The sequence below is a fragment of the Enhydra lutris genome, unplaced genomic scaffold (genome assembly GCF_002288905.1).
Source record: "Enhydra lutris kenyoni isolate GAN:26980312 unplaced genomic scaffold, ASM228890v2 scaffoldscaffold50, whole genome shotgun sequence".
Taxonomy (NCBI): Eukaryota; Metazoa; Chordata; class Mammalia; order Carnivora; family Mustelidae; genus Enhydra; species Enhydra lutris.
In genome coordinates this window covers 15,862,930-15,935,018 of record NW_019154134.1, presented here as the reverse complement: position 1 = coordinate 15,935,018, position 72,089 = coordinate 15,862,930, and the positions used below count along the sequence as shown (strand labels likewise).

The following is a 72,089-nucleotide window of genomic DNA, read 5'->3' as shown; positions in this document are numbered from 1 at the left end:
CTTGCATTGGGTCCCAGATGAAGAAAATGACTTGCATTCAGGAGCTCTCCTAAATGAGAAATAAATATCACTAAAGAGAATCCCAGCAAGCGTGCACCACAGGGAGAATGAGACTCACCCAGGAGGCAACAGATCAGGGTCTCCCAATTTACACCATCAGAGGAGTAAGGAGCCCATGATTCTATGACAGAAGAGGAAGCCCTCATGCTATTAAATACTTGCATAAAGTGATACTTGTTGGCTTGGTGTTAAACAAAGTACTAAGTACATTCAAGTTGCTCTAAAGCGTCTTTCTTCTTTTGCCCTTTCTCCTCCCCACCACCTCGGCCCTGAATGCCCACGAGGAAAGGGACAGGAAATCAACATGTATGGACGGAAGAGTACCTACCTACCCTGTGAAATAGGTAGTCCTGTTACCACTCTGCAAATATGGGAACAGAGCACAGAGATTAAACGCCTTGCTGCAGTCACACAGGGGGACAAATCAGGGCTAGGACTCAAGGCTGCTCTGGCTGGCATTCCAAGCCTTGGCTCGCAATGCCCTGGAGCATTTGTGCTGTGCACTCTGCCAGGCACAAAATAATGGTAACTAACACACAGGGTGATAGCGCGGTTTGTTCTCAGTTTCTTTTTTTTTTTTTTTTTTTTTTTTTATTAAAGATTTTTTTTTTTATTTATTTGACAGACAGATCACGAGTAGGCAGAGAGGCAGGCAGAGAGAGAGGAGGAGGCAGGCTCCCTGCTGAGCAGAGAGCCCGATGCGGGACTCGATCCCAGGACCCTGAGATCATGACCTGAGCTGAAGGCAGAGGCTTTAACCACTGAGCCACCCAGGCGCCCCTGTTCTCAGTTTCTTAAGGCTTGTGCCCAAACACTCTCCTTCTCTACTCTCTTTCCTCAAATCTCATCTATTTCTCATGGCTTTAAATTCTTTCTATATATATTTTATCAACTTTCAAATTTATATTGTCAGCCCAGATCTCATCCCTGAACTTCGGAGACGTATCCACTAGGCAACACATCTATGACTTCTTGGGGTCTGAAATGGAATATGTCAAACACTGAACTGTTTATTTACAGTCCTTCCCTCTCCAGCAAAATCCTTTTCCTTCCTCGTTCTTCACCATTTCACTTACTGGTACTGCCTTCGAGGGGACTCCTCTCAACAACGAGCATTGCCCTGAATTCTTTCACCCTCCCACACAAGGTACATTAACATCCTGAGACCCACCTCCAAATTGTAACTACAAATCTAACTACTACCTACTCTCCTCTCTTTTACCATCCAGTTATATAGATACGCATCTGTGTATTCTTATTTCTCAGCTGCGGTGTCACGGTCAAAAACTTCATGAACCACTCATTGCCCATCAGGTTAAGGCACCTACCTACATCTTTGATCTCATCCTCCCTCATCTCTCCATCTTGGTTCCTTCCGTACCTGGAGTTCTGAGCTCTTTCCCACCTCGGAGCCGGAGTATTTGCTGTTGCCTCCACCTGGAATGTTTTTCTCCATACCTTTCCCATAGCTGTCTCGGTTTAAATGTAGATCCTCAGAGAGGCCTCCCCTGACCGCACTATGTAAACTGGGTCCCGTACATACTTATTTTTCTCTAATGAATACCTATCCATGACTTATTTATCATCGGTTTTTCCTTTAGACTAAAAGCTTTGCAAGGACAGGAATGATTGACATAAATGATCATTCCCTGCACTCCACTTTCACCTAACTCAAAGAGCTCCACAGGAAAGGAGAGGAATTAAGGACTATCTGTAGTGTTTCTGTATCCATAGAAGTAGTAAGGTTGCATGCTATAATAGGTAGAATTGCGTCCCCCAGAAAGATATGTTCATTTCCTGATCCCTGGAACCTGTGGGCATGACCTTAGTCACAAATAGAGCTGCTGCAGATATAACCAGTTAAGATGAGGTCGTACTGGACCTCATTTTAATCCAATATGACTAGTGTCCTTATAAGAGGAGACTGGGGACACAGAGAGGGAGAATGCCAGGTGACAACACAATAGTGACTGGAGTGGTATATGCATCAGCCAAGGGAGCCAAGGACTGCCAGCAGCTCCAGGAGCTACAAGGCAGGCCTGGGACAGATTATCCCTTGAAGCCTGCAGAGACAGCATGGTGCTGCCAACACCTTGATCTTGGACTTCCAGCCTCAGAACTGGAACTCTGAGAGGCTAAACTTTTGTTGCTTTAAGCCACCTAGGTTTGTGGTGGTTGTCTCTCACTTGAGTCAAGTGAGGAGAGGATAATAATTTCTTTTTTTTTTTTTTTAAAGATTTTATTTATTTGACAGAGAGAAATCACAAGTAAGCAGAGAGGCAGGCAGAGAGAGAGGAGGAAGCAGGCTCCCCGCTGAGCAGAAAGCCCGATGTGGGGCTCGAACCCAGGACCTGGGATCATGACCCGAGCCGAAGGCAGTGGCTTAACCCACTGAGCCACCCAGGCGCCCCCGAGGATAATAATTTCTAAAGTAAAATGTAGCTCTAAGTTTTGTGGATTTTACGAAGAGTAATTAGTCAGAAGTGAAGTTAGGCCCAGTATAGGATTTGGAGAACCTGGAGATGATTTCTAACGTGGGTTTTCTTCCCCAAAGGTAAAAACTCTCACCCAAACTCTAATATCTCATCCAAACCAACGTTACCCCAGCCCCTGAAGCAGAAAATGAGACATATTTAATTCTTCAAGCAATTAAATTGCTCATTAAACTTTTGCCACCTGGCCTGAAAGAACAGAAAATCTTATTTCAGTGAGGTTCGAAGATGTTCTCATTGTTTAATAGCTGTAGTACTTTTAAAAGTCAGGTACTGATAATGAAGTTACATCGGCCTTTTAGGACATCTCTGAACACAAATTGCATTAACTCGGAAGTCTCAGTTGGTTCATCAACAGTAATGGAATTATTACTGCCAGAAGCCATGATTCCATGGAAATGATAATTGTATCTTTCCAAATACTACAAACAGTGATGCTTGGCAGTCCTGTACGCATTGAATCAGAAAACTTACTTTTTGATCTGAATTTTTGAGATGGGTTTTAATGTAAGCAGCATTTTGGAGGGGGAAAAAAACTACTCAAATTTTAATTTAAAATGATCATTAAATATTGGATAGGAAATTACTGATGGTCAAGTATTAGGTCATTCAAGCCCTGTCCAGACTCATTGCTTACCCCTGGTGAACATGGGGCTACTCACATCCTCTGAGTTTTGGGATCATCATCCATTAAAGAGCAAGAAGGGAAGAACTAAATCATTTCCCAAATCTTTTCAAGCTCTAAAATAATGTGTGTGGACATTTCCTTATTCCTCTGCAACGTATTTATACTGGCTCAGGATTTCATAGTTAGGCTTTCATCCTTTTTTGAGCCAATCAAAATCTAACTGATCTCAGTGCCCACACCTGCTGAACAAGCCAGCCAGATGTTGTGGCTGGAGGGAGACTTGTTGAGGCCGCCTCCTGTCACTGGGACCCCACAGACAATTATGCAGTCTGCTTATGGCACAAGAATGCCCAGCCCAGGAGACAAGGAGACTGAAATCGTCCGAGCTCCATTTGCCAAGCCAAGCGCCTGTGAGTTTGCATCAGCCAGGGGCTGCACCTTTTCCTAATCCACACCAAAGGGGCTTAGAGCAGCCCTATATCACCTCCCTGGACTTCATAGTTTCTGTGGAGAAGCTGCCAGATTCCTTTCTTGTTTCAGAGAAAGCAGTATAGAATATAATTATTATTGCTAATAATTTATGACTGGTTATTATCACTTATTCTTATGAACTGATATAGAGCCTACATGCACACGAAACTAGAGAACTCTGAAACCAAACAGACTGGCTATAGAATTTCAAAATTCTAGTCATCCTTTTATCACTGTCCTCTACACATGACAATAATCTAAGTTGCTATTCGCAGCTTAGTCAGTTTCATGATGTTTTATAATCACATGATCCTGACAAGGGTGTATCTCAGTTGAGCCCCTATCCAAGTTTCTGATACTAACTAGCTCTCACACCACGCAGTCAGTAGGAGCTTGAAGTGAGGATAACAAAGATAAAAGCATGCACCTCAGATTCAGTTCATGTGATAATGTGAGAGCTCTCCCATGCCCCCCACCCCACCATGTCTGTTCCTGGGCCACTTGGGACTCAGGCTGCCTCACCCTGGAGGCACAGGAGATCCACTGGGTCCAAGCTCCTGGCTGAGTGGCTTCATGGAATCCTTAAGCAAAGGAGCTTTTATGATCTATCAGGAAATCAGTCTTTGCAAATACTACCTCCTTCATTGGTTGTCACTGGCCACACTGCACTTGGCAACAGTTCAAAGAGCCTGGAATGAAGCCTCCATCCTTCCAGATCTTGTCTTTCTTCTTCTCTTAAAGAGGCCCTAAGATGGATTTATTGTGAAAATAATAAAGTTTAAGCCTCACGATTCCTTGCTTGCATAGATGCTTTCTAAGACTTTTAATCAATTTTTTTGGTAGAGAATACACAGAATCAGCAAAAGGTATGCAACCAAGTAAATAGGTTAAAAAGGCTAACAGCAGACTTCCCACTTTTATGTACTTATATTACCTTTACAATTTAACAGGTAAAACAAACATGAAAGATATAAAAAAATGACTTAAATTGAACTTCTGGAGTGGTAAAATACAGTATCTGAGATTATTGTTTTTATTTTTAAATTTTTAAAAAAAGATTTTGACAGAGAAAAAGAGAGAGCAAGCACACACACAAGCAGGCAGAAGGCAGGCAGAAGGAGAGGGAGAAGCAGGTTCCCTGCTGAGCAAGGACCCTAATCGGGGGCTCAATCCCAGGACTCTGGGATCATGACCTGAGCCGAAGGCAGACGCTTAACCACATGAGCCACCCAGCTGCCCCTGAGATTACTTTTTAAAAGATATACTTAGGGGCGCCTTGGTGGCACAGTTGCTTAAGCATTCAACTCCTGCTTTCGGCTCAGGCCGTGATTTCAGGGTCATGGGATCAAGCCCCATGTTGGGCTCCATGCTGGGGGCAGAGTCTGCTTGAGTTTCTCTCTCCGTCTCCCAGTCCCACCCCCACTCTCTCTCAAATCTTTTTTTAAGAAAGATAGACAAAATGAAATTAGACTCTACAGAAGAAAATATTAATCTCAGAGAGCAAGAGAACTTTCCAAAGTGACACACACATACATACACACAAAACTGAAAAAAAAAAAAAAAAAAAAGAGGTTGAGTAAGCTGTGGGACAACTTCAAGTGACAATATGCATTAATGGGATACTACAAAGTGGGGAGGAGAAAGGAAACGTGAGGAAGTAATAGTTGGAAATTTTCTAAATTTAACAAAAACTCAAAACATACAGACCCAAGAAGCTCAAGGAACGAAAAACACTGAAACAGAAATTAAAAAAAAAAAAAAAAAAAAAACACAAAACCAATAAAATTAAAAAAAACTGATTTAGGGAGTAAATCTTTTTTTTTTTTTTTAAGATATTATTTATTTATTTGACAGAGATCACAAGTCAGCAGAGAGACAGGCAGAGAGAGAGGAGGAAGCAGGCTCCCTGCTGAGCAGAGAGCCCGATGCGGGACTCCATCCCAGGACCCTGGGATCATGACCTGAGCCAAAGGCAGAGGCTTTAACCCACTGAGCCACCCAGGCGCCCCATTAGGGAGTAAATCTTAAAAGTGGTCACAAGAAGGGGTGACTGACTGCCTCAGTCAGAAGAGCATGTGACTCTCTTTTTTCCTTTATTTAGAGAGGTTGTGGGGGTTGGACAGAGGAAGAGGTAGAATCTTAAGCAGGCTCCATACCCAATACAGAGCCTGATGCAGGGCTCAATCTTCATGACACTGAGATCATGACCTGAGCCAGAATCAACAGTCGGACACTTAACTGAGCCACCCAGGGACCCCTAGAACATGTGACTCTTGATCCTGGGGTCATGAGCTCGAGCCCCACATTGGGTGGAGAGATTACTTAAAAATAAATAAACTTATTTACCTGGGTGGCTCGGTCAGTTAAACGTTTGCCTTCAGCTTGGGTCATAATCCCAGAGTACTGGGATGGAGTCCCACATCAGGCTTCCTGCTTGGCAGGGAGTCTCTTTCTCCCTCTCCCTCTGCCACTCCCCCTGCTTGAAAACTCTGTCAAATGAATAAAATCTTGAAAGAATAAACAAACTTAGGGGGAAAAAAGTGGTCACAAGGAAAACAGAATTTCTTAGTAGAGGAAGAGTGGTAAAGAGAGCAGATCCATTTGCAACAACATGGATGGAGTTAGAATACATCATGCTAAGTAAAATAATTCAGTTAAAGACAAATACCGTATGATTCTACTCATATGTGGAATTTAAGAAACAAAACAGATGAACATATGGGTAGGTGGAAATAGAGAAACAAGCCATAAGAGACTCTGAATGGTAGAGAACAAACTGAGTGTTGATGGAGGGAGGTGAATAGGGATGGGCTAGATGGGTGATGGTTATTAAGGAGGGCACTTCGTACAGCGAGCACTGGGTGATACATCCTGAAACCAATATTGGAATGTCAACTAACTAGAATTTAAATAAAAATTTGAGGGGAGAGAAAAAGGGATAGCAGATCTCTTATTGGAAACAAAGTAAACCAGTGGAGCCACACTTTTCAAGTACTGAAAGGAGAGGTCCCTGGGTGGCTCAGTCAGTTAAGCTCTAGCTCTTGGTTTTGGCTCAAGTGATGATCTCATGGGTCAGGCTCCCCATTCAGTGGGGAGTCTGCTTATCTCCCTTGCCCTCTGCCCCTTCCACACTCATGCCCTCTTCTAACAAATCTTAAAAATTAAAAAATTATAGTACCAAAAGGGAAAAAAAAGTCAACGTGGAAGACTATTTGCAGCAAAATATCTTTCAAATATTAAGTTGAAATAAAAACTTCAGCCTGAAGGTGAAAGAATCCATTACCAACAGACCTCAACTATAAGAAAAGTTAAAGAATGTCTTCAGGCAGAATAAAAAAATAATCAAGCAGAAATCTAGATCTACACAAAGAAATGAAGAACTTCTTAAATTGTAAATATATGGATAAACAGACGAGACTTTTTCCTTCATCGAAATGTCTTTAAAACTGTTCAAGCAAAAATAGTTAACACTGTAGTGTGAGGACTTTAACAAATAGAAGTAAAACGTATGACAAAAATAGCAGATGAGGATGCCTGGGTGGCTCAGTCGGTTAGGTGTCTGCCTTTGGCTGAGGTCATGATCCCAGGGTCTTAGGATCAAGTCCTGCTTCGGGCTCCCTGCTCAGCGAGGAGCCTGTGCCTGCTGCTTTCCCTGCTTGTGCTCTGACAATTTTTTTTTAAAACAGCACAAAATGGGAGTAGGAAAAATGTTATTGCTGTAAAGGTCTTATACTACAAATGAAGTAGTATATTACTTAAGACAAGAATGTGATAAATGAAAATTCATACACAACAGGGGTACCTGGGTGGCTTAGTTGGTTAAGCATCTGCCTTTGGCTCAGGTCATGATCTCTAGTCCTGGGATTGAGTCCCATGTTAAGTTTCCCTGTTCAGTGGGGGATCTGCTTCTATGTTTCCTTCTACCACCCCCCACCACCCCCAAAACTCATGCTTGCTCTCGCTTGCTCTCTCCCAAATAAAAAATTTAAAAAATAAAACATAAATTTATACACAATAAACCCTAAAAACACAATTTAAAACAAAGTATTATAGCCAAGAAGCCAACAAAGAGGAGGAAATGGAATAAAAATGAATATTGAAAAAAAGGCAGATAAAGAGAAAAAAGGAGATAAAACTCAAATTTAAATACGATGACATCAATATTCACATTCAATGCAGCTGGTCTTAACACTCCCAACTAAGGCATAGGTTGGCAGACTGGATTTGGGGGAAAAAAAAAAAAAAAAGGCAAAACCGAACTGTATGCTGCCTACAAGATGGACACTTTAAGTATTAATACACCAACAAGTCTCAGGTAAGAGGATAAGAAAAGGTAATACTATGTTAATTTGGGTTGTTGTTGTTTTTTTTTTTAAGTTTTTAACTGGACTGCTAGTATTAACATGTGATTTTTTTTTTTAAGATTTTATTTATTTATTTTACAGAGAGATCACAAGTAGGCAGAGAGGCAGGCAGAGAGAGAAGGGGAAGCAGGCTCCCTGTCGAGCAAAGAGCCCGATGCGGGGCTCGATCCCAGGACCCTGAGATCATGACCCAAGCTGAAGGCAGAGGCTTAACCCACTGAGCCACCCAGGCGCCCCATAACATGTGATTTTAAAGCAAAGAATATTACCAGGAATTAAAGGGTAACTAAAAAATGATATGAATGTCGATTCAACATAAGGACAAAACAATCCTAAACATTTATGAACTATTAACAGAGTTTCAAAATAGGTAAGCAAAACCCATCAGAACTAAAATGAAAAACAGACAAAGTCCACAATCTACCTGGGGATTTCAAGACCCCAACATTAAATGGTAGCAACAATAGACAGAACATCAGTAAGGATATACAAAATTTGAACACCACCATCAGCCAACATGACCTAATTGGCAGTCCAGATTATTTTCAACAGAGCCAGAAGATACATTGTTTTCAGGTGAATATGGAACACTAAGAAGATGTATCTTGCAACATAAAGCAACTCTTGGAAAATTTTTTAAAAGGAATCAAATTATACAAACTTTTTACTAACCAAAATGGAATTGGGTTAGAAGTCAGCAACAAAGGCCTTTGGACACTAAATAACACACACTGAAAGTAACCCATCAAAGACAATGCCAAATGGAGAATTACGAAGTATTTTGAACTGAAGGAAAACAAAGACACAACATTATCAGAATTTGTTAGAGCAGTGCTTAGAAGGAAATGAATAGCATTAAAATAACCAGTATCAGAAAAGAAGGCCTGAAGTCAGTGACTCCAGCTCACACTTTAAACTAGAAAAAGAGCAAACTATATCTGAAATAAGCAGAAGTAAAAAAGAGCAGAAACTGGTGAAATAAAAAGCAGAAAAACAACAGAGGAAAGGAAGATGGAAACAAAATCTGATTTGATTCCTTTTAAATCAATAAAACCGATTTTAAAAAAGATATGTTAACATTAGGACTGAAAGAGAATATCACCATGTAGCCTACTTTATTAAAAGACAAGGGAGGGCGCCTGGGTGGCTCAGTGGGTTAAGCCGCTGCCTTGGACTCAGGTCATGATCTCAGGGTCCTGGGATCGAGTCCCGCATCGGGCTCTCTGCTCAGCAGGGAGCCTGCTTCCCTCTCTCTCTCTGCCCGCCTCTCTGTCCACTTGTGATCTCTGTCAAATAAATAAATAAAATCTTTTAAAAAAAAATTAAAAAAAAAATAAAATACAAGGGAACTTCCAATTTCTGCCAATAGATTTGACAACAAATTCCTTTGAAGATGCACAACACCAAAGCTTACTTGAAAGAGTAAGTAACATGAATAACCCTGAATCTACTTTTAATATTGATTTGTAATTTAAGAAGGAAATTCTAGACTCAGGTTGGCTTTATTAGTAAATTCTACCTAACACTATGGAAGACGTAATGACAATATGATATACCCAGTCCCTTAGAAAACTAAAGAGGAGGTAGCCAACACTTTCCCACTGAACCTATTAGGCCAGCATGACCCTTATAAACCCAAATTTAAAGACATGACAAAACCCTGGAAGAGCTTCCTACCACTTCTAAGTTATTTTTTAAAAAGCCGTAAATATGTAAAATGTCTCAGAAACACATGAAATTACTACTCAACAGTGGCAAGATTTGAAGATTTTCTTTTTATTAAAAATATAGCAACACAATAGCAGCATCATTTGATAAATCTTTACTAGTACCACTTGGAAGTAGTCCTACTCACATAAGTATACACCACCTAATGCAGCATCTTTATGTTTACATTTTAAACTCTTCCCCTAATAATCCATAGCATCATGTAAAGAACACTACTGTTAAGATTCAGGAGAGTAATAGTTAACTATGAAACTGAACTACTTACACAACTACACAATACACCCAAATGTCCTCTTCTGTGGAAATCGGGGAGCTCTGTAGATTTGGCCCAACAGTCTGTTGCCTGCCACGCAACCTCAGATTGGTGGAATTCCATCCCTTCAACTCTAATTCCTTCAGTATGATTTTCATAAATTTGGCTTTCACATATAGTCAATTAATTATCTATCTAGCAAATAAAAGTGAATCAGGAGTGGAGAAAACTGTATTATTCCATTCTAATCCCAGGAAAATAAGTCTTAGCAGTAAAATATCTGAAGTTTCCCAAAGGTTGCTAATTTTCAAAATTAAAATGTTAGCCAGATACAAAGTAAATTTAAAAAAAGTCAATGAACTAAAATACTGCTTTTAAAAACAATATATTAAGAAACATTATATTAAATATAAACTAACAGTTATAATAAGTTAGTTGCTAGGAACTATAAAAATACCTTAAAATAGAATGGAAAGAAATCTAGTTATTACTTACTACCAACCTGAATAGGGACCAAAAGTCATTAATAGCTCCAGCTTTTATTTTTAAAATAATGTTATCAATCTTCAGGCAGAATCACCAATAGAAGATTTAAGAAAAACAAATACATCCACAAACCCAAAAATAAGTAGGGAAGTCAATTTTATTTTAAAAGACTTTATTACATTATACTGGACTACTGCTTCCAGAAATATAATTTAGCCCTTTTAAGAGCACTAACTTTTGAAATCTGAAAATAAACAATTTTAAATGAACATTACACTAAATAAACACTAAATACTAAAGAATACTAAGTATGTAAGTAGTGAAAATTAAAAAAAAAATCTCAACACATAAAGAACATACTTTGTGGAAATGACAACTTCATAACCCACCCAGTTAAAACCAGATAGTATCTTTTAGTGAAAATATAGTGATTCACTGAAATGTTAAGTTACTCAATGCATCCCTCCAAAATGACTCATTTTAATAGTTAATTCAACTACTAAAAAAAAAAAAGATTTAAATCAAATCATATTATTTCTAATAGATTTTTAAATGTTTAAAAGCCTGTTACTACATATTATAATCCTTTAAATTATCAGAGTTGACTTGGATTAAGGGCTTTTTTTTTTAAAGTTTTAAGATAAAGACAGCAACATACATATAGGAATGAATGAGGTCCTAGAAATAACTAATATCACAAATGAAGTTATTTTCTTCACAAAAAAGAAAGGATTCTAAATATGAGTTCTTATTTTTGAGCATTTCAAAATTTAAGCCTCAGACATTTCTGAAGATCAACATAGTATATATAGAACCTCTTGAATATAAGAATTCTGAACAAAATCACAAGCTGATTAGTGTTTGCAATTATAAATTAATTGGATTAGATGGAGAATAAGGAGACAACTGCAGAAGTTGTGGATTTATACTTGTTTTCACGTATGAAAATAGCCAGCTTATTATGAAGGCCCATCTTAATATAAATAATTCATCTCATTGCTGAAAAGAAAGAACAAGAGGATCAATAGACTTTGTCTAAAATGATGAATAGCAACACAATTAAGGAACAGAATCTACTCTGTTTAATCAGGCTAAAAGAGATAATTATAGAATGGATCAAGTATAAAACGCCTGTCTTCTTGGCCTTACCTCAAGTTTTCCTGACAACATCTACCTGGATTAAAAAAAGAATAGCCTTAAAGAAAAAACAAAACGCCTTGCAAGAAAATAACAAATAAATGGAAACCTACCTGGCTCCTATAAGTGAACAACAACAAAAAAGTCTCTCTTTCTCTCTCTCTCTCACACACACACACACACACACACACGCATGCACACTCACACTCACTCCAATACCTCCAGGCCCTAGAAAGCTTTGCTTCCATAAGCCCATTTAAGAATATTTTTTCACTTTCTCTGGATCTCTTGTATTCCTATTCATGTCCAACTTTAACAAATCGGAGTCTTCCAAAAGCATCATCATCGTTTTAAAGCTGAATATCACCAACAGGAAAAATAATTAGCAGCAAGAACCAAATTAAGTTTGTCAACGTCAACACAGGGAACATTAAGAGTCCAGAGTACAAGAAATAGCTCAAACTTTAAATGATGATTTTATAGACACCACACATTCTCCAAGTCGAAATAATCTCTGTGCCAACTAAAACAAGATAAACTAAGATGCTATTTTGAAATGCATAAACAAGTACTTTCCTCTAAAATACTTAGCTTTATTAGAGAAATGGTACTAAAAATAACAAAGATTCAAACATTTGCTCTATTCTACTTACATATTATAAATAAGACAGCTGTTGGTGCAAGACACCCACTCCTTTGCAATCTTTCCATATGCACCCAAGCATTCTTGTATCAGAATAAGCTGTTTACCAGCCAACCGTATGTGGCTGAATGATTAAAATGACCATCTATACTTTACATAGTAAAGCATTTTCAAAAATTTTAATGTACACAGTGACAAAAAGGAAAAAAAAAAACACAGTTATTCTGAACACATGAAGAGTAATTAAGCAGCTTCATAATCAAACCAGGCTTCATTGCAATAAGGGCAATTCTTTCCATTCTCCACCAAATACTTAAGTTTCAATAGTATTAACATTAAAAGAAAACTCAAGTTGAAACCAAGTAACTGATGTGCTACTCAGCTTCTTAAATCTATAAGTAACTCTTCCCATGAGGTAAGGCAACGGAGTAATTTGATTGTATTAGGTTGCATTAAAATAATGATACTTGATTTTTTAAATAACATGCTAATTAAAAGGTATAACTTTTAGGGGAACAAAACAATAATGAAAAGATATCTGAAACTATGAGTTACGGCTTTGGGGGAAAATATTAGCAATGTTGTTTTCCTACTTGCATACTTCCTGCAGAAAGTGAGCCTAAGAGTAACGAATGACCTATATTTTAAACTCAAGTAAACATATCCTTAAAACAAATAACCTCATGTGTTCTCTTTTACATAGAATTTCTGCACATCATTTATGAGAAGATGATTAAGAGGTAATAATTAAGGCCATCCAATGGAGACAACAAAAGTGTTTGCTCTGATTTAAGTAAAGAACGAACGTGCTTCATTTTCAATTATCACAGTATAAAACTGATGGTCCCAAAACTGCATTGTTGTTCTAAAGTCATTCTTGAAAACAGGACTTCCCTCATGTTAGGTGAACTACGTAAGAAGCTCTTCTGACATACCACTTGCACCCTTCTCTATGGGAGTGAGTGGAATATCCATCTATGTTCCATATGAACCGAGAATAACTAGCACATATAAAATTCTAGAAAACAGCATACCACATTGTAGAAGGCACTAAAGCTTCAGCTTGTGCTCTCATAGCCCATTTTGAAAACCCAGTTTTCTTTTTATAATGGTACCTTTGCCACCTACAGCTGACAACACACACTGCAGTATTATTTGTAATAAGCTTGGAAATGTCAAGAAAGTTCAAAAAGAAATGCTTACTCTGTGGGGAGACCCAATGATTCTAAACACTGAATACTAATACACTATTATTAGTATTCAACACGGGTGCTCTTCCTTTTGAGAGAGAACAGGAGCATGCATTGTCAGTTGTTTGTTAATCCACTTATTTAAGCAACTTTAGTCTGTAAAACTATTTTAACAAAAAAAAACCTGTTGTCCTAAACAGTGAGCAAAAGAAAACACAATAGTGAGAATTTAACACAATCACCGTAAATCCTGTGAAGTAAATGTTAAAACTTCTTACATACTCTGCACTTACAAGGATGTATATATATTTCCACCGATTTCAAGCACATCATCAAATCTGTATATATCGAAATAAAAAAAAAAAAGTAAAACAATACAAAATTCAGCAACTACCATTTTTAAAAAGAGCCTCCAATGCTTATCTCCAGTCTTTAAGGATAGTACAAATTTGGATTTTGATGTCCCATTTATTTGTAATGGTTCTTGGCAAACACTAACAAACCACATGACAAGTGTGTCAGCCACCATGGAAATGCACAGATTCTAGAAGATGAGGAGTTTGGGTAACACCTGTCATTTTCACGATGTCTATGCTTTATTTTCTTACTCCGGAACAAGATGGCCACACAGTCACCTAACAACTAGAAAAGCTGTTAGTTTGTATCTTTATGCTCAACTGGATTTCTTCACTGTTTAACATCTTGTTGAGAGATTTAAAAGCTTTGGATTTTATTCCAGCGTGTGTTTAGAGGTGCATTTTTCAGTCCTATACTGCTTCTGTTTTGGTAGAGAGGTTTTCTTCATTTGGCTGACAATTTCCATTTTGCTGTACTTTGTTTTCCTCGGTCCTTGGTGCATCCTTGTCATCTACTTCTTTGCCCACGCTTGATTCTGGTTCCTTATTGTGTTCCTTCTCCTACAATAAATATGAAGCCACACATTTAATATTTTTCTCAAGAATTGCCTGTTACATCTGGTTATGGCTAACATATGTATTTCTGTGAACTTAGTAAAAGTGGGTATTTTCTGTCATTACCTTATCATATAAATAAGATATGCAAACATGTATCAGTGTGTCCTCCATACTTCTCATAAAATATGGAAACTGTAAATTAAATTAGAATAAAATAGTCTAGAAGAAAGTCTAGGAAGTGTTCAGTAAACATTACTAAATTGAAAAAATGGAAGAGATCTGCTGAAAGAGTTAAACAGCTCCCAAAGATGCCAGGATAGATCTGTAATCTGGATACCAAAGAAGCAAAATTTAGAGGATGTAGAAAAAGAAATCACTATTTGTCCTAGCAAAGACTGCTCAAGAACAGTGCAATTCTGCCCTCAGCTTAAAGGAGAATTAAATGAGAACATACGGAACAATGTCTGACATGAGACATACAGAAATGCTCAAGAGACATTATCAATGTTACTGACAATGATGATAAAACCCTACCAATGAGTAAATAAAATTATAAGATGAAAGCTCCAAAACTCATAACTGATTTCCAAATACAAATAAACTTACTGAAATAACAAAGCAATTAATGTAATTCATAAGTAAATATTTATCCCAAAAAATACCCTTACTTGGTGGAATTTGGTTTTCCATTAATTATTCTAATCCAGTAAATCTAATAATTTCAGTGTACATTACAAAACCAATGATGACAGAACTTTTGTCAGATTTGCTGAAACAAATCTATTTCAAGAATATATATAATATTTTGAGGAAAGTGCCCTCAACCAGAAATCTTTGTATAAAATCAAATACCTTATCATATATTGTTCCACATATAATACACATGTTATGTACGAACAGTCTTATTGTATGCCATTCTAGGACTCCCTAAAGTAAGGAAAGCATATGAGTTTCAGTTAGCTCTTACCTCATCCCTTCAAAAATCCAGCTTAAAAAAGTTACCAATTGAATAAATATTAAAAGATACCAAAAACGTACAAGATACCACAGCCCTCAAAAAGGTTTTGGTCTAAATCTAGTCCTATGTTTAAAAAAAAAATCTCAATTATTAATTATTCAAAGCCTAAATAATGAATGCCTTCTACTTACTTTAAGTGAAGTATTGTTCTTCTCCAACTTTTCCTTTCCATCTCGGTCATTAGAGCTCTTTCTTGTAGAGCTTGATCGTTCTCTCTCTCTTCTTTCACTGATATGGTCCCTTTCTTTTTCTCTCTTTTTATCCTTCTTATTTCTGCTATAAGAACAGTGATAATATGCCAATTAACTTCTAAGAGATTAAAGACCTACTATGTCATTGACAAAAACAGTCTTCTCTAACACTAATGCACTATATGTAAGCCCATCAGTAATCTGGTCTGACCAAGTAACATAAACAGTCCTATAGCCCCACCTGCTCCACTCCGTAACACAATTAATTTTTTCAAGATGCCCAAGTCTTTTTGCAGAGGCCACCATGTGTTCACATAAACCACAATTTCGTATTATCAATTTATTTGTTCAAGATTTATTTATCAACTGTAATGAGATTAAAATAAAAGCAAATACACAGGTTTTTTACCCACCTTTTCAAAGCAAAAAATGAGTAAGCAGAAAGGAATGAAAAGGACAAAGAATTAAAGGCATCTCCCAAGGAGGAATGAATGACTGAATACCAGCAAAACTTGGTATTTCAAAATAACCAGTGCTACTGCCATTGTCATTCACCATTACAAACAAGTCGCACCAATTCAAGATCAAAAGTTAAGAGAAGACTGCAAGAACAAGTTCCAATGATAAAAACAATATACCCTTAGAATTAGAGAACAAAACAATGTATTTCTAATCGGAAACATAAGACTTTCTACCTTTTTTTTTTTTTAAAGATTTTTATTTATTTATTTGCCAGAGAGAGATCACAAGTAGACAGAGAGGCAGGCAGAGAAAGAGAGAGGAGGAAGCAGGCTCCCTGCTGAGCAGAGAGCCGGATGCGGGGCTCGATCCCAGGACCCTGGGAATCATGACCAGAACTGGAGGCAGAGGCTTTAACCCACTGAGTCATCCAGGCGCCCCAAGACTTTCTACTTTTAACAAGTTGGCCTTAATGCGGTATTTTAAGCTTTTTTCTCTTATTAATGAATAATTCAAAAATAAAGACAAAGACCAAGAAAATAAAGACACTGGGCAAGCAGAACTAAGTACATATAAATATTTAGTTTAAGAAAGGTGGCATCTCAAATCACTGAGGAAAAGATGGGTCTTACAACTGGATTATTATTTGGTAAATGATAAAACTCAATCAATATCTCGTACCTCATTCCACAATATATAAATAGGTCCAAATGGATGAGAAACCTAAATTTTTAAAATAAAATACAAATGCTAGAAGAAAACATGAGTAAATTCCTGTAAGTTTTTTTTTAACGACAACTAAATTCAGGTACAATAAAAGACTGATAAATTTGCCTACATAAACCTTTGCAAGGAAAAAAAATACATTACCATATTCAAAAGAAAAATGACATACTTACAACATATGTGTGCATCTTTCTACATAATTTTTAAATATCAAGGGAACAATCATATCAAACTGAATAAAAGTCTTAGGAGTAAATTTAACCAAGGAGTCAAAAAATTTGCTGAAAAAGATGAGGACAAATAAATAGAAAGACATCCATGTTTATGGATTGAAAGACTTAAATATTGTTAAAATGGCAACAGTATCCAAAGCCACCTAGAGAGTGAATGCAACCTCTATCAAAATCCCATTGCTGGGGCGCCTGGGTGGCTCAGTGGGTTAAGCCGCTGCCTTCGGCTCAGGTCATGATCTCAGTGTCCTGGGATCGAGCCCCGCATCGGGCTCTCTGCTCAGCAGGGAACCTGCTTCCCCCTCTCTCTCCCCGCCTGCCTCTCTGCCTACTTGTGATCTCCCTCTCTCTGTCAAATAAATAAAAAAATAAAATCTTAAAAAAAAAAAACAAAAACAAACAAACAAAAAAACAAACAAAACAAAACAGTCTTAAAAAGAATAAAGGTTGAAGGCACAGCATTCCCAACTTACTATCCAAAGGCACAGTAATCAAAACAGTACAGTATTATGTAAGGACAGAAAATAAACCAGTGGAATAGACCAGAAGACCCAGAAATAAACTCCCACATAAATGGTTCAAATTATTTCTGACAAGGATGCCAAGACCCATTCAATGGGGAAAGGACAATCTTTTCAACAAATGACATCGGGAAAACTGGATACCCACATGTACAAGAATAAAGTTGGACCATTATCTTATACTATATTAAAAAGTTAACTCAAAATAGATTGAAGACCTAAATGTGTATGCTAAGACTATAAAATTCTTAGAAGAAAACATAGGAGAAGATCTTCATGACATTGCATTTACCAATGATTTTCTGGATATGATGCCAAAAGCACAGGCATTGAAAGGAAAAAATAGATAAATCTGACTACATCAAAATTAAGAGCTTTTGTGAACCAAAGAATAGTATCAAGAAAATGAGAAGGCAACCCACAAAACAGGAGAGAATATTTGCAAATCATGTCTCTGGTACGAGATTAATATAAAGAATTTAAAGAACTCTCACAACTTAACAAAATACAAATAACCCAATTTGGAAATGGGCAGAAAACTTGAAGAGACATGTCCCCTAAGATATATAAATGATCAATAAAGCACACAAAAAGATGCTCAAAAGGGGAGCCTGGGTGGCTCAGTGGGTTAAAGCCTCTGCCTTCAGCTCAGGTCATGATCCCAGGATCCTGAGATAGAGCCCCGCATTGGGCTCTCTGCTCAGTAGGGGGGAGCCTGCTTCCCCCTCTCTGCCTGCCTCTCTGCCTACTTGTGATCTCTGTCAAGTAAATCAATAAATAAAACCTTTAAAAAAAAGATGCTCGACATCACTATTCATTAGAAAAACGCAAACCAAAACTACAAGATGGTACAAGATACCATTATACACTCAGCAGAATGGCTATAATCAGAGGCAGACAATAACAAGTGTTGGTGAGCATGCAGACAAACTGGGAGTGCTAGCATAATGCTGGTGGGAAGGTCGAATGACAGAGGCATTTGGGAAAACAGTCTGGCAGTTTCTAAAAAGATAAGGAGAGGGACACCTGGCTGGTTCACTTGGTAGAGCAGGTGACTAGCGCCACCCTAAGATTACTTAGAAACTAAAATATTAAGTAAATAAGTAAATAAATTGATTCGCTGCTCTGCATACTGATTAAAAAAAAAAAAAGATAAAGAGAGTACTATAAGGCTCAGCAATTACCACTCCTTAGGCACGTGCTCCAGAGAAAGGAAAACAAGTGCCTACACAAAAACTTGTCAATGAATGTTCATGGAAGCATTACACTTAATAGTTAAAAAATGGAAAAATACTAGAAGTTCATTAACTAATGAATGGATAAGTAAAACATGGTTTCATCCATTCAACGGAGTATTTTTCACATAAGGAGTAAGATATCGATACATGCTCCAACACGAACCTTGAAAACATTACATTTAATGTAATACAAATACAGAACATTACGCATACTGCATGAGTCCATATACCAATGTCCAGCACAGGCAAATCCACAGAGTAAGTTAGACTAGGGACTCCCAGGAGCTAGTAGGGAGTAAGTGCTTATGGGTATGGGTTTTCAAGTGAAAAAAATAATCTGGAATTAAGTAGCAGTGATGGTTGACGATACTGTGAACCTCATTAAAAACCAGTGAATTGCATATTTACCTCATTAAAAACCAGTGAATTTTATGACATGTGGATTATTTCTCAATTCCAAAAGAAAAAAACAAAACACCTAAGGAGCGCCTGGGTGGCTCAGTTGGTTAAGCATCTGCCTTCAGCTCCCATCATGCCCCCAGGGTCTTGGGATCGAGTCCTCCAAGGGGCACCCAACTCCACAGGGAGCCTGCTTCTCCCTCTCCCTCTGCCTGTCTCTCCCCAGCTTGTGTGCTCTCTGCCAAATAAATAAATAAAATCTTTTAAATCTATAAATAAATAAACCCAAGGTGTAGTTGGGGCTAGGTAGTCTCTCTCTCTCTCTCTCTCACACACACACACACACACAGTATATACATAATGTATGCTATCAATGCATCTGCTTAATTTTGCAAAAAGAAACACAGGAAGGATAAAAACAATCGATTACAGAAGGTGAATGGGGAGCAATGCACAACAAACAGGCAAAAAGTAACTTTGTGAACACATCTTTTTATCTAATTTGAGTTCCTAACTGAAAAGTCTTATCTTTCATGAGCAAAGTATTAAAAATACATATGTGGGGGTTCCTGGGTGGCTCAGTAGGTTAAAGCCTCTGCCTTCGGCTCAGGTCATGATCCCAGGGTCCTGGGATCGAGGCCCGCATCGGGCTCTCTGCTCAGCAGGGAGCCTGCTATCCCCTCTCTCTCTGCCTGCCTCTCTGCCTACTTGTGATCTCTGTCTGTCAAATAAATAAATAAAATCTTTAAAAAAAAAAAAACATATGTGGCCCACAACTACAGTATCATATGCAGTCTATTATCCTCACCCCAAAACAACGCAAGTAAACCTAAGACCCCTACTGAGAAACATGCTCTTCTCTACACGCTGACAAAGGTTTTTATAAATTTCTCTTTTCTATACCTAGAAAACCAGGGAAAACCAACCGAAAAACTATGCCCATTCATTAAGGTAGTGGAATGAAAAATAAATACACAGAATGCAATAACCTTCCTTTGCAGCACAAACCCAACCAGCAATGAGAGGACATAATGAAAGAAAAAACCTCATTAACAAGGGCAACAACAAAAAAAGATCTAGGAATAAACATAGAAGTTGCATAAAATCTGTACAAAACAAACACTGAAACTTTTTTTTTTTTTTTTTAAAGATTTATTTATTTGACAGAGCGAGAGAGAAAGAAAGAGATATCACAAGTAGGCAGAGAGGCAGGCGGAGAGAGAGACAGGGAAGCAGGCCCCCTTCTGAGCAGAGAGCCCGATGCGGGGCTCGATCCCAGGACCCTGAGATCATGACCTGAGCCAAAGGCAGAGGCTTAACCCACTGAGCCACCCAGGCGCCCACACTGAAACATTCTTAAAATAACACTATGGATGGTTTAAGAAAGTGAAAAGCAGTCGGTATAAAAAAACTCACCATCACAAAGCTTCATTTATTAAAAAAATTGATTTATCAACTTCCCCTAAGTTAACTTTATTTCTAGAGTTTATTCCAGATTTTATTTCTAGAACCTAAACAACTCTTATTTTCAAATGGAGAAAAAAGAAAAAAAAAAAAAACAGGTAAGAATTGTCAGAAATGCTCAAAAAACAGCAGTCGAAGTGTGGGGGAGGATCAGGCTGACTAAATGTTAAAAAAATACTACACAATTTGAGTAATAAAAGCCTGGAGCATTGGTACATGATAATTAGTCAAACCAACCCAGCAGCAGCAAGGGCCCAGAAATAGACCCATACACAGAAAGAAATATTTAATACCTGAAAAGGCAATATAACAAATCAAAGTTCGAAAAATTGAGTTTTTAATAAATGATACTGATCAAAAGAAAAGCATATGGAAAAATAAAATTGGACCCACATGCCCTACTATACATAAGGATGACCTCCTCCTAATGGATCAAAGATTTTAATGCAGTAAGTAAAACCATAAAAGTATAAGAAGAAACAATGGAAGGCATTCAATTATAATCTTAGAATAGAAAAGAACTAATCTGATGTGACTCAAAATCCAGAAGTCATAAAAGAAAAAATTTGAGGGGCACCTAACTGGCTCAGTCAGTAGAACATGTGACCCTCAATCCTAGGGTTTTGAGTCTGAGGCTCCACACTAGTTTTACAGTCTACTTTGAAGAAAAAAAAAAAAAGAAAGAAAGAAAGAAAGAAAGAAAAGAAAAAACTTGGGTAATTATAAAAAAATCAAAATCCTTTTTAAAATCAAGTCTCATAATATTTTCTGAAAAGAAATGACAAAGTAGGAATGATACCTCATATCAAATCACTAATCTCCCTAATACGGGGGGCCTGGCTGGCTCAGAAGAGCATGCAACTTCTTGATCTCAGGGTTTTGAGTTCGAGCACCATGTTGGGGGTAGAGCTTGTTAAAAACAAAAACACAAAACAAAAATAAAAACAAAACTTAAAAAAAAAAAGATCACTCTAATATAAAAAGAGCCCCTGAAAGTAAGAAAATTCTAAAAACAAACAAAAAAACAAAAAGCAGACCCCACCAAAAAATGGCCAAAGTATACCAACAATTCACAGAAAAGGAAATATATATGGCCTTGAAATATATGACGAGAAGGTCACTTTCACTTTTCAGAGAAATGCAACTAAAATTACTGATTATATACTGAGACAATTTCTCATCTATCAGATAGTCAAAACCCCGCAACTACAGTAACATAATACAGTGCAGCTGAGCGAAAACAGACCGTCTCCTACACAGCCAGCTGACACACGAACTGCTGCCAATCTATCTGGAGGGCATAAAGAAACACCTGTCTAAATTATAAACACACTTAAGCTGTGACCCAACAATACCACTTTTGGAATTTTCCCACATAACCTGCACACAATGAAGTTAAGTCCAAAGGTACTCACTACAGTACGGTCTAATTTATAATACAGGAAAATTAAGCAAACCCATACTACTGCAGGCTGGTTAAATAAACCAAAGTACTGCCAAACAATGAAGTCCATGCAGTTCTAAAAAAGAGTAAAGCAGCACTCGCTGATGGATACGTAAAGGTCTCCGGGCTGTTGACTGACATAAAGCAAGGGCACAAGTGTTTTTTTGTGCTACCTTCTGGATAAGAAATATGAAAAGAAACTATAAATTTCAATGTTGTAGATCTCTACACAAAACCAGAAGGATATACAATACAAAAAAATGAAATGGACACAGAGTAGTGCATAGGTGAAATGATGTATTACTTTTTATAGTGTTGGGATTTCTGAACATGCAAATGTGTAACATATTACTCATTCAAAATAAAAAGTTTAAAAATCAAAAAGAAAAATTTTCTTCCCCCGCTCCATCCTTGGATTTAGTACACACTTTCAACCTACCTCCTAGGAGATGGAGATCTAGAAGATTTCCTTTTTATAGTTTTTGATGTTCTTGGTGATCTGGAAGAACTCCTGCTCCTCCTCCTACGCCTTTCCCTGAAAATCAAAAATATATCATTTAAAAATGCAGCAATTTTAATAAAGCGCAATTCAAATACACAAAAACAAAAGGGTCCTTAAGACTCTCTAGTTAACAGTAGTCTTCAAAGACCAGTTTAAACTCATGTCCTTTAAAGAACATGTCCTTCTTTTTTTGAGATTGATTGATTGATTTGACAGAGAGAAACACAGTAAGAGAGGGAACACAAGCAGGGGGAGTGGGAGAGAGAGAAGCAGGATTCCTGCCAGGCAGGGAGTCCGATGCAGGGCTCAATCCCAGGAACCTGAGATCATGACCTGAGCTGAAGGCAGATGCCTAACAGCTGAGCCACCCAGGCCCCCAAGAACATGTTCTATTATCTAATATTACTGCAAGTCAAATTTTGAACCATAAATTTTACAGACATGAAAATATGTTCTAAGATTTCATAACAGAAAAGGGAGAAGACTCCTTTTCATCTGGTTTATTTGAACACTAATTTCCTGAATGGAAAAAAATACCAATGGATATTTCAGATTCTTTCAAGTTAAGTATGTTCTTCTCCAGCATCTAAAATATGTTCTGCTTATCCAGATCCTTTGTCCTGCATCTAACTCCTTGCTGCCCCACTGTGGATTATTTTATAAAAGATTAAGTTGGCTTCCAAAATGTGAAATTCCCAAATTCAAGCATTTAGAATGTCTCTAAAACATAATTTACATTAATCTGTTTTGCAGAGAAATTGTTTTATCCTCCAACTTCCTACCATTTTATTGCTCTATTCATTTAAACCGAATGAACAAGTTGCTTAGACAGAAGTAAAATAGTTAAAACCTGGGGTGGCTTAAATATGAAATAAAAAATAACCACTGAATTACAGTGTTTAGTATTATTAAAAACTATTTTGTTTAACATGTTACCAAATGACTTTATTTATAAGCGTGGTCAACTGAGAAACAATGAATTTCAAGATGTCCGTAATTCAGGGATGAGGTAGGAGGACAGACATACTATGATTAATGTGTACAATTATCTCCCAAGGAGCTCTAATAATTAGTGGCTATATAGATGAAAGAACCAAAATCAAAACAAGTTCTCCACACCACCCTCAGTAAGAATATTCTAGGCTAGGGGTGCCTGGGTGGCTCACTGGGTTAAGCCTATGCCTTCAGCTCAGGTCATGATCCTGGGATCCGGGTATCGAGCTCCACATTAGGCTACCTGCTCTGTGGGGAGCCTGCTTCCCCTGCCCGCCGCGATCTCTCTCTGTCAAATAAACAAATAAATAATATTCTAAGCTAAAGAAGCATTTTGCCTATAATTTTCATTATAAAATAAATATTAGATAATGCTCAGATGTGGTAGATACAATGTATGTCAAGACCAAAATAGCCAAGAACTTTGAAAACACCATCAATTCCAATTTTACCTCAAGATCTCTCCTCCATTACCCAATTTTATCCCAAAACACCCCAAAATTATACTTCCTGACTAATGTGAAAATTAGGGAAAGATATTCCATTCAGTCAATGCCATTCTGTAACAGCTCAGTTTAAGTACCACAAATACTTATTTTATAGCATGAGAATATCAATGTATCTTAGACTTTGTTTACCCACAAAATGGTTCCACTGTGACCAGTTTTGACTGTTTAACTTTGTTCAGGAAGCACTGTGTATAAGTAGACATCTAGGAACTAACAGCTGATGATAATGAGAGCTAAGTCTGGACAGACAGCAATCCAGAACACCAATTAGGTGAGAAAGAGGCAGTCAGGGGTAGTAAAAGGAACTGTAGTTGGTTACACTTAGATTTAAATTTTAGTTCCACCACTTACCAGCTGCATGACTAGGGCCATATTACTTAACCTGAGTTTCAGTTTTTCCAACTGGAAAATGGGGTTAATAACTAAGTTTGATAGTGCTGTTATGAGGATTTAGGATGATACCTATAAGTACCATGCACAGTGTCCTGCACATATTCAGTGTCACTATTTTCTCCTTTCTCCTCACTAGCTTTACTGCTTGTTACTGAAAACACTGTGAAAGTTGTGTAAGTATCAAAATTTTCTTTAAAAATGTAGGTTAGAGGACAATGTTGAAAATAAAATGCCACATACCATATTTTTCTGAGCCATGAAAATGTTTCCTGTTTACTAAACAAATCAGAGCACACAAAAAAACAGGAAAATGCTAAAAGATGACAAACTGTAACTCTTCACCAAGCTCTTATGAAAGCACAAAACATACCAAACTTCTGAACCTTTATTTTTTTTTTAAAGATTTTATTTATTTATTTGACAGAGAGAAATCACAAGTAGGAAGAGAGGCAAGCAGAGAGAGAGGAGGAAGCAGGCTCCCCGCCAAGCAGAGAGCCCGATATGGGGCTCCATCCCAGGACCCTGGGATCATGACCTGAGCTGAAGGCAGAGGCTTTAACCCACTGAGCCACCCAGGTGCCCCAAACTTCTGAACCTTTAGAAACTAATGTCAGTTAGCCTTTCTTTTCCAGGCCCCAGAGGTTAGTTAATATATTTAGGAATGAATGTAAACATCTGAACTTCCTTAAATGTCAAGCAACTTAAAATGGCCCCCGACAAAACTAAACATTTCAAAGTCATCCAAAAAGTAAATTCAACTGAATTTAAAAGGAACCAAAACATTGTTTTGTGTTATGAAGGGCAATAATTAAATGATCACATAAACACAAAAGAAGGTGTGACAGACAATCAATAAAATTACTGTGCGGCAAAAGAATAGTTGCAAGGCTTGACTGAGGTCCACAGCAAAGAAGCTAAGTTAATTCTTCAGTTTCTGGTTCAATGTGCTGAAATAGAACAGCGGTCTGTTTACATACACTATTACTTTCAACTTTATGCTTCTGTGGTAGTTTCTTAAAGCAGGTACCAAGTTCTGATTAGAGAATTCTCAATTAAACTTAATCTCTTAAAAAGAGAAAGAACTATCTTATTTCTAATATGGAAGTGCAGAGCAGATGGAAAACCTCCCCTAAGCCGTGGTATTATCACACTTGGAAACCATGATAGTAATAGTCTTCTCACAGATTTACTGTGACAATTAAGTAAGGCTAGTCATGAAAAACTGTGCCAAGACAAAATCTGACATTTGGTAAAGCATTCAACAAACGCCTGAAATTATCTTGTATTACCTAACCAAAGACTGGTATATTAAGAACAAGCTACTAGAACACAAAGTTAGAAAAACAGGAAATATGCATTCATCTCCAATCACCTTCTATGAAAAACCAAGTTTAAAAGTCATAAAAACGTACTAAAATAGGTGTTTTGTTTAGTATTTTTAAGATCTATTTCTAAAAAAAATTAAGAACTCCCATTTACTCAGTTACTATATCATGTGGAGTAATGGATATAGGTTTAGATAATCCTGAATCAAGGAAGGTCTAGGTCTTCTTTTTGCAGCTGTTACTATGGCAACCTGCTGCCACCTAGTGGCAGTGTAATTATTAATAAACGGAACAGTCCTAAGAAAAAAGGAAAATCTTAACACTGACAGATCAAGGAAAACCAAAATTTAAAAGTCATGCACTCAACAAAACAGAGCAGTAAAAACAAATGAAATTTTAATAAGCTTTCTGAATACGAAAATTTACCAAGAGGTTAAAAAGAAGGGCAGGGGAAAGAAAAAAGAAAACCTTGTCCTTGCCATCTCATCCTCCAAGAAAATAAGCAGCAGCAGCCACTGTTTTATACCAGGGATTACAAAGGATAGTTAAAACTTTTCAAATTGCCCAATTATCATCTCTTCCACCTCATAGATTCTAATACTGTGGCAAGTGCTCTACTAGAGAAATGTTTATTCTGCAATTAAAGGGCAACGTTCTGGTATTATTGTACTGTTTCCACTTCCCCCTTGGTTAAAATTCACATTTTCATTTGTTATCAGTAAACCCCTTCATAAAAATTTTAAGCATTATCAAACCTGCTGGAACTACGAGATCTTCTTGATGCATTGTAACTTCTGGGTGGTGTTCTGGATTTTTTATCCTTCTTTCTTTTGTCATCTATCTCTTTGGATCTGTCCTTGTCTCGTTCCTTTTCTTTGTCCTGTTCCTTGTCCTTGTCTCGCTCCTTGTCATGTTCTTTTTCCCGCTCTCTCTCTCTGTCCTTTTCCTTGTCTTTATCCCGGTCCTTTTCCCGTTCTTTATCCCGGTCTTTGTTTTTACCCCGTTCCTTTTCTTTTTCACGTTCCTTCTCCCTCTCTCTCTCTTTTTCCCTTTCCTTTTCTCTATCTTTTTCTTTCACTCTTTCCTTTTCCTTGATCTTTTCTCGGGTGTCTTTTCTCTTGTCCCTTTAAAAACAAAAATAAATAAATTCACAACTAAAATTATTCTACTCCCCAAAAAGGACCTCCCTTTCTTCAACAAAACAACTTATACTAGCTTGTAATACATGATAATTTCTATATAACCCAGGTGTACATGAGGCTGTTAGATGAAACAGTTACCCAGTTTAATTACATATTTTAGAAACCTCATGAGTCATTCTGATCACCAGATTCAAATCAGTGGCAATCAATATTAATCACTACTAAAGCAAAAAAAAAATTAAATGTCTCTCATTAAAAACTTAAACCACAATAATTTTTTAACAAATGGAGCCATGAGAAAAATTACCGCTAATTTCCCCAAGACTCACCGTGAACGTGAACGACTCCTTGATTTCCGTCTCTCCCTTGATTTAGAGCGTTTTTTATGTGGGCTCTTAGATCTACGTCTGTCTTTTTGTCTTGAACGTGATCTATTATGGGATCTACTCCTAAAGAAAAACAAGTTGTTAGAATGTCAAAACTTACTCTTACAATTTTAATTTTAAAAAATTTAAGATGTCTTTCAAGTAAGAAAATTTTAAAACCGATCCCAACAATATCAGTATTTTAAAATTCTCTATTACATAACGCCTCAGTCAAATTATTTGAAATAAACTATTTATTAGCAACTTTACCAAACAGTTCATTTTCAGAATACAGAGAAAGAAATTACATTATTTTCTATGTCAGACTGAAACTATTATTTTCAAGTATGGCTTTCCCGTGCTAATTATTATATGCCTGTTACCACATGCCTTCTCCCACAGAACAAGTTTTTATACTATAAATTAAATTAAACTCTTAACTTGCATGTAATTGAACTGTTAATGGTGATACTCTGACAAACAGTGGTTTTCTGGCTCAAGAGTTTCTCTAACTGGCAGTGTGATGTCTGTCGTAACATATATTAAGAATGTATTAAGGAAGCACAGTACTAATTACACTGCTAGTATGACAGGAAAATAAACATTACTCATGAGTTGAAGCTACAGATAATTAAATGCTGGATCTGCAAGACCTCTTGATTTTATAACTACATAAACATAGCTATTAAAAGAAACTTTTTTTTTCCTTTTTAAATATTTATTTATTTGATACGTAACGAGAGAGAGTGTATAAGCTCTGGGAACAGCAGACAGAGGGAGAAGCAGACTCCCTGCCGAGCAGGGAGCCTGATGTGGGCCTCAATCCCATGACTCCAGTATCATGACCTGAGCCTAGGGCAGACGCTTAACAGACTGAGCCATTCAGGCACCGCCCCCCCCCGCCCCTTTTTTTAAGATTTTATTTGAATGTGAGCACAAGAGGGGTAGGGAGGGGTTGAGGAGAGGAAGAAGCAGACTCAGGGATCCCAATGTGGGGCTCAAATCCAGGACTCTGAGATCATGACTTGAGCCAAAAGCACACACTTAACCGACTGAATTACCCGGTGCCCCTAAAAAAAAACCTTTATTACTAGAATTCTTGCGGGAAAAATAAAGGTCACTCCAATTCTGAAATTCTATAGGCTCCTTATTCTCACTGAAACAGTGCTTATATATTGTAATTTTTATCCTAGTAACTATTAAAATATAACAAAACTGAATGCACACAAATAACAAAGTGACAAGACTCACCAGCTCTGGAGAAAAACAATCTGGCTCTGACATTCAGCTCTGCCACATACTAGCTGTGAGAACTCTGGCTACTCGCTTACCCTCGCTAAGCCTAGTTTCTTCATCTACAAAGTTGGAGAATCAGACCTATATCGCCTAGGGATGTCATGAGGACTGAATCAGATGATGCATGAATGACTGCCTAGCTGTGTCAGGCACAGAGTAAATGTTCAAAATTCTTAATTTTCAAGATCAGCATTAACAATTAACATAAATGAAAACTTTAAGTTACAGCTTTATTCCAAGGAGATCAAATGAACTTCCACAAGTATGCTTTATATCATTAAAATTCATCTTGATAGTCATGTTTTCATGAGTTAAGTTAAAGCAAAGATCTATAAAAGAAATACATACAGTTAAATGCTTGTGGTATGCTAAGAAGCCAGAAAAATCTCAAGACAATTTTTAATGAATAATGAAATCCTGTTTTTTTTTAAACGCATTTTTCAGTACTTAAAATGTTTTCCAACAGCTAATTTTCAACCAAACCACTTATCTATTTTATGGCTTTAAAAATTATACATTTATCTGGTAATAAAAATACCGTATTTTTAATAGAGAAAGATAAGCCAGTTTGCTGACATCTTTAATAACTCAAGAGATAAAGGGTCGTGTGCTGGGTATTAAAGCAAAACTGCAAAACTTAAGCCATTTTTAATCCATTTACAGACATCCACATGAGGGGAATGTTTTATAAGGCCTTTGCTTCTATGTACTTAATAGAAAGTCTTTACATTTTTGTTCTAGTTAACCTTGCTAAAAATATACATAGTAATTTTGTTTTCCTCAAACACTGCTTTCCAACCTTAATTAAGCAAAGAAACACCTTTTAAAAAATTAGACATAGCCTTAGCAAGAATTCATTTTAAAAACACTGATCATTTGGATTCCTACCTTACCCTATAGGTCCTCAGAGTTTCAAAGTCCCAAGAGTAATTACTATATTTTAATTTTGACATTAAAAACTTTCATGTCCCTATTTCATCCACTAGTCACCTCCAAATAAGTGTTCTGATTAGGAATGCAAAAAGCAAAAAGCTTCAAGTCAAGAGCAAATCTAATCCAACCAAAGAGAAAGACTTGAGTTATCATCAGGAGATCTCATTTCAGCATAATGTGCAAAACCACATTTATAAATTAAAATGTAAATACAGGGCAACTTACCATCATGTCTCATCAAAGTTCAATTCTAAGTCTGCTGTTTCCCATTAAAGTACTATAAAATGTCTTATAGTTCCCATGCTGGTCTGTCAAGGTTACTTAACTTTAAAATATAATAATTACAATACTACCCACCTTTTCTAACACTGCCCTTGAAAAAAACACATATAAAAATTTGAGCAAAGTCAAAATACATCTCCCTGGTCCTAGCCAAGGTCATAGTGACAAGAAACCCCTTCCTGCCTCCTACCATACAAGGGGAAGGAACAGGGAAAGGATAGAGGCTAGAGTGAGGCTCCAGAAGCATCTGAGAATGCTGAGAAAGTAGAAGAGGGTAAGCCTTCAAGAGCAAAGGCTCCCAAAACTCACACTCCTGATAATAAGTCTAGTGGGGCAGAGCCAGAGCTGAGGGGAAGTTCCTTACATACCAAGATCCTTAAGTCAAATATTTTCAGGGATTTCAAGGGATTTTTTTCCCCCCTTAAAAAGAACCTTTATTCTTTTGTATTTCTTTATGAACTCAGTAAAGGCTACATGTGTTTCTATACATGTGTAAAAATTAGTATAGTATAAATTTACTTTGGTAAATTTAAACTTTAATAAATTTACTTTAGTATATTTATACTGTTAGTATAAATTTAGTGTAATATAAATTTATATACTACATAAATATATGAGAGTGTTACATGTATATGTGTGTATGCCAAAAGCAAGTAATTTCCAATGCTACATAGACAAACCTTCAGGAGAACACTCTCATGACTTAAGAACAGTAACTAACAAGTTTCATTTTAGACTGAAAAATCCTTCCCCTACTAACCCTTGGAAAGGGAAAATATCCAAATATACTTAAAATGATAAAAGCAGGCACCTTAAAGCAGAGAGTTAAGTAAATTTGCTCCAATAGATAAATCTTCACAGAGATTATCAAGAAAACTGATGTTAATCATGTTTTCCTTTTTTCCAGCCTTAGAAAACCAGTAAGGTATTAGATTTGGAACACAGCTCTTGGGTCACAAAATGAGATTCAGGTCACTGGTCTCTTTCCTTCTTAGAAAAGAAGTAATTACTCTTGAGCTCAATTTTTTATTTCTTTTATCTCCTTTACCTTCACCACATCCTGTCAACCTACAGAAATCCACAATCTAGTACCAATCCTTCAATACCACTTTCCTTCTCCAACTCAGGCTTCTGTGGCTCTGACCTCTTCCCTGTACATGTAACAACTTCCTTCACTTGGATCTGAACTTGCCTTACTGGAACACCTGGGGCGGGGGGCAGTAAAACCATATCCCAAAAGAGACCACACAAACTAAGAATTATGAAGAAGTATACACCAATAAATAGCTAGAAGTATAGCTTACTAGAGTCAAACAAAGAATACCATTTTTTCCTTTCTCACTGCTTCAATTTCCTTGGTATCATAGAAAAATAGACTAAAGTGAGCTTGCTGATGAGGTTCAACATACAGTATACTGGTTCCCTTTTCTCCTCCTCTCAAACCTTCCTCCTTCTCTAATACCACCACACACGCCATGCACACACACACACAGAAACTGTTTCCTACCTCTTCTCTTTAGACTTAAGTATGTGTATACATATTAACATGCAATTAGGATCCACTATATACAGTCTCACATTTCAGTAACACCTCCCTCCTTATCTTAGAGAAGACAATAAAATTTTTCACTTTAAACATGATTCTTAGGGCACTTCCAAATGAAAATGCTGTTGCAAGTTCACATTCAGACTAAGTACAACAGAACAGATTTTTTATTTATTATTATTATTTTTTAAGATTTTATTTATTTATTTGACACAGAGAGCATAAGCAGGGGAAAGGAGAGGGTGAAGCAGGCTCCCCACTGAGCAGGGAGCCCAAGATGCAGGGCTCGATCCCAGCATCCTAAGCCAAAGGCTGACACTTTACCAACTGAGCCACTCAGGCACCCCCTTAACAGATTTTTTAAAAAAAGAAAATTAAAATGACAGAACTATGTTCCAAAGTAAGACAAACAGAACAGAAACAGAACTTTAGCATAATACAATAGTTGAAGCTAAAGCTGCTGTGTTTCAGGTCCCAAAGTGGGTGCAGGAGAGGCTCTTATCATCGAGAATATCAAAGATTTAATAAAGCACCTCATTTGACTCATGGCACTAGAGACGGGTAGGTACTGGAATCCAAGATATGAGGTGCTACTCCCTAAGTCTTGAGGAGACTTGGGGGCGGGGGGGGAGGGGGCTGCTACTTCAACAATATTTCAGCATCACCAAACATGTATGTTCCTTTTTCTCAAGAAAAAGAAGGAAAAGTTTCTGCCAGTTCTGTATTAAGACTAGTTTATTCTTAGAAGAATAAGGAATAGAGCACCTTAAGACAGAAAACCAACTTCTGAAACTGAAAATTAATTGAGATAATAAAAATTATATAACAATTAGCTAAAATTTCATTCTCAACTACATTATAATTAAAGCAACATTTAATGATAAGCATAATTCCTGAACTCTGCTGAAGTTTCTAAATTCTGATACGTAAACAAAAACTCAGAAAATCTTAACAATCTTAAATACAAGACCAAAAATTTTAAATATGATAGCAGAAATTCTCACCTGTGTTTTGACTGCGATCTTTTTCGTCTAGAATGGGATTTTGAGCTAGACCTGGATTTTGAACGAGTATGGGAACGAGATCGACCGCCTTTTCTTTCATTGCTCTTTCCAGACTCTGGGAGGAAAAAACCACTTTGCAGTGTAAGCTCAGAACAATTAAAGATCCCAGTTAATAATCAGGCACAAGTGGAATGTACCACATATAGTGCAAGGGGCCTACTCTCTGTACATCCTCCTCCTGTGCAATTATCCTTCAGAAACATCCAAGAAAGTCATTGCATAAACTCGTTGAGTGCAGCCACCCTGCAGCAGTACATATAAACCAGATGATTATAAACAGCTGTTCGTAATATTTTGTTGCTGCCATAATGTACGATTATAACATGTCTGTAATTCTTAGGACAACGATTTTAAATCTTCTCTCCATTTATTTTGCTAGCAGTGAAGCTTAAATTCTGAGTGCAAATGTAGAAAATTTGCTCAACTGTAAACCACCTAGACATTTTTAGATTGGTTTTTAACTTTCAGTAAGCAACATAAAAGTCTGAATAGGTGTTCCTTTACCTTGCTAAAATGGTCTTTGTGTTTTGCTAATCATGGGTTCTTTCCTATTTTTAAAATGAAACCATTGAAGGAAAGTGAGCCTGCTTGATTATAACGTCTTAATTATATTTATTCTTAGGTTTAGCCTCACAATAACATTTATACTTTGCTTTAAGCCAATCAGTTGTGAGCACTGACTTTGCTACAAAAACATAAGAACTGATTAACTCAAGCTAATGTGCCTCAATTCAGTATCACGGGAAAACAACATTTGTGCTAACCAGTTCTTTGACCTTTGACACTAGTAAGTCACTTACTCTTTCTCGAGTTTCAGTCTTCTTGTTTGTAAAATGGAGGGACTAAACAAGATAACTTCTAAAATTCCTTCCAGCTCTATGGTTCTATGTGACCTATGTAACAACACCGTGACCTTACCTGGTTCAATGGCTGCTGAGATAAAGGACTGAGCCTCTCGTACTCGCTTCATTACTTCTTCTAACTCCTTAGCTGCAGCCTGAGGTGTCATCTCAGGGGGTTTTACTATTGCATTGTTGGAGTGATTAATTCTAAATTAAAAATATTAGCATATCACAAATACACACCATATTTTACAAAACATGAAACAAATGTTCATGATACACGTATTTATAAATCTGAGGACATGCTGAAAGCACATTAAGAATGATACAGCTAAATACAGAATAATCAAAACCAACATCAAAACCCTCATTACCACCCATCTTTATCTCTTGCTACCAGAGCCAAGAGGAGAGAAGAAAGAAAAACTGAACCCTAGCTGACTCCTTAACAACCTGAATATATCCAAACAATTTAGAATTATAATAAATTAAAATCCTGACATCAGTATTAAAATGCATCATTTCTCATCTTGGAGTATAAGATTTCATTGATATCTCTACACACTGGGAGAATGCAGGAGAGGCTGTATATGTGCACAATTTTAATTAACCTTGAACCATGGGTGAGTCAGATACAGCTGCAAATCTGAGAGGCACCTGATAAAACTCTTCCCTATCAGATCAGAAGGGGTTTCTCTGATGCACATAAATGAATCTGGTGAGTCTCACTTTACCCCCTTCACACTAAGACAGGCATTCACTAAAAAGAGGTATTTCGTCCTTTCATAGCTGAATCCCGATCAAGCTATATAACTAAAGCAATTACCTATGAAATTTAGATAAAACTGTTGCCTTAATAATCTGCAAGAAATAGAATTTCTGATCTTGAGTATATAAAGTCTATACCAATTTTTCATTTTGCACACAAGGATATGAGAAAATATTAAAACTCAAAATGTATGATTTAAAACACTTCTTGGTACTTAATATTATTTTCCTCCTGGGATTCTGGATTTACCAAAATTTATTACTCTAAGTTCATTTCATATGTTCAACCATCCCTTAGTCTAGTCCTAACCCAAACCCAATCTGCTTTATTAGAGCTTATGAGAAAAGACTTATAACCATTATATAGGGTATATAATGTTAACATCAAATTAGATCTTATAAAATAGAAAATGTCTTCAAATACAACTTTAAAGGCTAAAATGGTAACTTAATGTATTTCATTTATACTTAACACAAAGTCTTCCTTTCCACAAATTGCCAATTACTATTAAAAAGAAAAAAAAAAGCCTTAATTACATCAGAAATACTTTAAGTTTTTCCAAAATCATTAAAATTTCTTTGTTTAGGGTTTCTTACTTCAGTGGCCTGTCTCCAAACATAACTCCATTAAAAGCAAGGGCCCTTGGTACAGAATTTTGGTCTGCAAATTCCACAAAAGCAAACCGAGTTGGCTGAGTCTCATCACCTGCCATCCGCACAAACTTCACTTCTCCAACTTGTTTAAAAAATTCAAGTAGTTGATCAGCTGTTGTTGTCTGAAGAAACAAAGTCACGCTTTAATAAAGTATATTCTTTTTTTAAAATCAGGTAAATATTTGTCAATCGCTATCATTTTGAAGAAGGGGTAAAGAGTAAGAGGACCTACCACTTAGTTTTTCCTTAAATTAGTTACCTGGGAATTCAAATTGCCAACATAGACTGTTCTCCTAATTTCATCAATTTTGGAAGGATCCACATTTCCCATAAGTGGTGGCTGTGGTATCTCTCCAAGCGTTGCAATGTTGGGGTCTAGTGCTGCTGCTGGTATAGCTCCCAAACTGCTAAGGGAAACACCCAACTATAAATTTAAAAAAAGAAAGAACACATACTTCCTGTTAGTATTCAAGATTACTATTCTTTAACCTTAAAAAGAAAACGATCAACTCTACAAGAATGGAAGGTGACTACAGAGTCCTCTAACTTTAAGCCAGGTATATGTCCGAATTATTGAGGAGGAGGTCACCGTAGTTCGGCGTGTAATTAGAAATACAACATAATTCTTAACTATCTGGGTATTTTAATTACTTTCAAAGTTGAAACTAAAAATGAACAGTCAATGCTCATTATTACAGCACTTACATCCTATAAAGTTGCTGTATGAATACTATGCCAATTTCACAGATAAAGAAAAAGACTTATGGAGGTTAAATAAATTTCACAAAGCTACTCAGCTGCCAAGTGTTTGTAAAAGCAAGGTACTACCATGCACAGTCTAAAACTGAAACAGGGACAAAGTTTACCTAAGAAAAGAAACTGAACTTATATATACTTTGATGGGAAGAGGACAAAAGCTTTGAATGATCTTTCATAACATTACTAAATTTAGTTTTTAGTTCAAGGGTTAAGGAATATATATATATATATATATATATATATATATAAATTTTTTTTAAGATTTTATTTATTTATTTGACAGACAGAGATCACAAGTAGTAGGCAGAGAGGCAGACAGAGAGAGAGAGGAGGAAGCAGGCTCCCTGCAGAGCAGAGAGCCCGATGCAGGGCTCGATCCCAGGACCCCAGGATCATGACCTGAGCCGAAGGCAGAGGCTTTAACCCACTGAGCCACCCAGGTGCCCCTAACCAATGGTTTCTAATTACCTTTTGAATAAAATTCAAATTCCTTTCCATGGCCCAAAAGTCCTAAAATCAGTATACTATCTATCCCTCTAGTATCTCAAAATATATACTACCACTGCCCCCATTTCCTAAGCTTCAACTATACTGACTGCCATTCTACTTTGATGACAAGGTTTTTCCCACGTTATAGCTTTTGCTTGGAATTTCTTGTCAAAAAACTCTTCCTCGGGGCGCCTGGGTGGCTCAGTGGGTTAAGCCGCTGCCTTCGGCTCAGGTCATGATCTCAGGGTCCTGGGATCGAGTCCCGCATCAGGCTCTCTGCTCAGCAGAGAACCTGCTTCCTCCTCTCTCTCTCTCTCTGCCTGCCTCTCTGCCTACTTGTGATCTCTCTCTCTGTGAAATAAATAAATAAAATCTTTAAAAAAAAAAAAAAAAAAAAAAATTCTTCCTCATCTTCTGCCAGTCAGATCCTTCAAGCATCAGGTCACCTGTCCCCTCCAAGAGGCTTTCCCTGACTTTATATAAAGCTTCACTTCCTAACACCTGTTTTTCTTCATAGTATTTATTATAATCTGTGGTATCTTGCTATTAACAGATCTTGGATTTGTTGCTCAGCACCACCATTTCAAGTTATCCTAAAGTTGTATAAAATATCTTAATTCAAAACGGGTGTGATGGGAGTCAAGGCTATCACCCTTTGAGCCTAGTTTTTCTCCACATTTTGCTTATGTATTGACACTCCTTTATCCTCCTCCCACACCTTATCCTGTACACAGATGTTTGAGTCACTAAATTTTTTTTTTACTGTACAAAAGAATTATTATATACCATTAAGTTAAATCACAAATATGACTATTATTTCTTAGTTTTGTTTATTTGTTTTATTTCTTAGTTTTGAATGGATTTTAAGTATTCAACAAACCTTTTCAGGCACTCCTAGCTGTCAATGCCTTTAACCTGCAAATTTTCTCCACTGGGACATTAGACAGATAGACAGACACAGACACACACACACACACACACACACACACACACACACACACACGGAATGGGGTTTTTTTCAAATAATCTAATCCAACCTCTTTGTTACTCAAACTTAAGATCATTCAGCTCTTTTTTAGAAATTTTTTTCCTGTCTCTTCTTTTTACTATACCATTCTGCTATACCTATGCTATTTAATATGGTGCTCACTAACCCCATACAGCTATCTGAATTTTAATTAAAATTTAGGGACACATTTCGAGTGATCAATAGGCACACGTTACAGTGGCTATGACACTTGATAGTACAGACAAAGACATTTTCAGCAGAGCAGAAAGTTCTACTGAATGCAGATGCTCTGTAACAATACAATTACCTTTGTTTTGGTTACTCTACTTTCTAGCCCTGATCTAAAAAAACCCACATTATTTAGTTACCCTGTTGGTCTTCAATGGGTTAAAACATTACCTAGGCTCCTGATGTAACACTTTTGCCTTCTGACATGGAAACCATGGCCTCCTGAAAACAAAATGTTCTAAGCAAAAGATGAGTAAGTACAAAAGCCATAAGGCAAAAATATGCTTGGCATGTCTAAGAAACAACAAAGCCAATATGGCTGAAGTAGAGTAAGCCAGGAAAACAGGTAGGAAAAATGTCAGAGTTAAGCAGAAGCCAAGTCACAGTGGGCCACCTGTCCCATTTTCTATTCAAATTGTTCATAAATTAAATTTCAAAATAATAGGTATCTACAGATGAATTTAGAGAAAACCATTTCCCCTCAAGGCAACAAATTAAATAAAAACATTATGCTGTTGCTAAATAAACCATAAGAATCGTCAAGATAGGGGCGCCTGGGTGGCTCAGTTTAAGCCTCTGCCTTCAGCTCAGGTCATGATCTCAGGGTCCTGGGATCGAGCCCCAAATCGGGATCCTTGCTGAGCGGGGAGCCTGCTTCTTTCTCTGCCTCTGCCTCCCACTCTGCCTGCTTATGCTCTCTGACAAATTAGTAAATAAATAAAATCTTTAAAAAAAAAAAAAAAGTATTTTCCTGGGATGCCTGGGTGGCTCATTCCACTCAGGTCACGATCTTATTAGGATCATCAGATCAAGCCCTGTGTCAGAGCTCCTCGCTCAGCCAGGAGTCTGCTTGATATTCTCTCTCCCTCTGCCCCTTCCCCCACTCATGTTCTTTCTCTCTCTAAAATAAATAAATATGTCTTTAAAATAAAAGGAGGGAGTACTGGGGGTTGGTTCCCCCAAACCAGGTGGTGGGTATTAGGGAAGGCACGTATTGCATGGAGCACTGGGTGTGGTGCAAAAACAATGAATACTGTTACGCTGAAATTTAAAAAAAAATTTTTAAATTTAAATTAAAAAAAAAAGGGGGGGTACCTGTGTGACTCAGTTAAGTATCCAACTCCTGATGTGGGCTCAAGTCATGATCTTGGGGTTGTGAGATCGGGCCCCACCCAGCCACCATCCTGAGTGTGGAACTTGCTTAAGATTCTCTTTCCATGTCCCTCTGCCCCTCCTCTCTTTCCACCCCTCCCAAAATAAATAAATAAATAAAAATAAAAAACATCCCCCTGACCAAAAAAAATAAATAAATAAAAATAAAAAGCATTTTCCCACCGGCAATCGCAATGCACGTCTCCAGTAGTACAATACTATGTAAAGAAAAGACCCAAAATTTTGCACTTCAAAGTTTCACAGACCACTTTTATAACTTTAGTAAATGAACTTCCATCAAAGGGGCACCTGGCTGGCTTAATCAGTGGAGCATGAGACCCTTGTTCTCCAGGTGAGTCGACCCCTATTGTGGGAGAAATTACTTTAAAAAAAGGTGGGGTGGGGAGGGCTGGCTGGCTCAGTTGGTAGAGCATGCAACTCTTGATCTCAGGGTTGTGAGTTCAAGCCCCACACTGGGTGTAGAGATTACTTAAAAATAAAATCTTTAAAAAGGAAAAACAGAAAGAAAAAAAGTATTTTTTTAAATAAATGCTTATTTATTTTTTTAAGATTTTTATTCAATCATTTGACACACAGAGAAGGAGAGAGCACAACCAGGGGGAATGGCAGGCTGAGGGAGAGGGAGAAGCAGACTCCCTGCTGAGCAAGAAGCCCAACTCAGGGCTCGATCCCAAGACCCTGTGATCATGACGTGAGCAGGAGGCAGACACCCAACCAACTGAGCCACCCAGATGCCCCCAAAAAACAGTACTTAAAAAAAATTAACTACTATCATAAAGTTAGTATTAGTTCACTCCCTAAACAGTCCCAACACCACAAAGCTAAGACACACCACAGAATTAAGGTGAGCTTTATATTTTGTCTTGCATTCATTTCTGAAGAAAAATGACCCTTCTCTAAAACAAATATGACAAGAGCCCAGTAACAGCAAAATCTTTATTTACTGCTCTTAGAAATCACAAAGGAAAAAAAAAAAAAAAAAAAAAAAAAAAGAAATCACAAAGGAGGTATTAAATTCCTATTTAACTCTATGCAGTTAATGAAAACATATTTTTACCTTGTTACATTTTCTCAGTATCAGACAAAATGTTTCTCTAGGATATTTTTCTTCTGTTAGAAAGCTGTGATTCATTTTATTTTATTTTACTTCAATAGATTTAGTCCTCTTGAACTGGGAAATATAGTTACCTAGATTTTCCAATTCCCCATGCAATCTAAAATGCTGGGTTTCAATAACTGATTCTCTAATGAATAATCTATTTTAGTTCTCAAATTTAAATGAACTGCACTATTACTTCAGAAGTATTTCCAAAAGTCAGTTTAAGTCAGTGATAACATGGCGGGGCGGCGGGGGGGGGGGGGGGGGGAATAAGTAGACATTTTGAATCCTTTTCAATTAAAAAAAAGGAAAAAAGATTCAAAACAAATAATTTTCTAAGCTCTTTATTCACATGATTACACAATTCAACATAAATCTCTCAGAAGAGGGTGTGGAATACTTACTGTAGTCAAGGGATTTGGGGTCGGTATGGGAAGCAAGCCTGCACCAGGCATTAAACTTGTCATGGTTGGAGCAGGAGCCAATAAAGAGAGGGCTTTGGATTCCTCTGGAATTTTACCTGCAGAGGCAAGTTCCAAACATTATGGAAAGCAGAAACACCACACAAACTTTACACTATGATTTTACAATTACCCTTGCACTTAAAAAATAATAATAATAAATGAATCTATCTATCAGATCTGTACAAAGAAATAAATAAGAACTTAAGTCTTTCCTTTTATCCTGCTCTACTAGGAAAAATAAAAGTGAGCAAAACTTCAAAGACTAACAATCTCATTAATGGAATATTATTTTAAAAATTGAATAATGTAGACAATTATTTAACACTTTGAGCTATGGGTCACCTGTACTGGAAACTTAATGTTCATGAACCAAACGATATCAAGCATGGACGCTTTCCCAGGACGGTGTTTTCGCGGTGATCGAAAGTTGTGTTACACATGACAACCGTTCGTGTTGGCTGCATCACTAATAGCACACAGAACATCAGATACAGAAAAGAAGAACATTTTTTAAAGTTTAATCCCCAGAAATGGCAAATAACCAAATTAGTCAAAAAAAAGAAAAAGAAAAAACAAATATGTGCGAATTGAAATTTGTTCCTTAATGAGTGCCCCTATCCTGCTTACTAAACTACCTACTGGTGATGTAAACAGTTTTGATAACCTTCCAATAAATTCCATTAAATTTCAAGTAGATAGAAAAAAACAAAAGCCTACTCCATGTAATCAGCTTCAATTTAAAAGGAAGCTTACACCCATCCAGTTAAAAAGACATCTCACCAACTAGGTCAGAGACGCTTAAAAATCCAATTCCAAAGAACATGCCTTGGAAAACTACTAAAATTTTTGAAAATCACTAACAGAAGTTCCCTTGTCTCAGGAAATTTCTTAAAAGTCCTGATTTTTAGAACCAATTTATGTATACTTATCTGAAGAGGGATGGTTAATGCCTAAATGTCTTGCTTATAAACATCTAAATTGCCTAATAAAAATAATGACAGTAACACTAAAATAATCTTAGACACTAAAAAGAAAGAAAAAATCCCTACGACTAAAAATTGAAAATTTTACTCTAAAATAAAGTTCATCAATTTGCCATATTTAATTAGTAAACTCTAATCAATTAATTTTGATATGAACTGCAATTTTCACACATTTTCCTTTTGTGTCCTCTTACTGCCCCTGTTAAAATTATTTCTTAAAAAGTTGTCTACATATATCTATTTTAAAAGAACTACTTATAATTATGTGGTAGTTGGTTATACATTTCCATTATAGAGTCCTCAAAAATAATTTAAAACACAGTGTACAAAATCACACTAAATTGAAAATAGCATTAGAGTAAGTTTTCAAAAGCACCATGCTGGATTTTAGAAGTAAAAATTCTACTTAAAACAACCAGATGTGGAGGGATAAATCTCTAAACAATATTATCTGAATATAACTCTAAACATGGATGGAATTCAAGACAGCTTTTAAATTTTGCTTTAAATAATAATTACACCTTACTTATAGGAACAGAAAAATTACATATGATTAGCTTTAACAAAGGTCTACTTTTTCCTAAATTTTGCAACATCTAAGTCTATATTAATTGACTAATTTCAAAAACAGTTATTTTATAATTTCAGTGTAAATTCTGCACAAGCACAGATTTTTTTTAACATGCATAAATAAAAGGTAGGTAGGCCTTACTGAAGACATTAAATAACAGTAATTTATTTTATATTTATTAGTTATTGGTATTAATACACGTATCTGTATACCCACCTATATATACTAAGCTATTTAAATTGCTACCAGACCCGTTTTATCTGTTATAAATAGGTGTTATTTTTAATGCTTATAAAACCTGAAAACATCTTGATAAATTGACTGAGGTCCTATAGTGTAAACCTTATGCTTTGTCACCCTAATTTATGCATCCAAAAAACAAAGAGTTTCAATTCATTAATGCCCTCAATTTAAGATTACTTGTCAATTAAATAAGCAAAACTGCCCACAGAAGACAGTGTAGAAAGCCTACACAAAATAAAAAGTATTCAACACAGGCCAAAAGATGAATACTTAATATTATACTTTCACTTTTGGTTTAAAAAAAATTATCAATAAGTCATCTGACTCTCACTGCCTCTCACAGTAGTAATAAACTGTTAGAAATATTAAGTCTAACTATAAGCACACTTTTTCTTATTCTAATGACCATTAAAGATACTTTAAGAAAAAAGTTCTGTTGCTTAACACTCCCAAGATAGAACTCTATCAAATTTACCCTCCAAATACTACCAGAGTATATACAAAAATATAAAACAAACAAGCATTTAAGCATTTTTCCCAAACTATACTTCTCAAAGACAACTGAGAGAAAAAAAACATATAAAGTGCTAGCCCTAATCTCAGAATCCATTTAGAAGCTAGTAACACCTGAAAATTTTTCCAAAAATTCAAGCAGAGAAATACACACACCAAGTAAGTTTTCAACAAGTTTCTCAAATATCCATTCCCCACACAGGCAAGCAAAAGTCTTTGTAAGTCAAGGAAATAAGTTCTTTCCTTTAGTAACTCAAAAAGTAAATGTCTCTGCTTGTCCTCTACCCCTAGATTGTTCTAAGAAATTTACTTATTCTCCTTGAGGATTTTGTATGCCTAAAATTCTAGAGGAGGGGGAAGGATGAAAATTAGAAGCTATCAGTTGGTTTTTATGAAAGATGAAGATTTGGGAGAAAAATTCAAAAAATGTTGCAATGAGGTCAGAAAATGTTCCTAAGATTCTATTAGTGTTTTAGTGTTTCCAGAACAAAATGTACTATGCAGTCTATAAACACCAATTAAGACTCACAATGAGCTTCAAAACACTGTATCCTAGTTTACTATGAAAACTTATTTCATTCTAAGATTGAGCTCTGCTAATCATCTCCCAATATAATCTGCAAAGCAATGTTATGAACCCTTAATGGAATACCATTTACAAAGAACTGGAAAACCAGCTCACAAGTTATAAGTGAAAGAGATTTAACAAAACAAAAACAAAAACAAAAAAAGGGACAAAATAAAGAAAAAGAAATGAAATTAAAGTAAAACAATAAAAAACAGAGACAGGGCGTCCATCTTCTGCGGTTCAGACTCCGATCTCATTTCCCCAATGAAGGTTTCACTTGACGGCAGGTTTAGTGGCATGGCAAACAATGCCTAACTCAGGCAAGTGTAACAGGTCTGCCTTGGCCAGTCTAGTCATCTAATAATGCACAAATATCACATAGAGAAAACATACAAAACCAAATTAATAGTCAAAATCCATCTACCAGAAAATGTGGACATAAAGTTACGACTGATGATTAGGCTTGACACCCTTGTTATGTCTGACCTTATCTTTTTCTAAGTGTTAACATTTACAAAAAAGAAATCTGAGATGCACGCAACAAAAAGAGGTCATATCTGGACAAGTATAATGAGAGCATATTTTATTTTGAAATGGCACGTTTTATTAACAATAGCTAATACTTAATATGTATAAAACTTTTACACATCAAACACTACTTTATACAGCTTTGGGTCTTGTTACAAAACTGCATTACAAAAAAACAGCAAATTGAAAGAAAATGAAAAAACTTAAAACTGTTTCTATGGTTTTCTCATTTCTTTCATAATGCTGTTTCTGTAACATCAAAGAAAGAATGCATCAGTGAAGTAAATAGAAGAATGCTTACAGCACCCCATCTCCTCCAACAAAACTTACTCCACTGGAACTCTTTCCTTTGGTTTATTTCAAACTCACTTTGCTATCTTTTTCAGTATAATAACACGTTATTACCTTGCTTGAAGTGCATAATCATATCTTCAACAGCTCACTATAAAATTCCTCAGATTCTATAAGGTTATTCAGTGGTATTTAGTTAAATTAATGAAAATTATGTATCTCAATGTTTCTCCAATACCAATTATTTTATCAGTGTTCTAAAATGCTTACAACTAAACTGAAATTAAATATGTGCTTAAACTTTCATGTTCAAAACTAGAGAACCTCTTAAAATGTTAATATTAAAAATATTCAAGAGCTATGATAATAAATGTGTATTTACTAAGCTCTATTAAATAAAACAGACAAAAAAGAGAACCTCTACATGCCCATAACCTTGAACACTTAATGACAAATCATGGCTTGGGCTTCTCAAACATATGAAAAATTCTATGGAAATGAAGCAAGGTTCCAACAAAGCAACACTGATAAAAATTCTTCCTTCTAATTTAGTAATGAGCTTGTACTGCTGGTGGCATAGTTTTGTGACAGGATTAATATTCCCATTTAATAAACCTTCTGATTTCTTTTTTCCCATGTAGTTTACCGGGTGTGAAACTGGTATGAACTTGGTATACAGAACTAAACCATTTACCAGCTCTTTTCTCACCTTGCTCTCCAATTCTGGGCTGACTGTCCCCTTACGGATCAATAGGTAAGGACAGATTCAGCGAATAATTAACTTTAATCCATTTTTATTCTACCTACTCCATTCTAACACCCAGGCATGGGAAAAACACTTTCAAATTCATCTGGAAAAAAAAAAAAAAAAATCCAGAATGTCCTATTCTGGGACTTCAAAACCAAACAAATGGTTTCTACTGTATCTACTGTTCTACTGTAATGTTTTTGACATCCCAGAATAGGCATTCTGAAATAAGCATCAAACTTTAAAAGTGTAGCACTGTGTACCATATATCAAGTTATTTTAATATTAGCCTGGTTTCTAACAGAGGCTTTAAAACATTATATACGAAAGCTCCTTAAATTGTTTCAGGTGTATTTTTGAATGTTGTAAAACAGTTACCACTATCCACCAGGGAAAACATATTTTAAGGACATTTAAATTATAATAACCTGTTCTAAAATCCATGTACACATACCAGTGTACTCTAAATAAAAGTTAACTACACACCAGAACTGTCAAATTCAGCACAGCCTATTATATGTGAATGGCTCTGTAAATAAAAATAACTAAAAATTAAGTATTAGTAATAATTCGTTCTTAAAGCAGGTTAAGCCTTAAATTTATTTAATAGACTATAAGGCTTTTGGCCTTGTTCCCATCTTCAACAATATTTCCTTATCAGAAGCTTCAGAAAATTACTTTCCATGATTTTTCTTCAATTACCCATCCCACCCCCCAAGAAAAGCAAGCCATTGAAAGAAAAAAATAAATTCCAGTTGCATAGCAATCACAATAAATATGCAATAAAATCTCAATGAGAAGGTGAATTACCTTAAGAGGATACTTTAGAGATTACATTATGAGTATTTTTCTTATATACATAATACCACTTAACCCCAATTTGGCAAAATGCAGTTTTTATTTATGTGATATCATTAATATTGTATATATAGAGACAAATGCTCACTTATTTACAGATTTAAAATAATTTCCCCTACCAATTTAATATTTTAATTTCAGAAAGCTTTCTTTACAACTCGCAAATTGACTTACAGAAAGCCAAAGCAAATCAGAATTCATGATTTTTTAAAATGTTTGGCTATTAAATCTCAAGCATACATAAATAATAAATTAACAATTATAATATATTTTATTATTAGGTAAAAATCCTTTCCTTCTCCAAATTTCATTCTTACACACACACACACCCCCCCACACACATACACAACAATGTACTATCTACCTACCAATTTCTAGGAAAACCAAAGGTAGTAACACACAGGACAGAGATTAAAATAGAAAAAAACACGTGAGATACCAACCTTCTGCACAGGGTACAACTATCAGAGCTCTGTCAATAAAAACCGTGTTAGTTAGATGCTGGGCCACGCCAACACTTGATGGGTCACGAAACTTAACATAACATACTTTGGAAGAAAAAGCAAGAGGAGCGTTGCTGCAAGATAAAAAGAAAAACAATTGGACTAATAAACATTTGGTTGGTTTTGTCATTTTCATCTGAAATTTCTCTTATATTTTCATATAATCTTACATAATCAAGACAAGAATTTGTATTGCTAAAGATCATTAAAACACATAAAAAAAGTTTTATATTTTCAAGTTTTTATTTAAATTCCAGTTAGTTAATATACAGTTACCATCAGTTTATTCCCTATAGTTAAGAGTCTGTTTCTTGGTTTGCCTCCCTCTTTCTCCCTACCTTTCTTTGCTCATTTGTTCTGTTTCTTAAATTCCAGTGATGTCATACAGTATTTGTCTTTCTCTGACTTACTTTGCATAGTATGATACTCTCTAATTCCATGCCATCAAAATGGTAAGATTTCATTTTTTTTTAATAACTGAGTAATAGTCCATTGTATATATACCCATCTTCTTCATCCACTCACTAGTCAATGGACATTTGGGCTGTTTCCATATTTTGGCTACAAACTTCGGGGCACTTGTATCCGTTTGAATTAGTATTTTTGTATTCTTTGGGTAAATACCTACTAGTGCAATTGCTGGGTAGAAGGACAGTCTATTTTTTTTTTTTAATTTAAGATTTTATTTATTTGACAGAGATCACGAGTAGGCAGAGAGACAGGCAGAGAGAGAAAGGGGGCAGGAAGCAGACTCCCCGCTGAGCAGACAGCCCAATGCCAGGCTCCATCCCAGAACCCTGAGATCATGACCCAAGCTGAAGGCAGAGGCTTTAACCCACTGAGCCACCCAGGTGCCCCTGGACAGTTCTAATTTTTTTTTTTTTAAAGATTTTACTTATTTATTTGACAGAGATCACATGTAGGCAGAGAGGCAGGCAGAGATAGAGGAGGAAGCAGGCTCTCCACTGAGCAGAGAGCCTGATGCAGGGCTTGATCCCAGGACCCTGGGATCATGACCTGAGCCAAAGGCAGAGGCTTTAACCCACTGAGCCACCCAGGTGCCCCGACAGTTCTAATTTTAACCTCTTGAGAAATCTCCATACAATTTTCCAGAATGGCTGTACCAAGCAAAACTAAAGTCTTTTCATGGTGATTTGTCTGCAAAAGTTGACAGCATCTAGGAAGGCCTATCATCTTATTTGTAAAAACTGGAAATGTAAATTGACGAGTTCTTAGACTGAAATGTGAAAACAGCAGATTTAACCCAAAAATGTTCAACCAGTCTATCATCAATAGGCAAAATCACTTTATAAAAGTCCCAATCCTCACAACTCCAAATTCTGTAACCACTTTCAACCCTTCCTAACGCAACTCCCGAGGTTTTAGATCACTAAAAACTTCACCAGAGTCTTGCAAATAGGTAACACAGAATTAAAATTAAGATCTTTCACATGTAGCAGAAACTGCTTTATGCTAGGTAGCATTGTGATTTTCCAAAGATTTTACAAACAAAATATTATGTATTTCATATGCAAAAGAACATACTCTTCTAAATCATATGAGATTCAGTTTAACCTAAGTAGACCTATAGTAAAAAGTACAAACAAAAACAAAACAAAAAACACCCAGCAGACAAAAGCAGTTTTTTATAATATAAATCCATCTTGTTAGTCTGCAGAATATACTATATTCACCGATCATTTTATCAATCTGCCCAAGATTATTTTCAATTAAAGTCTAAAATTGTCTTTAGCAAGGAAAAAAACTCCCATTCAAACTAAATACATACCTAATAAAGAACATATACAACTCCTTTAAAGCATTAAGATTTTTTCACACTAAAAAAAAAAAAAAAAAATTTTCACACTAAGAAAGAAGTGAGATCATCTGAAAAATATCATCTTTGCCTCGTGCAGTAACAATAATCTAGTTTACAAAACAGATCAAGAAGAAAGTTGGGGGCGGCTTTCTTCTGGGTGGCTCCGTGGGTTAAGTGGCTCAGTGGGTTAAGCTGCTGCCTTCGGCTCGGGTCATGATCCCATAGTCTTGGGATCGAGCCCCGCATCAGGCTCTCTGCTCAGCGGGAAGCCTGCTTCCCTCTCTCTATCTCTCTGCCAACTTGTGATCTCTCTGTGTCAAATAAATAAATAAAATCTTAAAAAAAAAAAAAAGAATTAGAAGAAGAAAATTGACCATAATCCTAGCCCTAGTAAATGGCAAAGGTGGGACTTAAAGTTTAATTATCTAAATCTAATAATCTCATGCAATCTTCATCATTCAACTAATCAAGAATTTTATAAGCATTTTAGGGGCACCTGGGTGGCTCAGTGGGTTAAGCCTCTGCCTTCGGCTCACGTCATGATCTTAGGGTACTGGGATAGGCCCCACGCATTGGACTCTCTGCTCAGCAGGGAGCCTGCTTCCTCCCCACTCTCTCTGCCTGCCTCTGCCTACTTGTGATCTCTGTCAAATAAATAAATAAAATCTTAAAAAAAAAAAAAAAGAATTTCGTAAGCATTTTAGGGGTGCCTGGGTGGCTTAGTTAAGTGTCCAACTCTTGATTTGTCTTGATTTGGTCATGATTTCAGAGTTGTGAAATGGAGCCCCAGGTCAGGCGCGGCACTAGCTTTGAAGCCCGCTTAATTCGGCTCGGGTCGTGATCTCAGGGTCCTGGGATCGAGTCCCACATCAGGCTCTCAGCTCAGCAGGGAGCCTGCTTCCCTCTCCCTCTCTCTCTGCCTGCCTCTCTGCCTACTTGTGATCTCTGTTTGTCAAATAAATAAATGAAATCTTAAAAAAAAAGATCCTCTCCCTCCCTCTCTATTAAAGAAATAAAATTTTTTAAAGCATTTTAATGTACTACTTAATTGGCAATTCCAAATATTAGCCATTTTTAAAATAAAAAATCTTTCACATAAGGCAACAAATCCACCTTGATAATGGTTAAACATACATGTTTATGCCATTACCCAAACACTGTGATAATAAAACATATTAGCACTTAAAACTTGAAACTATTTATGTTATTATTAACATAAGTAGTCAGACTAATAAAAGATGACAAAATGAAACTACCTCTTTCTCACCCAACGCAACTCAATTCACTTCTGCCTAAGGCTATCCAATTCGGCTTCAACAGGCCCACTCCAACGATGCCTACTCCACACCTCCCCACACAAACATCTGAGTCAAGCACTTTATGAATTTGTCACCAGGTAAAACAGTCATATCCACACTTAACTCACCTTTACATTACCAAATCTCCAATTTAGGCCTCTCTTGAGCTTTAGACTCCCAGATCCAAGTGTCTGCTGGAATATTACACCTTGACGGTCACAGGCCCCACCCCCCCAAAAGTTACTAAGTCTAAAATTCATCATCCTTCTTCCTCACCAAACCTAGTCTTTGTTTTAGACTTTACCTCTCAGTTAAAAATACCACCGCATTACTCAAGTCACAAATCTAGGAGTCATTAAACGTAACCATCATTACTACCACTCACTACAGACTTCCAAATCTCTTCTGGCTACATGGTAAAATTCCATTTCGTTGTTCCTTGAAGTCAGTGTGCCCAAGGAACTGGTTTTGGCCAATTAAATATGAGCAGAACTGACATTCAGGAGCTTTCAGGGTCACTGCTTGGTTCTCTTCCTCTGCCACAGTGACCAGCCACCATTTAAGAAACTGGTGGCCACTACATCGGCTTCAGCCTAAAATCAATGACCACAATGAGTAGAGTTCCCTATTTCACAAGCTTAGCATAAGAAATAATGTTTCTACAAAACTACTAAGATGCAAGGGTATTTTGATCTTTGACCCTTCCCTTTTCATTCAATTGGTCATTAAATCCTGTGAAGACTGCATCCCAAATATTTGTCACATTAATTATTTTATCATCCTCACTATAAGGACCTTAATTCAGACCCTCATTATTTCTCACCCAGATTATTACAATGGCTCCTAACCAATCACAGTGACTCCAATCCAAACTCCTTAATAACGGTCTTTCAAAAAAGCTGCCAGAGTGATCCTTCAAAACTATAAATTATGTCATGTCATTCCACTGCTTTAAATTTCCTTAAAGACACCCCTTCTGTTCTTGTTTTACCATCTAAATGCTCTCCAAAATCCAGACATTAGAAATTCTTGTGGTTTCTACAACATATTCTGAGTATCTGGGCCATCTTTGTACATGTTGTTCCATTTGCCTAGAATATCCTACCTCCCTTTTTGAGTGTTAATTCCACTTTTCTCCAAGACTCAAGTTTCCAAGTCTTCTGGAAAGCTACTTTAAAGTCTCAAAGTGAGTAAGTATCTTTCCTCTACGTGCTACCAGGACATTCTATACACTTTTAGCACAGCCTTATCAGTTTTCTTAGGTGAAACTCTCAACAGATTTTAGAAGCTTCTAGCACAACTGATTTGCTACATGACACAAGGGTCCATTTTACTGACTAACCAACAACCTATAATTTGGGTGGCTTGATCGAATCAACTTAAAACAACAAGATTCTCTCTCGGGCTGAAAAGTCACTTAGACTCAAGGCTTGGGCCAGAAGCCAAGATAGTACAAAATAAGTCTGCAAAGAATATAGAGCAGATACACGGAAACAAACTGAGCAGACAATAAAGCCTCTGAGAAGAAGCAGACAGTTGCCTTGGATGGTGATTATCTTCCTGGTTCCCAGTCCCAACTCCCATGAGGCCTACTTGTACTACAGTCTTTATTTCAATTTAGGAAAATATCCACCTTTTTAATAATTTTATCTCTTCTTGAGGTAGACTGGGTAGTGCTGTTTGTCTTTTGAAACCAGCCCCCCCCCCCCGAAAAAAACCTATAATTATAATCAGGTACTAAAGCCCTAGCAAGGGGTGCCTGGGTGGTTCAGTGGGTTAAAGCCTCTGCCTTCGCCTTCAGCTCAGGTCATGATCCCAGGGTCCTGGGATAGAGCCCTGGCATCAGGCTCTCTGCTCAGGGAGAGGGCTCAGCAGGAAGCCTGCTTCCCTTCCTCTCTCTCTGCCTGCCTCTCTGCCTGTCAAATAAATAAATAAAATCTTAAAAAAAAAAAAAAAAAAGCCCTAGCAAATACAAATACTCTCTTTAAGCACTGAAATCTTCAAGAGCCTAAACAAACCACCATTGAAACTACATTCCCTAAATAGATCCTTTTGTGAAAGAATGGAAACCTAAATAATCACTGTGGAAAACTAAAAACACTTTTTCCAATACTCCTACTTAAAACCCACACCATTTCAAATTTAAAAACATCCAGAGGAAAAGGAAATATGAGACTGGATGGTAAAGCAACTTCATGTTATAATAGACTATCAAAATTTGAGAAGCCCAGAACTGGCTGACACACTGATCCATGCAGACCAAACATCATAACAGGAGTATGGACACTAGACATAGCCTCACCACTGTTTTGACGAATTTTCTTTATCTTCATCTCCAATTACCTTTCTTAAAATACAGAATAGAGATCAACTTACATTTAACACTTTTATTTTGAACATTACATCTAAAATACAATACAGTGGCAAGCCTAAATACAGAAGATGAATTTCTCAACAAACTTTTTTTAAAGAATTTATTTATTTATTTGACAGACAGAGATCACAAGGGGGGGGGGGCAGGCTCCCTGCTGAGCAGAGAGCCGGATGCGAGGGGGATCCCAGGACTCCGAGATCATGACCTGAGCTGAAGGCAGAGGCTTAATCCACTGAGCCACCCATGCGCCCCAACAAATGTATTTTTATTTATAAATCACTGGTCCCAAATTTTATATTTACAGCTTTTGTTCTAATACATCTAACTTTTAAATAGATTTACTTTTTTAAATTAAATAAAATTATCAATTTTAAGTGCAATTTTGACCTAGAGTCTTCATTTTTAAAAGGGTGTTACATATTCTAAATGCTTCTAAGGAAAGTAGCAGTAGCCAAATATAGCAAATTTTACTTCCACCTCATTTGCTGAATCAAATTTTGTTTCTTTTTTCAAATATAAAACGGTCTACAACCGTTTTTCAAAAAGATCAGAATTTCTGACTAGGAGTTTACCGCGGAAATTACAGAACCAACTTTTTGAGCATCAGTTAAATTTCCTAGGCCCTAACTGATTATTTTGTTTTTCATTAAACACAGTGATGGCACAGTACAATCTTTTTAAAAAAGTCAAGCGTACTAATATATCCAGTCTTTTATTGTAGTATCTATCAAAAAAGATATAATCCAAAGCATGGACAAAGTACATAGATTCACATATAAAAATATTAACTGACACACAATTTATAACAGGGTTTCTCAGAAGGATTCTAGTGTACTTTGGATGGCATAATTTTGCCTTATGTTAAGATTTTCTTATGAATTACTGATCCTTGCCCACCAAATGCCAGAAGGTGCTCCCATCAGTGCAGAAAATCAAAAAGACACATTTTCAAATGTTTCCAACTAAAACCAACTGACTTAAAACACCAAAAGAACCACTATAGGCAATGACAGAATTTGAAAAACACACTTATGACATAATTACAGCCTTTAAAATGTTATTACTATAAGACACAGCAATATGGAAAAATAATTACATGTTGAAAGAAAAAAAGTTCACCATGAGTGTATAAATCCTTTGATTATGCTATATTAAAATAAGCACATATAAAAAGGACTGCAGAAATCTATGGAAATGGAGTGAGAATCGTTAAGCGGTGTTTCTTTTTCTCTATTTCTCATAAAATGGTTATACTGGTCCTATTAATTTCTTTAAGTAAGTAGTTGACAGATTCTTCCTTATTAATCCTTTGAAGACCAGAGAAATGAAAACCAGCAAGCAAAAAAAATCCAGGTGTTAACGTGAGAAATGGTGTTAGAAATCAGGATAGGATTACCCTTTGGGGTTTAGTCACTTGAAAAGGGACACTGGGACAACGCTAGGATACACACAAGCCTGATGTGGGTGCTGATTACACAGGTGTGTTCACTTTGTGGAAATTCATCAAGCTGTATTTTTATTTATACTTCTCTGTCTGTACAGTACACCTAAAAAAAGAAATGACTAAAAAACTACAAAAGTTTCTTACTGCTATAAAAAGGTTCTCACGTATGGTATTCATTTGTCGTGCCACAAGTGAAAGCAAAAATTCTGGGTATTTATCATCCCAATAGCACAAAAAAAGAATTTTTAACATGTATAATGAATGTTCACACTAATTACCAATGTTTAAAAACTAAGAAACTGAATCACACCCTCATTCCAAAAGAGTTAAATTTAAAATCTGAATTTTCATATTAGCAAAGGAATTCTTAAAATCTTAATGAGAAACTGTTTTCACATGGTTTTAAAGAACTCTATTTCCAAATTCAAAACAAATGAAATTCTACTCAGCTTCCAAACATTAATCATAAAGTACTGGGGCACCTGGGTGGCTCAGTGGGCGAAGCCTCTGCCTTCGGCTCAGGTCACGATCTCAGGGTCCTGGGATGGAGCCCCACATCGGGCTCTCTGCTCAGCAGGGAGCCTGCTCCCCCCCTTTCTCTGCCTGCCTCTCTGCCTACTTGTTATCTCTCTCTGTCAAATAAATAAATAAAATCTTTTTTAAAATTAAAAAAAAAAATCATAAAGTACTGTTTTCAAGACACTGCAAAACAGTTATCTGTCCTCAATACAACTACTACTATTGTACTGTTATCCATTTCAGCTCAAATTTGCAAATACATCTTTAACATAAAAACCAGGTTACAACAACTTCATTATAGAGAAGAAAACACACTGTTAGTAAAGCATGGCAATATTTTTGAAAAACAGTAATAAGAGACTACACTTAAGGAAAAACTGATTAAGAATTTTGCAGGGCCCATATGTGCTATGTTTACGTTACAATTTTGCAAAATGTATTATAGTTTGTGACACACTAACTCAACCATGTTTAAGTAAATAGCTTTTTATTCTCTTTGACTTTTAAACTCTAAGTAATATCTGATTTCAAAAAACAGCCCATTACAAAGTGTCAGATAATGATCGTCAGTATATTGCCACCCATACCCTGGTTTTAACTATGAAAGTGGTATTATGTTGGCATTGAATAATATTATGTAATATATTTCTACCTATGAGACACATTATTACCACAACCTTGAAAACAAGGTTAGTTTACAAAGATTCATATACAAAATATTTTACTGCTTGATTCCAATTCTTAAGGGTACAGCACTCTCCCAAACACTTCTCAATTATTAAAAAAAGCTCTGAACGCTGAAACGAAGAGACAGCAGAAAGCATTTGCAAAAGATATTCAAACTATAAATGCCATTGCTGATCAATAAATACGTATATGCACCTACTTACAAAGTATTCTTGACAAAAAAGTATTATCTGAATCTAATCATGTAGAAACAATCTATATAAACCCAGATTAAGAATCATTTTACAAAACAAACTATGAGACGAAATGTCAATGTCATGAAAGATTTTTAAAAAGGTGTCAGGGGACTGTTCTGGATTAAAGGAGGTTAACAACCAAATAAAACGGGTGGTTTCTGATTATATTTTGGATGAAAAAAAGAAAAAAAAACACGATTATAATAATTGGGAAAATTTAAACATGAACTACTTGTTATACATTATCAATATTAAATTTCTTAAACATGTTAACAGTATTATGGTAATGTAGAACAATGTACCTGTTCTGAAGACATACATAACAGTCCTGGTGTCTGCAACTACTTTGAAAAGGATGGGAAGAAAGAGGGAGTTTAAGTGTAGAGGGTATAGATAGCTAGGGAGACAGAACTCAACTGGCAAGAAAGGAATACAGGTGAAGGAAACGTGGGTGTTATTCTTTTCAACTATTCTGTATACATTACATATTTCAAAACAAAAAGGAGAGGGGAAAAAAACTTCAAAAAATTTAAAAATCCAAATACCAAACTTTACCAGTATCTATGCTGTGGCAATGCGATATACTTACAGACAGAAACCGAAAGAAAAAGAGGTCTACATGCATCATTATGAAATAAACGAAAAAGTCAAATACTTTTTTTTTGAAAGAAAGAAATCCTGGGCAACTACTAGCCCTCCCTTAAAGAATTTTGACACAACGAAAAAAGGCTGAGGATTTTAAGATTCTAAACTTTACCTTAACAAAAACAACAACAACAACAAAAAAAAGTGCGTGTAATAATGTGAACAACCCAAAACCCCTTACAAATTTTGAGTAGATTAGTACCATACAAGAGAAATCTTACTTCAAAATGCAGTACTTGAGAAGTGGCCGCAAGCTACATGTAGACTTCTAAATACAGACAGATTTTCAAAGCTTCCAACAGGGATAATCCTGCACCGACTAATTCTTTTTATGAAAGGCTTAGGACAGTGTGACCTTCAAAGCGGAAATTTTAATCCGCGGCCAAAAGGGCGAATAGACATGATCTTTAACAAGATGGATGGGCTCGGTCAGATTAACCAAGAAGATGCTAAATTTGTGAACACCGCCCTGGGGAACAAATACAGCCTCAATTCCAACCGGCCATGAGCCGCAGGCTTTCTAATCAGTAACAACGGCCTGACACTAAGGCCCTAACAAGTGGACAGTTTCCCCGGCGCGGTCTCTGCGATTTTCACATTGCAAAAACGCTTAACAGGCTTTTGCCATGAGGACTATTCCGGGCCCACCTGCGGCCATCTTAAGTTCGGGAAGAAAAAGGAAACGGGAGAGGCACTGAATACGAGGAGCCGACCGAGACCACAAATCGGGGACGCACGAAAAAAAACTTCTCTAAATTTTCTCTAAAGGCTCGGTGCATAAGTTAACCCCCAGTCTAACTAACAAGGAGAGCAGGACCTCGGCGCCCCCTCCACCTCCCCCCCCCACCCCCCGTGCCCTAATCAAACATGGGCACCAAGGTAAGCCCGGGCAGTCACGTGACGGGCACCGCGCGCCCCCGCCCGCGCTCTCCCCAACGCCTCAGTGCCCGAGGTCTCTATGGCGCCCGCGCCCCTCCCCCAGCCGAGCTCGAGCACTTACTCTGGGGGGTAAAGCCGCAGCTCCTCGATTTCTCCTAAGAAGGAAAAAAGCGTCCGCATCTGCTCGCTGGTCACCGCCGACGACAGATTGGTCACCTGAATCACCGCTGTAGGGGTAAGGCCGAAGCCTAAAGCCAAACCGAAGCCGCCGCCGCTGTTCATCCCGACCCGCTGCTGCTGTCCTCCGCTCCCCAACGTCTACGACGCGTCAGCGACGGAGCTGGGAAAGCAAAGAACGCGCGGACGCGAGCGCGTTCCCGCTGGCGAATTCACGGCGGCGGGCAGGTCTAGCCGCCCATTCCACAACTCCCCTGCTCCCAGGGCTGCGCGCGCCGGCCGGAAGCGTCGCTCCGGCAACACGGCGGGTTAGCGGAGGCTGTATCCTGGAGCTCCCGAGTCTTCGAGCGGTCTGTAGCTCCTGTTAGTCTTCTCGTTAGGATATTTATCGATTTTCTTCCCCCGCTTCGAATGAATCAAATTTCAGTACTCCTAAAAATGTAGGAGACTCAGATCTTACCGTTCTTAAATCTAGGTAGAACTGGGGAACCAAGAGGCCTGGCCTGCTGGTGCGGGGTTGGGAAGGAGGAAGGACTCCCCGGTATCACAGATGAATGCTTGACCAAACAGTAGCGCGTCGTGATCACATGCAGGCCGCTGCCCCGCCCCAACTATTGAAAACGTTGGCCGACGTCCTAATTAAAAAAGAAAAAAAAAAGAAAGAAAAAAAAATTTAGAAAACGTTTAAGTTCTGATTGAATTAAGAAAGGAGGCAGGTGAAAGCTATGCGGTCGTTGTTTATAACTTGTCATTCAGTCGCTCATTTCGCAGGTACTAATATTTATTGAGCCTTACTTTGCAGACACCGTTAGACAAGGGCACATAAAAGAAGGTTACAGGGGCGCCTGAGTGGCTCAGTGGGTTAGGCTGCTGCCTTCGGCTCAGGTCATGATCCCAGGTCCTGGGTTCAAGCCCCACGTCGGGCTTTCTGCTCGGCAGGGAGCCTGCTTCCTCCTCTCTCTCTGCCTGCCTCTCTGCTTACTTGTGATTTCTCTCTGTCAAATAAACAAATAAAATCTTAAAAAAAAAAAAAAAAAAAAAAAAAAAAGAAGGTTACAGACGGTCCACATACAACTTGCAACTCAGGGGCGCTTGGGTGGCTCAGTGGGTTGAGCCTCCGCCTTGGGCTCAGGTCATGATCTCCCGGTCCTGGGATCAAGCCCCACATCAGGCTCCCTGCTCAGTGGGGAGCCTGCTTCCCCCTCTCTCTGCCTGCTTCTCTGCCTACTTGTGATCTCTGTCAAATAAATAAATAAAAATCTTAAAAAAAAAAAGAACTTGCAACCCAATGAGGGATAACAAAGTATGTGCTCCCGGGCAGCTGCTTCCAAAATTCATCCTCAGAACCTTGTTGAGGGTCCTGGAGGCCTTTTGGATGGGTCTGCAAGGCCAAAACAATTTTCAGTATAATGCTAAGACACTTTTGACCTTCTTCACTTTGTTGGCATTTGCACTCATGGTGTGAAAGCATACTAGATTAAGCTGCTGCACCTTAGGAGGAAACAAGGCAGTGGTACCAAACTGCACTAATAGTGGTATTTTGTATTCTTCACTTCCTTGCAATCATAGCATACAAAATTTAAGATTGTTTCAACATGCTAATCTAAGAATGTCCTTGACAAAGGGGGCAAAAATTACTAATTTCATTAACTATTGAAAATAATTTCATGGGGCGCCTGGGTGGCTCAGTGGGTTAAGCCGCTGCCTTCGGCTCAGGTCATGATCTCAGGGTCCTGGGATCGAGTCCCACATCGGGCTCTCTGCTCAGCAAGAAGCCTGCTTCCCTCTCTCTCTCTGCCTGCCTCTCCGTCTACTTGTGATCTCTCTCTGTCAAATAAATAAATAAAATCTTTAAAAAAAAAATAATTCCATTAGGGACGCATGGGTGGCTCAGTGGGTTAAAGCCTCTGCCTTCGACTGGGGTCGTGATCTCAGGGTCCTGGGATCGAGCCCCGCATCGGGCTCTCTGCTCAGCCTGCTTCCTCCTCTCTCTCTCTCTCTGCCTGCCTCTCTGACTACTTGTAATCTCTATCAAATAAATAAATAAAATCTTTAAAAGAAATAATTTCATTAACCCTAGCATACACATCTTTTTAATCTGTGGAGAGAAATGGTAAGTTTTGTTGCGTGCCCAAGTAAAATGGCTGTCTCCAGAAAAAACACTTGTGTGATTGAGTATTCACACAAAAACACAAATTTTGTGAAACTTGTATACACTTCCCCTTAAGCTACAGCTTTACAGTACTTTTCCGCTAAAAAATACCAGTGATATTAACATGTGTAGTTTTTGACATTACGTAATGAAATATGTGAACATTTGAAAGGTCTCTACAACTCAACCAACAACTATTTCCAAAATAGCCAAGGCTATTACAAAATCAAAATGAGTCATCAAAGTGGTAGATAGACTCATGGATTTTAATGTAGCAGAATACAAAAAGTTAATTGATACAGTTTCAGATTCAGTCCACGTTGCAACTGAACTCTAAGAAATACCGTATGTGAAGTTTGGTGTGGTATTAAAGAAGAATATCTAGAATTATCTAGAAGGGCTATGAAAATAATTTTTCCTTTTCCAACTCCTTATCTGTGTGAGACCAGATTTTCTTCGTATGTTTCAATCAAAATATAGCACAACAGACTGAATGCACAGATAAGAGATTCCAGCTGTCTTCTATTAAGCCAGACAATAAAGAGGCTTGAAAAATGTAAAACAATGCCACTCTTCTCAAAATTCTGTTTTGGAAAATAACATGTTATCATAAAAATAAATCATTTACATTAATGTATAGTAAGTTCTAAAATGCTAAGTTTTGGGATGCCTGGGTGACTCAGTGGGTTAAAGCCTCTGCCTTTGGCTCAGGTCATGATCTCAGGGTCCTAGGATCGGGTCCCAAATCCGGCTCTCTGCTCAGCGGGGAGCCTGCTTCCCTCTCTCTCTCTCTGCCTCTCTGCCTACTTGTGATCTCTGTCTGTCAAATAAATAAATAAAATCTTTAAAAAATTAAAAAAAAAACAAAATGCTAAGTTTCTAATTTCTAATGTGGTAAATATGGGTAGCTATCCTATAAGTCTCTCAGGATCCTCAATATTTTCTAAGTGTATAAAGGGGTCCTAAGTGAAGTTTGAGAACAATTACCAGAGGGATAAGCACAGACAAACCTGGGAGTATATAGGAGGGCCACTTAAACTTAGTCCTAATGGAAGACTTTCCTAGAAGGGATGTTGCTTGTGCTGAATCTTAAACAAACAGGAATTAGGCTGGGGAAGGTGGGGGGAGGCAATGTAGGGCATTCTAGAGTGAGTATGCAGAATATACAGATGCAGACAGGTATCGGAGTCCAAGTGAGGTTCAGAATATTCAAAATTTATTCCTGCTAGACCAAAGGATGATTAGAGATGCATGAAAAAGAATAAGCATTGATGAAAGGTGATGTTTGTCATGGTAAGAGGTTACTTTATTACACACTTTGTATACTCTTGAGACCTATTGAAGACCTTTGAGCAGGAGAATGACCATGAGGAGGTTCATGTTTCAGAATGATCATTGTCACTGAGACATGAAGATACATTAAAAAGGGTGGTGACTAGGGAAGCCTGGGTGGCTCAGTCAATTAAGCACCTGCTTGCAGCTCAGGTCTTGATCCTGGAGTCCTGGGGTGGAGCCTAACAGCAGGCTTGCTTCTTCCTCTCCTCTGCCCCTCCCTCATGCTTGTGCTCTTGCTCTCTCTGTCTGTCTCAAGTGAATAAAAAAATCTTAAAAAAAAAAAAAAAAAAGGTGGACACTAGAGCAAAAGAACTGGATCAAAGGGTGAGTGGTGGTAATGACAGAAAACAAGGAATAGTCCCAATTTGGGGAAGGACTGACCCATTTGAAAATAAAATGAATAAAGGCTATATACTTATATACCTGGAAAAAATATAAATTGATACACACTCAACTTTACACACAATTACAGGTGGTTTGGGTTTTTGTTTTTTGGGGTTTTTGTTTGTTTGTTTGTTTGTTTGGTCCTCCTGAAGCGCAGCCATGGATCCCTAGAATTAACAGTCACGAGTTCAGAATGGCAGTCCTCAGACTTCAGTATACATCAAAGTCACCTAGAGGGAATGTTAAAACAGACTGCTGGCTTCCTCCCAAGTAGGTCTGGAGTGCGGCCTGGAAATTTAATTTTCTAACAAGTTCCTAAGTGCTGCTGTTGGTGGTTACCTGAGAACCCCACTTTCAGAACCCCTGGTTTAGGAGGTCATAAAAGCAGTACATTGTACATTTACTACTACTGTTGATGGTAAGGCAGATGGAGGAATTTGTTTCTGGCCTGAGGGATTGTGTAGTGGTGCCATAATTTAGGACCAAAAATAGGAAGGAAAGGCAGCTTTGTGAGGAATGAGCAAAAAATATTGAGGTCCATTATGGACAAGTTTCTGAAATGAAGTTGAGAGAAAATAGAACTAAAATACAACATGTTACTTAAGCTTGAAAGTAGATAGAGTTATGCCAGGCATATGTGTAGAGGAAGTACAGTGGGTAATGTTAAAGGGATAAAAACAAAAACCAAAAACAATATCAAGCCAGAAGGTGAAGGGGAGGTGGGATAGTCACCAAAGTTAAGGGAGGAAGAAATCCTAATAAGGAAAAAGTGAGGTGTGAAGAGGAAAGAATGCTGAAAAGTATCACATTCTGTAGAGATGACAAAATCAGGGACAAAATGTGCCCACTGGTAGATACAATGTGACTGTTGAGGCAAAAGCTACATGAACTGTTTAGAGAAGCCAAGTGCACAGCCATCAGTTCTCTTGATTCCTCTGTGAATCTTCCAGCAAAACATCCCACCCTGTCCTAGCCCTGCCACTTTGGCCAATGACAAAGTGCTCCACCCAGGGAGCATTTTCAGATATGCTTTAGACATCCAACCCTTACACCATGTTCTGTCTCCAACCTCATGACCCCCATGTGCAGATATTTCTTCATCCCTTAGTCCTCTTGGTTACATCTGCCTACCAATACCTTCTAAAACAGGAAGACAAGCAGTGACAAACTTTCAGTGCAGAGAGGGCTCCTCACAGTTTAGGTTCAGGACCATAACAGTAAACCAGAAACCAAAAATATGAAAGATAAACTCCAGCAAATAAATTAACAACAATAAAAAAGAAAGATATACATTAAAATCATACTCAATTCTTGGATCTAGACCCTGGAATTGCGCTCTGAAGGAAATGGCTTTAGGAGGCCAGCCACAGGAAGAAAATGTTTGATCTGTGAAGCTACGGAGAGGAGTGCGGGTTGTGCTTATAAGAGGGTGTGATGCCTTTGATCTTGTTTTGCTTTTTGAACAAATGAGATTTCCAGTGAATCTACTCTACAGAATTTTAAAGGAAATTTTGACAGAGAATAATTTAGAAGTAACATCAAATAAGGAAAGATATCTAAGTAGCCCTATCTTTGAAGGAGGAGTCCTGATTGTAGACTGAGTGTAACAAGAAAGCATTGGGAGGAAGGTAAATAATGAGACAGAATCAGAAGCGGAGTGAGAAGTTTGCATGCATGAATGCACTATGTGTGTGTACATATGTATTCATATGTAGTGTGTTTTGAAATAGGACTCCTCCAGAAATGAAGCAGAAACACTTAGTCTTTCCTGTGTTTAACCCTATCACCCTCTTCTTTCAGAATCCAGAACTCTCCAGTAGTTCATGATGTCTCTAGTGGACTGATTCTGAAAACTTATCATTTGGCATAATTTTTTAATTACTAAAAAGTTATTCTAGGGCGCCTGGGTGACTCAGTGGGTTAAAGCCTCTGCCTCGGCTCAAGTCAAGATCCCAGGGTCCCGAGATCGAGCCCCACATTGGGCTCTCTGCTCCACGGGGAGCCTGCTTCCTCCTCTCTCTCTCTCTGCCTACTTGTGATCTCTGTCTGTCAAATAAGTAAATAAAATCTTTTTTTAAAAAGTTATTCTAGGGGCGCCTGGGTGGCTCAGTGGGTTAGAGCCTCTGCCTTCGGCTCAGGTCATGATCCCAGGGTCCTGGGATCGAGCCCCACATCGGGCTCTCTGCTCTGCAGGGAGCCTGCTTCCTCCTCTCTCTCTCTGCCTGCCTCTCTGCTTGTGATCTCTGTCAAATAAATAAATAAAATCTTTAAAAAAAAAAGTTATTCTAGATAGCTTAAACAGAAAGGAAAAAGTATAGGTAAAGATGGCGAGGTTATTTCATGATGTGGAAGAAATAATTGCACAATCAAATCTCTGGAAGAAGTAGGACTAGGACATATTTAAGATAGACTTTGGTACTCTAAGAAATCAGAAAATATGTACAAAGACAACTAAGATATTCAATAGAATTTTGGAAAGAATTGTACATAGAAATCTTAGGATAAGGAATTGATCAGAGCAGTTGTGGAAACTTTAGCAGGAGACATTCATAGACCATCTCAAGAGTGTTGCCAAGGGGCACCTGGGTGGCTCAGTTGGTTAAGCGTCTGACTCTTGGTTTGTTGTTTTTTTTTTTTTTTTTTAATTTTTTTATTTATTTATTTGACAGAGAGAAATCACAAGTAAGCAGAGAGGCAGGCAGAGAGAGAGGAGGAAGCAGGCTCCCCGCTGAGCAGAAAGCCCGATGCGGGGCTCGAACCCAGGACCCGGGATCATGACCTGAGCCGAAGGCAGCGGCTTAACCCACTGAGCCACCCAGGTGCCCCCTGACTCTTGGTTTTGCCTCAGGTCTTGATTTCAGGGTTGTGAGACCCAGCCCTACCTCTGGCCCCTGCTGAGCATGGAGTCTCCTGACTTCCGGAACTGCTACCCCACCCTTGCCACCCTGCTGTGTGCTCTCTTTCTCTCTATCTTATATATATATTTTTTTCAAAGAGTGTTGCCGTGGTGCCTGGGTGGCTCAGTTGGTTGAGCGTCTGCCTTCGGCTCAGGTCATGATCTGGTGTAGGGCTCTCTCTGCTCAGTAGGAGCCTGCTTCTCCCTCTCTCTCTGCCTGCTGGTCCCCTTGCTTGGGCACATGCACTATCTCTCTCTCTCTCTATCAAATAAATAAAATCTTTAAAAAAAAGAAAAAGGAGTGTTGCCAATATCTTAAAAAAAAAAAAAAAAGGAGTGTTGCCAATAAGGTAAATCAACTCCAGTGATTCCCCCAGCTTTTGGCAATCACTGATCTGCTTTCTGTTTCCATGCATTTGGCTTTTCTGGAAATTTTTTACAAATGTAGTTATACAATACATGATCATGAGTATCTAACTTCTATCAACAAGCCGAATGTTTTTTGAGGTTCATGCATATTGGAGTATGTATCAGTAGTTTTATTCCTTTTAGTGCCAAATAGCAGAGTGTTGTATGAATAGTCAATATTTTATTGATTTGCTCAACAGTTGATGGACATTTGGCTTGTTTCCAGTTTGGGGCTATTATGAATAAAGCTACTCTGAACATTCACGTGTAAGTCTCATTGCTTTTGGGTAGAGAACTAGGAGTAGAAGAGCTGGCTCATATGGTCAGTTTGTTCAGCTTTTTAAGAAACTGGCAAACTGTTCTCCAAAGAGGCTGTACCATTTTACTTGCCTGTTGGCAATATATGAGAGTTAGAAATGCTCCATATCTTTCTCAACACTTAGTATTATCTACCTTTTTTATTATAACCATTCTAATGTGTTTGTACTGGTATCTCATCATGGTTTTAATTTTGATTTCTCTAATACTAATAATGTTGAACAATTTACGATGAGCTCATAAGCCATTCACGTATCTTCTCTCATAATACATCTATTCAAATATTCAAATCTCTAATCATTTTAATGAGGTCATTTTCCTCTTTTTAAAGAGTTGAAGGTGTTTTTATGATTCTGGATACAAACCTATTATCAGACATGGCTCACAAATATCTCTTCTTCATCTGTAACTTCTGTTTTTATTTTTTAATAGTGTCTGTTTTTTGTTTTTTGGGTTTTTTTTTTTTTGCTAAAGTTTTATTTATTTGACAGAGAGAGAGCAAGAGAGCAGAAGCAGAGGGAGCTGTGGAGAGAGAAGGAGAAGCTGGCTCCCCGCTGAGCAAGGAGCCTCATGCAGCACTGGGCTCCATCCCAGGACCCTGGGATCACAACCTGAGCCGAAGGTAAATGCTTAACCTACCGAGCCACCCAGACGCCCCTTAATATTAAGTGTCTTCTAAACAATAAAAGTTTTTTATTTTTATGAAAACTAAATTATCAATGTTTTATTTTTTATGTTTTTACTGTCACATCTAATAAATCTTTGCCTCACCCAAGGTCACAAAAATTTTCTTTTTTTCCTTTCTCCATTTTTTTTTTTTTAAAGTGGGCTCTGTACCAAACATGGGGCTTGAACTCATGACCCAAAATCAAGAGTTCCATACTCTACCAACTAAGCCAGCCGGGCACCCCACAAAGATTTTTCTCCTGTTTTTAGTGTTTTGTTTTTTTTTTTCTGGAAACTTTTAGTTTTACCTCTTAAATTTATGTATCTGATCCATCCTTAGTTATTATTTCATGTTGTATTAGGTAAGGGTCATTGTTCTTTTCACTGTTCCTCCTTTGCCTCTTCTCCTCCTTCTCTTTCTTCTTCTTCTTCATACAATATCAAATTGTTTTAGCACCATTTGCTGAAAGGACTATACATTCTGTTGCATTATCTGAGCACCTTTGTCAGAATTCAGTTGACCATAATTTGAGGGATTTATTTTTGGACTCAAAATTCTGTTCTACTCATCTACATACAACACTGTCTTAATTACTGTATTTATATTAAGTTTTGAAATTGAGTAGTGTGAGCAACTCGAATTTCTTCTTTTCCAAAAATCGTTTAAATATTCTATGTCCTTTTCACTTCCTTGTAAACTTTAGGATCAGCTTGTACATTTCTACAAAAACAAAACAAAACAAAACAAAAACCTGCTGGGATTGTGGTAAGGATTGCACTGACTCTATATGTCAGTTTTGGAGGAATTGTCATTTTAATAATCCTGAGATTTCCATTCCATGAATCTAGACTTTATCTCCGTTTATTTAGATCTTTGTCACTTTCTCTCAGCAGTGTTCTTCTTTTTAATATCCTACTTCTTTTAAAATGTATTTCAAAGTATTTTATTCTTTTTGATGTTATTGGAAATAGATCGGTTTTCTTAATTTCATTTTTGAGGCGCCCGGCTAGCTCAGTCGGTAGAGCATGAGACTCTTAATTTCATTTTTGGATTGTTCTTTGCTGGTATATAGATACAAAATTATTTTTATATGTTCTTCTTGTATCTTGAGACCTTGCTAAACTAGTTCTAATAGGTTTTATTGTTGATTACTCTCAATTTTCTTTCTCTTTTTTTTTTTGAGGATTTTACTTATTTATTTGTCAGAGAGAGAGAGAGCACAAGTAGGGGAGGTGGATGGCAGAGGGAGAAGCAGGTTCACTGCTAGGCAAGGAACCAGATGTGGGGCTTAATCCTAGAACCCTAGGATCATGACCTGAGCCAAAGTCAGATGCTTAAAGGACTGAGCCACCCAGGCATCACAACTCTCAGTTTTCTATGTACAAGATCATGCCATCTGTCAATAAGAGCAATTTTATTTCTTTTTATTTTTCCTTCTAAGATGTATGTCTCTATTTTTTCTTTTCTTAATGCCCTCACTAGAGCCTCAAGTATGATGTTGAGTAGAATTGATGAGAACAGACATCCCTGTCTTATTTTTTTTTAAATATTTCGTTTATTTATTCAACAGAGATCACAAGCAGGCAGAGAAGCAGGCAGAGAGAGAGGAGGAAGCAGGCTCCCCGCCGAGCAGAGAGCCCGATGTGGGGCTCGATCCCAGGACCCTGGGATCATGACTTGAGCCGAAGGCAGAGGCTTTAACCCACTGAGCCACCCAGGCGCCCCCCCCTGTCTTATTTCTGATCCTTGGAAGAAGCCAGCAGTCATTCACTATCAAGTATGAGGTTAGCTAGGTTTTATTAAGAGACTCTTTATTATGTGAGGAAAATTCTATTACATTCCTAGATTGTTGAGAGTTTTCATCATGAACAGATGCTGGATTTTTTAAATGCTTTTTTCTCCATCTACTGAGATGATCATAGTACTTCTAGGATTAAATCCCCTTGGTCATGTTATGTAATCTTTTTTGTATGTTGATAGATTTGTCGTGTTAATATTTTGTTAAGGATTTTTTTTTTTTAAATGAAGGATATTGGCTTTTAGTTTTCTTTTTTCACAATGTGTTTATCTGGCTGGCTGTGATGTCAAGGTAATATTGGCCTCATTGCATGAATTGGGAAGTATTCCTTCTTTTTCTATTTTGTGAAGGAGTTATGTAGGAATGACACTGTTTCTTCTTTAATTAGAATTTACCTGTGAGGCCATCTGCCCCTGGGATTTTCTTTCTTTCCTTTTCTTTTATTTCCTTTCCTTCCTTCCTTTCTTCCTTTCTTAATTTCTTATTGAAGAATAGTTAACATACAATGTTACATTAGTTCAGACTTTTCTTTATGGGAATATTTTTCATTACCTAGTTAAGTTTTTATATCTTATAGGTCTATTCAGCTGTTCTACCTCTTAAAATAGTTATGTTAGTTCTTGTCTTTTGGAGAATTTATCCATTTCATCTGAGTTTTATCATTTGTTTATCAAAAGGCATTCAAATAATACTCTCATCCTTTCAATTTCTGAAAAGTCAGTACTAATATTCTCTCTTTCAATCCTAATATTGGTAATTTATGCCTTCTCATTTTTATTTGTCAGTCTGGATAAAGGTTTATCAGTTTTGTTGATCTTTTCAAAGAAGCAGCTTTTAGTTTTATTGATTTTCTCTAATTTGTTTCTTTTTCTTGTTTTATAGATTTCCATACTGATTTTATCATTTTCTCACTTCTGCCTGCTTTGTGATTGATCTGCTCTTATTTTCTGGTTTCTTAAAGCAGAAGCTTATGTTATTGATTTGAGACTTTCTGTTTTCTAATATTACCATTTAGGGCTATATATTTTCCTCTAAGCACTGTAGGGAATACTCTTTATTAGAGATTTCAGAAAAGCTATTCAGAGCTAATATCTCACCAGAAGCACTATACTATAAATTTCTTTTTGTTACTGATTTATAATTTAATTGTTGTGGTTGGAAAACATATTGCTAATGATTTCAATTCTTTTTTTTTTAAAGATTTTATTTATTTATTTGACAGAGAGAGATCACAAGTAGATGGAGAGGCAGGCAGAGAGAGAGAGAGAGAGGGAAGCAGGCTCCCTGCTGAGCAGAGAGCCCGACGCGGGACTCGATCCCAGGACCCTGAGATCATGACCTGAGCCGAAGGCAGCGGCTTAACCCACTGAGCCACCCAGGCACCCCGATTTCAATTCTTTTAAATTTATTGAGACATGTTTTACAGCTTAACATATGTCTGTCCTGGAAATTGTTCTATGAGCGCTTGAAAATGTGTATTCTGTTGTAGTTGCATAGAGTGCTCTGTAAATGTCACTTAGGTCAGGTTGGTTGATCATGCTATCAAGGCTTTTATATGCTGACATAACATGCTCTGCGGGATCCTGGTAGCAGAGAAGCTATCCATGCTGCAGAGCATGGTGGTGGACATCCATGTACCCTATAGGAGCTGGACTCTGGGGACACCATGTACTCTCCGTACGTGGAGCTGCGCTTTAAGCACAGGAATCAGCCAGGGAAATTAACAAGGGAAATCCTCCCCTGTTGCAGTAATTATTCATTGCTCTCTACTAAAATAGCTTAGCATTGTGCCATCTGGCAAAGAAAAGATATTTAAAAGACTCAATTTAAATACTATTTAAGCAGTATCTTAAAGAGCATTTTTTTCCCAGAGCTGACAATCAAAAGTGAATTTCTAGCCAAGAGACAATAAAAATGTCTCTCCTGTAGTTTGTGGCCATTAATGTCCCTGCTCAGTTTTTTGTTTTTATTTTTTTGTTTTCAACTCTTACTTTTTGACTTGTTTCCTGAGTGTTGCCCCTCTGTGTGTCTTGCCCGATAGTCAGCCATGGACTTCAAAACAGGAAGATTTCTGACCCTCACCAACAGATTTATGGGTTTAGGAATACATTCAAAGTTCAGGGATGTATTGAGTGTTTACTTCTTACCAGCCCCTCTCAGGTCTGTCCTGCGCCTGCTTGCAACCAATCAGGGAGCCAGAGATGTGTGCAGAGCTCATCTAGCTTCTCTATGGCTCTCTCAGTGCCAGGATGTGTCCCTGTTACATTTCTTGCTAGCCACTCCCCCAACTAGAACCATAACCTAAGTTTAGCAGAATGGTGGACCCCGCCTATTCATTTCTTAGCATGTTTGCCACTTTTGTTGATCACACTACTGGGTGGTATTTTCTGCTCTTGTGTACAAATCAACTCATCGATCTGTCAGTAAAGATGGCTGCTTTCCACAGCCAAGCTCCACGTGGTAGAACATCATTGCCAGTGGAGCAAGGGGTAGAATGGGAATACAAACAGCTCCAGCCAAGGACCCCACAGACTCACACTGCCCTTAAAATTGAGCAGGTTTCATTAATAAGCACTTCTCATTTTCTTTGCCTTTAGTCAATTTTCCAGAGCCTTGAAATGGCTGGTTCTGACTATTTTGGTTAGTTGTTTGTGGAAAAGAGCATTTGCCAACTTCTTCACCCCACTATGGTCAGAAGTCCCTGCCAGTACACTTTGTGTTTTTTTTTTTGTTTTTGTTTTTGTTTTTTTAAGACTTTATTTATTTGACAGAGAGAGAGAGATCACAAGTAGGCAGAGAGGCAGGCAGAGGGCTGGGGGTAGGGTGGGAGCAGGCTCCCTGCTGTGCAGAAAGCCAGATGCGGCTTGATCACAGGAACCTGAGATCATGGCCTGAGCCGAGGCTTAACCCATTGAGCCACCCAGGCGCCCCCCTGCCAGTACACTTTGAAAAGGACATTTATTCACCTCTAGGAATAATTTCATGGTAAACAATTGCCATTACTGTGAGACTCCTAAGGAAGTAGCAGGCACATGACCAGGCTCTAAACATTTCTTGCATTACAGACCAAATTGCCCATAAGTTACAAATGAAGAAACTAAAGTGCAAAGAGATTTACTCAGAAAACATGTGTTAAACACTGACTTAATGTCAGACCTATTCTAGGGGCTGAGGACACAGTACTGAAAAAAGTAATCCCTACCCTCTTGCTAACATTGCTGTGAATTACATTCTGGAGACAAAGAAACTTATCCAAGTTCACCCAACCAACGAATGATGATTCCAGTCTGTTTGACTCCCAAGCTCTTCTTACTTCTCCACATGGCCCCTCATCTTAGTCTTTTAACTGCTCTAACACCAGATCTCAGACTGGGTATTTTAAACAACAAAGTTATTTCTCACGGTTCTGGACATTGGGAAGTCTAAGATCAAGGTGCCATCAGATTCAGTGTCTAGTGAAGACCTGCTTCCTGGATCACAGATGACCATCTTCTTGCTGTGTGTTCATATGGTGGAAGAACAAGGGACCCTAAGGTCCTTTTTATAATTCCATTTGTGAGGGTTCTACCCTCATGATCTAAGCACCTACCATCACATCGAGGGTTTGGGTTTCAACATATAAACTTGGGAGGTTGGGGACACAAACATTCAGTTCCTAGCACTCCTCAACCATAACTTAACTGTGAATAATGCCTTTCAGTGTCAAGTGAAGTTTCAGCAGTTTTACCTTGTTTATTCTTTATTAGAAACTCATAAGTAGAAATTTTAGTGAAGGCTAAATTTGAAGCCTAAGAGGAGTGTTTAAAAACAAACAAACAAAAAAGCATACCAATGGGGCACCAGACTGGTTTAGTCAGAGGATTGTGCAACTCTTGATCCCTAGGTCATCAGCTGGAGCCCCACACTGGGTGTAGAGATGACTTGAATTAAGTAAGTAAGTAAGTAAGTTAGTAAGTAAGTAAATAAATAAATAAATAAACGTTTTTTAAGAAGCATACCAAGACTTAAACACAGTCTTTCTAATACCCAATTATTTCCATTATTTGTTAAACCATAGCATTTCATAAGAAAAACCTTGAAAAAGGGGACCACCTATACTTTCTTATTTTGATGAAAAAACTTTTTGTTTTTTTTGTGATGAAACTTTGAATACATGCACATAATTCAAAATTCAAAGGTTACAAAAGGGCTAAAAATCTCTCCAAATCCCCATTTCCCAGCCACCCAGTCTCCCTCTCCTGGGAAAATAAATTGTGCTGTTTGATTCACATCCCTCTTGGCTTAACACTCAATTAGGTGACTATTAGGTTTTAACAAAAATACTTAAAGGAACCATATACAACACAGTGTTAAGACCAATATAAAGGGAGGTAGATTTTTTTTTTTATTATTATTATTAAAACATGTTGTGGCACCTGGGTGGCTCAGTTGGTTAAGTATCTGCCATCCGCTCAGGTCATGATCCCAGAGTCCTGGAATTGAGCCCTGGCATCAGGCTCCCTGCTGAATAGAGAGTCTGCTTCTCCCTCTCCCTCTCACTCTCCCCCCTAACTTGTGCTTTCTCCCTCGCTCACCTTTTCTCTCTCAGATGAATAAATAAAATCTTTTAAAAAATAAAATAAGTTAAAATAAGCAATGCATCTTTATTTCTTAGTCATTCTATATATGCAACATGGGTGCCAGCCAATTCTGCTCATTGTAGTCCACGCTGAATATAAATATAAACTGCTATGCAAGATAAAGTAAGGATGATTTCTTTTTTTTTTTTTTTTTAAGATTTTATTTATTTTATTTGACAGACAGAGATCACAAGTAGGCAGAGAGGCAGGCAGAGAGAGAGAGGAGGAAGCAGGCTCCCCGCCGAGCAGAGAGCCCGATGCGGGACTCGATCCCAGGACCCCGGGATCATGACCTGAGCCGAAAGCAGAGGCTTTAACCCACTGAGCCACCCAGGCGCCCCAAGTAAGGATGATTTCTTAGCCCAGTATAGAGTATGGTCTTCTAATAAACTGAAACAAATAGAAGAAAAAGCTTTTCTTGACCTATTCCAGTAAGTTTTTGAGGTAATGTCAAAGAAAATTCATTAAAACACCTAAGGAATAAACATTCTTATCTAGGGCTGCCTGGGTGGCTCAGTGGGTTAAGCTTCTGCCTTCAGCTCAGGTCATGATCTCAGGGTCCTGGGATCGAGTCCCACATCGGGCTCTCTGCTGAGCAGGGAGCCTGCTTCCTCCTCTCTCTCTCTCTACTTGTGATCTCTCTCTCTCTCTGTCAAATAAATAAAATCTTAAAAAAAAAAAAAAAAAAACATTCTTATCTAATTAATTCCTAAACAGCTCCATGGAAATATTTGTAAATTTTAAGAGCAGAAGTTTTATACTCTTCCCCTGGTTGACTATTTAGACCTAGTTGTCATTCTTAACAATTTAACAGAAGAATAAAAATTGAAGCAGAATTTTCCACTACAAAATGCTCAAAGCTCTTCACTCTACCTTCAAGAATGAGAAGTGTTGCTAGAGGTGGATTCAGTATAATGAAATGTTTAGTGTGAGAAGCAGACGAGTCAAAATTTGTTCTTCTTTGTCTGTTTCTATTCCATTTTTTTAAAGGATTTATTTGAGAGAGAAAGCACACATGAGCAGGTGTACTGAGTCACCCTGGAGCCCTACTTGCATTCTATTTTTTAAAAGAAATCTTCTTGGACACTGTCTCTTTCTAGTGTTCTTCTCTTGGAATTCCATGCAACTAGCATGGTAAGTTGACCTGGGGCCACCTTCTTGGTGAATGGGTGGTCCAGCTGATTCTTACTTCAGTCTAGTTCAGCTTGTCTCAGTAGGTGATAACAGTATATATACACATTTGTCTGAACTTGCTCACTTCACATAAATCTCTGTGGGGGACTTCATGGATTGGCAGGGGTCTGGGAGGCAGGTGGGAGGACTGTAGCTACAATGGGAAACTCACCAAAGGCTCAAAATATTTGAATTCCATATCCTGATACTCACTTTCCTCCCTCTTTCTTTCTTTCATCCTGGAGACAAAACTAATAACTAACTTCTTTGTGTTTAAAGGTTAAAAAAAAAAAAAATGTCTGGGTGGCTCAATCAGTTAAGTGTCCGATTCTTGGTTTTGGCTTAGGATCATTATCTCAGGATCCTGAGATGTAGCCCCATGTCTCTGGCTCCAAGCTCAGTGGGGTATCTGCTTGTCCCTCTCCCTACCCTGCCCTTCCCCTGTGCCTCTCTCTCACAAATAAATAAATAAATAGTAAATAAAATCTTCCCCCAAAATATAAATTTAAAAGTAAAAGTAAAAAAAAGTTCTTAAAGTCTCAGTATTTAATAAAGGCCACATTT

General features: G+C 37.4%; 1 protein-coding gene across 4 annotated transcripts; it reads right to left on the bottom strand.

Annotated features, from left to right (window-relative positions):
• Positions 1–12,191: 12,191 nt before the first annotated feature.
• Positions 12,192–56,385, bottom strand: LOC111156860 (splicing regulatory glutamic acid and lysine rich protein 1). Of its 4 annotated transcripts, XM_022517959.1 has the most exons (13): positions 55,720–56,374; positions 45,638–45,771; positions 40,234–40,357; positions 39,832–39,947; positions 34,930–35,094; positions 34,614–34,792; positions 33,325–33,455; positions 32,347–32,461; positions 27,250–27,369; positions 26,534–26,902; positions 22,496–22,591; positions 15,516–15,660; positions 12,192–14,369 (listed from the first exon to the last, which is right to left on the bottom strand). In XM_022517959.1, the coding sequence occupies exons 4-13, from the start codon at positions 39,892–39,894 to the stop codon at positions 14,220–14,222; spliced, it is 1,533 nt and encodes a 510-aa protein (XP_022373667.1). In that variant the 5' UTR covers positions 39,895–39,947; positions 40,234–40,357; positions 45,638–45,771; positions 55,720–56,374; the 3' UTR covers positions 12,192–14,219. The 4 variants fall into 4 exon arrangements, with proteins under 4 accessions (XP_022373667.1, XP_022373665.1, XP_022373666.1 ...); XM_022517957.1 differs by lacking the exon at positions 40,234–40,357 and having other exon boundaries at positions 55,720–56,385; XM_022517958.1 differs by lacking the exon at positions 40,234–40,357 and having other exon boundaries at positions 15,516–15,657; positions 55,720–56,385.
• Positions 56,386–72,089: the final 15,704 nt, after the last annotated feature.

Coding starts and splice junctions, on each gene's coding strand:
- LOC111156860 (XM_022517957.1), bottom strand. CDS start 55,880: ATGAACAGCGGCGGCGGCTTCGGTTTGGCTTTAGGCTTCGGCCTTACC. Junction 45,772..55,719: donor CTGCGGCTTTACCCCCCAGA/GTAAGTGCTCGA, acceptor TTTATCTTGCAG/CAACGCTCCTCTTGCTTTTT. Junction 15,661..22,495: donor AGATCTCCATCTCCTAGGAG/GTAGGTTGAAAG, acceptor CTGTTCTTATAG/CAGAAATAAGAAGGATAAAA.